At 31.0% G+C, this 61,342-nt stretch overlaps 2 protein-coding genes across 4 annotated transcripts; one reads left to right on the top strand and one right to left on the bottom strand.

Moving 5' to 3' along the window:
- Positions 1–9,654: 9,654 nt before the first annotated feature.
- LOC141535623 (uncharacterized) lies at positions 9,655–51,466 on the bottom strand. 3 transcript variants are annotated; one of them, XM_074255623.1, is made up of 3 exons: positions 48,454–51,466; positions 48,333–48,415; positions 9,655–14,154 (listed from the first exon to the last, which is right to left on the bottom strand). In XM_074255623.1, exon 3 carries the CDS (start codon positions 11,600–11,602, stop codon positions 10,208–10,210), a length of 1,395 nt encoding a protein of 464 aa, XP_074111724.1. In that variant the 5' UTR covers positions 11,603–14,154; positions 48,333–48,415; positions 48,454–51,466; the 3' UTR covers positions 9,655–10,207. The 3 variants fall into 3 exon arrangements, with proteins under 3 accessions (XP_074111724.1, XP_074111723.1, XP_074111725.1); XM_074255622.1 differs by having other exon boundaries at positions 48,333–51,466; XM_074255624.1 differs by lacking the exons at positions 48,333–48,415; positions 48,454–51,466 and adding an exon at positions 14,155–14,177 and having other exon boundaries at positions 9,655–14,112.
- LOC141536002 (uncharacterized) lies at positions 44,606–47,180 on the top strand. The gene is made up of 3 exons (XM_074256198.1): positions 44,606–44,739; positions 45,244–46,669; positions 47,130–47,180. The coding sequence occupies exons 1-3, from the start codon at positions 44,606–44,608 to the stop codon at positions 47,178–47,180; spliced, it is 1,611 nt and encodes a 536-aa protein (XP_074112299.1).
- Positions 51,467–61,342: the final 9,876 nt, after the last annotated feature.

Genomic DNA, 61,342 nt, shown 5'->3' with positions numbered 1-61,342 from the left:
TTTCTTATAAGTTGAGAAATATTTTAATTGTATCAATTTATTGGTTTGAGTGGTATAAACTAAGTGACAGATATAAGTAAATATTGTGATCTTTGTAACAATGAAAGTTACCGTATGTAATAGACTTTTTTTTTTATTTTTTAACTAAAAATGTTATACAACGTTGTCAAATCTTTGTGTTGTAATTTAATGCTTCTTACAGTTAAAAAATTTTATGTTTTTCGATTAAAAATTTCTAAAAATATACATTACTACTTAACGACCTGCCAGTAATGTATCTTAATTCAGCATACCTAAAAAATCCACTATATTGTATTGATAAACCATATTTAATTTTTTATTAATTGACTATGATCGTTCTAATCCTTCAGTAAGGTAAATAGCTAAATTATCTTATCAATTTTTTATTAAATTAAATACAAACTAAAAGTGTTTTATTTTTTGAAGATCATCATTTTTTTAAGAATGAAATGTTAGACAAATGTGCACCCAAAACATTATAAACAAACGAAGAAGCCAATTAGTCTCGTTCTAGACTTAAAATATTTGTTGAAATATTCATCAGATCAGTAGAGGATTGATGTTTAATTAGATCACTCAGGAGGATTAATTTTTCAATCTATTGATGACTACTACTCTTTTTATTATCATTAATCGAACTATATAATTATCAATTAATAAAAAATTATCGCAAGTTATCTGTGTCTCTCTTTCTCTAATATGACGTTTCATAGGCAAATCTATTAAATAAATTAAACGAGCCTTTGTATTTGATATTTGACACTTGTAGTATGGAGAATACTTCGTTAAGGTATGTATAATGTATGTATGTATAATACTTGGTTAATAATATACAAATATACCAAAATATCGTTTGATATGTAGTAGTTACACCTATGGAACATCGCATTAAAAGAAACAAGACAAAGTATATTTTATCTAGCTATTCACTACTCGATACTGTTTGTTTATACTTGACAAATCTGACATCATACACTTGAGAGTATTACTAATCTTAAAAACGCTCAACATTTATCACCTTCGTCGTTACACTATCAATAAATTTTTGCCGAATGATTCATATGAATAAATAACGTAATTGTAATAACGTAAGTACAGAAGTCGACTATTACTCACGAAAACTCGATTGATACTGACTGGATGATGATTACTGTCTACATGAAAGGCACAAAGTATACCTGGTTATAATACAAACAGCCCTTTCTAGTTATTCTTGTGTGCATGAACTTGTATGGGTATCATTGCTATTTCGAACACTATTACCTATTCTAACGACCAGTTTTTCAACCCGAGATATGGTTTTATCTAACGATGAAAATATTTGTTCATCTTGTATATGAAAAAACCTGATTATAACTAGAATGATGAATGTTAAAATCACTTTTTAAGACGAATAAATTTTATCGTTGAGATGTTACAGATTAAAAGATGGATTAAACAAATAAGAAATTTTATTTAAAATGAAAATTATCCTTCATGTCTGTCTATATATGGATTGATATTGTCATTTATTGTTGCGTACGAAGAAATAATATGTGAAGTTATAAGTATACGTATCCTTGACAATAGCTAGCGCAAAGTTTTCCCAAGTATTTAAAAATTATTATGACTCTTCATTTCAATACTCTAACAATTATCTTAAAAATTCTAGTAAATGTTTAATTTTTTTGATCCTTCGCAAGGACACTTTATTTACAACTTAGTTTTTTTCCATTTGAAATTTCTACTAAATTATAATCCCTTTATTTATGATACCTGCATCTGTACGAAAAATCTCTTGTTTACAATAATATAATCAGAATATTATCAAACATACGTATATCTAACGTAAACTAATTACTAAGCATATAGAATTAATTCATTACTTATTAACCAATATTATATTTATTAAATTTTAAATTCAGTATTCATTATTGGTGTAATTAACAGTGAGTTATAAATAAAACAAAGTAAAATTTAACCTCATATTATACATACAACAATCACCTGCCCTTAGTAATAATCAAGGTTAAGATCACTACTAGTTTCCAAAAAAATTGATTCATAGAGTGAACATTTATGGTTTTATCTAGATTTATTTTTTCTAGAATGTGTTTGTCAATTAATGTGTCGTATTAGACAAGAATTAGATCGATAGTTGGTTATAATAAAAGCCAGTTTCATATAAGCTTCTATGAAGAAGCAAATAAGTACTCTCTATTTTAAAATTTATAACACCAAACTTTACTCTTATGTAAGGAGACGATTTAGCGATCATGCGCCCTCTATTCGAGATTTTTAATGCTACCTTTGATAAAAAAATAAGTGAGGAGCTGATTTTCAAAAGGGTATCTTTTTATTTTTGATTAATCGAGACAAAAAACTGGTTATCTTCAATTCTAAATATTTTTATCGAACTTTTTTAATTTTGCTATAAAGTGTTATCGGTTATGAAGCTACAATTCGATTTTCATTTAGGAATCTTTATAATTCTCGAAGGAATTAATATTTAAAAGTTTAAAAAACTGCTTTTTTAAAAAATGAGAAGATATCCTTTTGAAAATCAGCTCCTCAAGTATGAAATCAGGTTTGATGAAGGCACACTAAGTCATATCAAGATATATTTAGCCATTTCAAGTCAGACAAGTCCTGATGAGTGGGGCCAGGAAGTTCGCGTTTTTTCTTTGCTCAAATTTGACGTTAAAAATCGACATACCAAAATTTATGCATGGATCTATATATAAAATTATCTGATCAAATCTTATGAGAAAGTTTTTTTTACGAGGAAGGGTATTAAGTAAAATAGTCGGGCTAAAAGTTCACTTTTCCAGTGTTAAAAAACATATACATTGATAGTAATGAACTTTTTATTTTTAAATGTGTACAAATGAACGATTCAAAACTTTACTCTAACAAATTGTCTTTTTTATTTTCTTTCTCTGTTCTAACCGGGGCGGGTATGATTGTTCGGACAACAACTCACTCACTGCACTGTTTGTCGTATAACTTTTGAAAGCTCTTCTGTTGCAGAGCAGTGTGACTTTCTCACACACAGTCTGAATGGTCGCCGCCAAATAGATGATATAGTACAGATTTAAAGTCTTGTCTGTGACATGTTGAAATACTGAAATAGAAGTACCAGTAAGCTTTAAGCTGCTGAACTGTATATAACCTGTTCATCAAGTTTCGAAGCCACGTATCAAACGATTTCATTTGATTTTGTCTCAAACTCAACGTGTCTGTTTAAGTGTAAATAAATAAAAATCCAACAAATAAATTTTTTTAAATATGGGTTTTTTTCCTCATATAAATTATATTTAATATTTTAGTAATTTCTTAATTTATTTCAGTAAATTACTTAAGTAGATGTAATCATGATTGTTGGGATTACTGGTTCCGATAACAGATCGCAACTGTAATACTTAATGAAACAATGATATCATTTAGTAATTTCTATTTTTGAATACCACCGGTATATTTATTTGAATTGTTTTCATAACACTATCATTTAATAATTTCTCCAACTGAAATCGAATTATCAACGAAACACTTGAGATAAATATCTTAATTTCAATTGTTGACTCTACGAGGGATTCCCGGTTAATAATGAGATTAAACTCATTTATGAACTAAGAAGATTGGTAGGTTACAAAGTACTTAATTGAAATAAATATAATCAACTCACGAACATTTAGTATACTTTTTTCTCTTTTTATTGTTTCATAATCGCTTCGACAAACACAGTTGCATCAATAATAAGTTGAGAATTGCGCCTTGTATCGCATAGAAGTTGCAAACTACTTTCCAATGATGAATCTTCACGCTTATTATCAATTACCACTGAATGCAAAAGTCATGTTATAAGCTGCAGAGTCTTTCAAGCTGTGGGAATTTAACACAGAATGAGGATTTATTTGAATTAGTTTTATAAGCGGCTTTAGTCAGAAATTTACAGAAAAAATCTCGCAAAGTACATTATTCTTAGTGCGTTCTATAAACTGTCTTGCAGCGATTACTGTGCCGTAAATTTTGAATGAGTCAAGATGACAATACTTTCGGTTTTTAAGTTATAAAAGTTATGATCATAAGCGAATTATATTACTGTTGGATTAATTGATTTATCCCATAGATTTGTATTTTTTATTTTACATTTCTGCAACTCATCTAGCAAATCTTCTTATATAATATAGATATAGTTTAATCGACTTCTTAATTAATTTTGTTAAATTTAATGTGACATGTAATTGACGAACACATTTATAGAAGAAATAAAAAATTACAATAAATAAGTTTTTTACGCTCAAACATAGCCTGATATGAGAGTATACACAGAAAAAAATAGGCTTGAATTAAGAGAAAAATTCTTGAATTAAGTAAAATTTCCTCAAATCAAGAAAAATTTTCTGAAATCAAGAATTTTTCTACTCAAATCAATAATATTGAGCTCTTCAAAAATATATACTTGATTCAAGAACATTTTTTTTCTGTGTAATACACTGAAAAAAAAAAAATTCTTGACTGAAGTGTAAATTTTCTTGGCTCAAGAAAATATCAAGGAAGATTGAAAATTTCTTGAATGAAGTCAAAGTCTCTTGAGATAAGATAAATTTCTTGAGCCAAGAAAATGTCTTCTTGCTCCAAAATAACTTTTGATTTCCTTAAAATTTTCTTGGCGCAAGAAATTTGTTTTTTGTGTGTAGATTCATGGATCTGCATAATTTTTCTATTTTTAATGTTTAATCAAAAATGTAATGCAAAAATATTGAAAAATTATCTCACCCCTAACTTTTTAAACTATATCATGCAATTTTTGATTTTCATTTGTTGAGTTTTTCACGCTTTTTTTGAGTAAAAGCAGTAAATAATGTATAAAAAAAGGTAGCGAGTGAGAGAGAAAGCAATAACGTAAACTATATCATGCACTAAACTATCTTAAATTAAATTGCCGTATCAAAAAGCTGCAGTATTGACAGTTTTAAGTCGATTATCATTAATAGAAAGCGTGGAAATGTAGCCACTATGTCGATTTTAGTTAGTTTACTTTTGAATGCAAAATGCGACACAACAAAAATGAGGATTTGTTTGTCTGTATCGTATCATATTTATTTTATTTGTTGTTTTTCTGTTTGTGTTATACCGACGAGATTTATCATTGAGAGAGTGGAAATTAGGATTCGTGAGATACCCGCACCATCGCTCGTTAGCCATTGAGTTAACGGCGTGGATATACAGTTTGAAAAGTTTATTCTCCTCCTTATTCAACATCGTATTGCTTTGGAGTTTTGTGTACCAAATATATATACACGCCTCTGGACGTTGATCTCACTGTTTGCCACCAGCCAATTACTCGCTTTATGTTGCACTATATCTCTTATCACACAGATACACACTTGCACTTGATGAAACCGCTGAAAATTCAATTTGTCTTTTAGAGCTATCTGCAGAATGCGCACATAGAGAAAGATTTAAAGAGTGGAAAAACTTTAAACAAGATAGTTAATAAGTGTAGATCATAAGCCATCCTCAATGCTTTAGTTAATAAACGTTTTCGAACTCTCACGAATTTATTTTAATCGATCAGAAATTTTTTCGAAGACATCAATGCAGAGGCTTAAAAATTAAATATCTTCAGTCAAAGTTTGTGTTTTAGAATTGGAATTATAGTTATGATTATTGAAAATGATATCAACGTTAATTGAGATTCTATACCTCGCTACCAAACAATGTATGTTATTGGTTTCACCAAATAAAAACTTTTGATAGAAAAGTAAGTATCAAGATAAAATATAGAGTTTGAAGGCCTGAAAATTAAGAATTAATAATTTCACGCTATTTCGGCGAAAAGCTTTCTTTACAGAACTTTGAATTTAATGTAAAGTTATATAATACACCAAGGAAAAAAAAAAAAGAACAATATTGTGGTGAGAAATTGGTGTGTTGAAAATTTTGACCAATTTTATTTTTTAACTGAAGAAATCAAAATTTTTCTCACAGTCACTTCCGAGTTGAAAAATATCATCCATCATTGTTTAAATCAGGCCTAAAAGGAATTAATTAAATATTAAATCAGGTTGATGAGACCACAAACGCAATTTTGACGATTATTTCACACTTAATTGCAATAATTGTCAACATTGCGTTTGTGGTCTGATAAACTTGATTTTTTATTTAATTAATAGTCGAAAAACAGTTTTCTTAATCTGGATAATAACAATTTTGAATACAATTTGGACCGAAAAAAAAAAAATCGAAAAAAATGTTTTTTTAACTTCCCGCCAAGAAAATCGAAGATTTTCAAAAATCGGGAAGTTATTGTTTCACCCCGTTTTGCCAAAATCGAGTTTCTATCAGATCTCGACGTTTTAAGGTCTCAGTAAGCTTCCCTGACTGCTCCCGCGATGCTGTCTGTATGTCTGTATGTATATGTGTGGGTGTGAATTTTTAATACAAATTCAATTATTCGGCTTCATTCAATTCGCGTTCTCGTTTTCACATGTTGCATGCAATTACCAATAGGCGCGGTTCCCTCCTTCCGAGACATATAATCTTCAGTGATTAATTTCGAATTTAACGGGCTGTTCAATTTATTGTTATTGTTGCCCGGACGTAAGGAATCATGTTCTCATTATGTTGATGATAAAATAATGCACACGTTTTATTTTGTTGACTGTGAAGATTAGACAGTAAAAAATTTTTTGTCATTTCGTAAAATGTTAAAGATTTTCTGTTAAATTTTAACATTTTAGTGTGTTAATTGATGTTAATCGTTTGTATTTTTCAATCAATCCGTTTATAAATACACAAAAATGTTAATCTTAATATACTTTTAACATCTATTTGTTATTTCGCTAATATACATGGATTAAGTTGAAATAACACTAAATTTGTGTAAACTTGACGAAAAATTTTCTACTTTGTATTGCGATTATTTTAAGAACGGAAAAATGTAAGTTAAACAAGTTAAGCACTCAAAGTGATAGCAATTTAAAAGATATTCATTATCACAACGTATTAGATTAGATTAGATTTATTCATTCATTTATACCAAGGCCTAATTGGCCGAATGGCAAATTTATACAAATGTATGTTAACAATATAAAAAAAATACATAAAAGTACAATATTAGCTGTAAAAATAATGAAAAAAAATAATGCACAGATCAAGTAAAAGATCAAGCAGATATATAAATAAGTAATTATTAGGATTATAATTATAATACACGATTTAACTTATTCATCAAGTAATATAATACATGATTTAACCAATTTAATAAATAAAAGTTTACATGAGAGATTTGTAAAGAACTATTAAATATCTAGTTTAAATAAATAGTCATAGACTTTATTTTTGAAAATATCTAAGCTTGAGGAATCAATAATATCAGATGGTAACTCCTCCCATAATCGTATAACAGTAATTACAAAAGAGTTTTCATATTGTGTTGTTGTATAATTAGGCAATTTAAAATTAAAATTATTTTTCTTAGCCGCCAATCTTTCTGAGCGTCTAACATCATCATTATCAATGAACAGATCTCGTAAATAATTTGGTTTACCAATCACTAAAAGCTTATAAAAATAACATGCTGCAAAGTAAATGCGACGATTTTTAATAGAAAGCCAACCAAGTTCACGTCTATACGGGGTAATGTGTTCAGCACGTTTTAAGCCATAAATAAAGCGTATAGCTGAATTTAAAGCACGCTGGAGCTTGCAATCATTATCATAAGTTGAATTCATCAGAACTATAGAACAGTAATCGATTAAAGGTAGAATAGTTGCAGAGACTAATAGTTTTTTAATATCAACAGTATAAATATTTTTACGTAATTTTAAACTATATAGAGTTGAGTTTATTTTGCTGACAGTTTTTGAGATATGACAGTTCCAGGACAAGTTACACGATAAGTGGAGGCCCAGACATTTTGTAGACTCTGTATAGGGTAAAGCCACGTCATCAATAATGATAGGTGGTAAGCCTTCACGCTGGAGCGCTTTTACTCTATTATTCGATCCTAATAGCATAGCCATTGTTTTTAAGAGATTAACTTCAAGACCATTTTCTCTAGCCCATTCTACAACCGCAAGGGCATCAATATTCATCAGTCTCACTGCATCTTGTAATTGGTAAGGATAATAAAAGTGGATATAAATGTACGTGTCATCGGCATATAAACCATATCGGCTGTACATAATCCGCTTAGTAACTGAGTTCATGACTAGAAGGAATAAAATCGGACCAAGGACCGATCCTTGAGGGACGCCGGACAAAGTTTCCAAAAAACCAACTGGTATCTCTTGTTCATTCACCACTGACTGACTTCTGTTCGTGAGATATGAAAAGAACCAATTTATTGTATCACAGGAAAAGCCTAGTTCGATCAAGGTCTTCAAAATAACCTTTGGATTCACGTAATCAAACGCCTTAGTTAAATCGAAAAGAACCAAAAGCGTCAATTTATTATCATCTATTGCTTTACTAACATCATCCACTAGTTTTAAAAGGGCTGATTGTGTTCCATGATGTTTTCTGAAACCAGACTGAAACTTGTCGAGTAGTTCATTAGTCTCAAGATAATTCATCATTTGATTGGCTATTAATCGTTCAAATACTTTGCTTAAACAAGATGTATTTGCTATTGGACGAGTATCGGAGAGTGTACGTGGGGGTGATATTTTATTCAAGGGGATAATAAAATCGTTTTCTAATTTTGCGGGAATATACCTGTTTCAAGCGACCTGTTAAAGAGAGCTGTAAGAAATATAGAAATTTGAGGAATATGGTTTTTAAGCCAGCGGAGATCTAACCCATCAGGACTCTTTCCCTTAGATTTACTAAGCGTTAAATGCAACGCTTTGATAACCTCTACTATATCAATTTTAGACCACGTGAAGGAGCATGTAACTTGACTACTACATAACAATTGCAGCGAGTTAATATAATCAAGATCACAAGGAGGATGCTTCCTTACTATATTAGCAAAGTAATTATTTAGATCAGAGGCATTAAAATATTTCAGAGGAGAGGAATCGGATCTTTTGAGTAGTCCTAAATGTTTTAATTTGCCCCAAATATTAATTCCTTGAGGAAGATTGGTTAGTACATTCTGCAAATAATTTTCTCTCGCACTGTTAATTTCCATCTTTAACTGTTTTCTAATTGACCTGTACACTCGAAGTAGTTTAATATCGTTGTTTCTTTTTGCACGTTTATATATAAAATCACGATTTTTACATTTTTCTTTAAGCTCATTTGACATCCACGGATTTGGGGCCTTCACTACTTTACGTGATTGAAGGGAAGCAAATTCATCAAGTGAAGCAATAATATTCGAATGGAAGAAATGTAATAAATCATTGGGATCGGATTTTTTTAATATTTCCTTGTCTATATTTAGTGATTGCATGATAGAATTACACAGGGCATTATAGTTGGAGTCAGAGAAACGCCTAAAAGTAACAATCTTATTAAATTTTTTGGTGATTTCAAAAACATATTCACAAATTAAATAACCATGCCCACTTATAAACGGTTGTTGAGACTTATGATAATTACCCAGTTTACATCTATTATCTAATAAAACAACATCAAGCCACAAATCATTATTATTTGAGTGATGAGTAGCTTCATAAGGAACACAATACAGAGACAATTCTGAAATAAATGTTTTTAAATGATTAGAAACATACGAAGACTCTAATAGGTCACAATTTAGATCACCTGTAATAATAAGATTTTTATAATTAGGCATTAACTTTGAAATAACCTCAAAAAATTCATTTAAAAGATTGCCTTGAGGCCTTCGATAGATCACTGCCAATAGAAGATGACAATTCGAGACTGAAACAACATCTATAATTAAATATTCTGGTTGATTAATATGATCCGTAACAGAGACATGAAGTATCTTAGATTTTAATGATTTGTGAACCAAACAAGCAACACCTCCACCCATAAACACTCGTCCTGTTTTTGAATTAATTAGATTGCGATCTCTCCTAAATATCATATAATCATCTAAGCAAAACACTGAATAGTCATGCACCGGCTTCAACCAAGTTTCAGTCAGTGCAATAACATGTGGCTTAGTCTCTGCAACTAAATCTAAGAATTGAGCAATATGACCATTTAAACTATTTATATTAAAACTTAAAAGCCTAAGTGACGTAAGTTTATTATCATTGATATTGGTTAAATCAACATGGCGTTATTCAAGGTTATCTAAATCTAGATCAGAGCAAATTTTAATTTTTAAGGAATTTTTATCCTTTTTGACATATATAGACCCATTTTGCACCCAGACATACTTAAAGTGTAGATTCTTGGCCTTATGTTTAGTATTTAATAACAATTTGTGAGTATCTACATTTAAAAATTCATTAATATAAATATTTCCCTGATACGAATCACCAGTAATCTGAGGAAAAACATTTTTAATGAATAAATTTCTTAATTTCTTTCTAGAGTCAATAATATGATCCCGAACTTGCTGAGACTTCATCTGAAGTATAAACGAGTGCAACTTGGGTCTACCTTTTACATTTTCTATATTACTATTGTTATCAATACTATTAGTTTTTTGTTTTTTATCTATTTTTCGAATAGTTAAAATGTCAGTTATTAAATTAGAAATATTTAGCACTTCAAAGACTCCTGATGCAATCTCTAATGATGACAAACTTTCAGTAACACAATCCGGGATTCCAGTGATAATTAATTCAGACGAAACTCGTGTATTTGTTGAAGAAGTTGATACATCCTGATTTACTGAACAACTTGATTTGAGTGAGGCCATTTGATCAGCCAATGTCTTAGCTTTTCTTGTATTCAAATTCGTATCTTCTCTAAGTTCTTCTAAAGCAGTAACCATTTTTGAGATTTTATCAGTATTTGCTAGTACATTTGTGTTTATACTCGCTAACTTTACTTTTGTCGCAGATTGTTCTTCTTGAATACTGTTCAAGCGCTTGTTAAAGTCATCAATCTTCGATGACAACAACTTGAATTCCGTAGTGAGAGACGGAATTTGCGCGACCGATTTCATGACTAAGGTCAATTTGTCATCAGCTGACAATGATGACCAATTCGACGGAAGAGCATTTACAATAGCTGTACTTGTGGAGGCACTGACCATAGTTGCATTAACTTCAACAGAATTTGAGTGCATAGTCGCCATTGACAATTTTCCAGAATCTGGTAAAAACACTGAGTCGCTGACAGAAGATTCTGAGCACTGAGGAGAGACTGGCGAAATGACACCAGATTTCTGTTTTGATCTACTATTTTGAGATGGCCTATCCGTTGACTGTGCAGATTTAAAACTCGAATTTGATGAGTTGTTAGAGGTTACTGATCTTAAGGAATTAAGACGAATTTTAATGGTTTTAGACTTGGTATTATCTTTATTTACTAAGTTTATTTTATTTACTAAGATCGAACTTAATAGATAATCAAATTTTTGTCTACAGCAGTCATCCTTAGTTCTTGACTTTATATAATTACATGCACAACTTCGATGAAAAGATTTATTACAAGTATCACATGTGTACGGTGTTTTGAGAGAGGATTTGCATCTAAAACAAGTATCAAATAGAAATGACATAACTGATCAATTAACACAAATAATAAATAAAGTTGTCAACAATTTATTGCATTAATTTGGAGACATGAGTTTTATTTCAGACATATCATGAAAACAAACATGAAACCAAGTAGGAAACATATACAATATGCCTGTCACTCACACTACTACAGCAGTAGAAAATGTAAACAGACCTCTCCACATTGATACTTGTTAGTGTAATACACACTTAAAATGTCTTGCTGACAATTGCTGACAATTAACACACTAAAGAATAACACTGTGGATGATGCGTCAAATAATTGCGCAGAGAAATACCAAAACTTAACCATAAAATTTTCTTGAAAATTTATAATTTTTTAATCACTGAAAAATCCATTCAATAAAAGCTAGCTTGTGCAACTTTATATACCAGTTTGATGCACGAAATTTTGTGTTTTAGAAAACATCAAAATCAAAATTAACACTTAATACTAGCCTACACTTAACTAAAATTTCAGTAAGAATAAAATAGAGAGATGCTTACAACTCAAGTTAACTCTATACTATTATATTATGCATGTTAAAAAGCATAATTGATGGCTTTGATGTATTTATTATCTTATTTTAGATCATCCGTATCAATATACGAAAAAAGAACTATCGATTGCATGAAGAACAAAATTTATTTATACTTTTGAAAAAAAAAAGGATGAAAAACAATGAAGAATAGGCTTGATAATATATATGAAAATTGATTAAAACAGCATAAAAGACATTACAAGAATAGCCCATGGGAAATTTATCTGTCCGGTGGAGTGAAACATGTATCCTAGAATTTATCTTTTTGATGAACAATTGGAGATGAAGCAATCGCAGAAAACTCATAGGTTTTCATTTTAACTAGTCACGCTCGCGGGCAGAAGTCGAGATAATTGGCAAGGATGCATTTACGTGCTTCCATGTATACTCATATAATCTGGAGCGTATAAGTATATATATACCTATTATATGGATACGTATATTGTATATAACATACGATATAGGTAACATATAATGTGAGCAGCTAACGATTGCATTAGCTTTTGGCTATTGTTTGTGAGACAGCTCGTAAAATAAAAGGATCCCTCTGTACTCTATACGCCATATTGTATCATTGTATATAATCTACGTAATTTCAGTTTCAGTATTATTAAAGTCTCTGTTGCCATAAAGTTAAACATTGTTTCTTGCATTTGTTATTGTTATTATTATTAACAACGTTATAGTCATTATCATTATTACCTTGGTATATATTCCATTGAATCAAATATAAATATAATTTTAAAATTCTTCCCCTCGACAGCTCGTTACTTCAGTAAACAAAAATTAAATTATTCTTTATTCTGTGATGAGTGTTGATTTTGAGTATGCCGACAGTCTATCAATTTATAGAAATTTAGTGTCCAGACAGACAGACAAACTTCCTGGAAATAAGGGACAGAAGGGTATGAATGTACATGAGATCTATTCTACCATCAAACGTTAATGATACAAAGTTAATTTTGTTTCACTATACAGAGCCCAGAGCCGTGTTCTATATAAATGTATGTATACATTTTCCTTTGGATCTTCGGCATGCTCATTTGCAACATACTCAACCACAAGCATCATTCAAGCTGATGTACGTGAATAAACGTAGAATTGGTTGGTGTAGAGTTGAAACGAAACGTAACTACAGCAAGAGTTGTTTACTCGATCACTTGCTCTACAATTACTTTTACACTTACTCTACGAGAGTATACGAGGTTTAACATGTTCTTATACCTACCTACCTCCGACAGCTGTCGTTTTGCATAAAGCTATTTCGGTGAAAAGTTTTCTCTGAAATTTATAATTTAATTTATAATTTTTTTTTAAGTTGAAAAATTTTCATAACTCATGCCTAATTGAAAATTGAAAAATAATGTATTCAAAATAGAATGCATTAGATATTTTTTTTATCTGGTGCATCTCTTATGAATTTCATGATTTCTTCCCATTTTAACACTAAAGATTTATTCTACCTGTGACTTTGAGAATTAATTTTGACAAGACTTTGTAAGTTTTGGAATTTACTAATGTCAATGTTCTTGCTTGTATTCAAAGTTTTTTTAACCATTGACAATGTGTTTCATTGTAACCGGGGGGTTTAGCCCAGGTCTAGTTAGCTACCCCTTTCCTCTTTAGAAAGGGCGCCACTGGGATTTTAGACACGGTGTCTCAGAAACCGGGGAAGCATGAGAGGAAAAAGACAGGGTCATGAGAAGTCCGAGAAAGGCTGTAAATAAAACTGAGAAAAAATTATTTATAACAATTAAAGTGATTTATTCAATCAATCTACAAACTTAACAATTTCCTTATAACTAACTTAATTGTGAGAACCTCTCACCTACGTTAGCCCTTGCTAATTATTCTTACAACTTAAACTAACTTAATCGTGAGAACTTCTCACTTACGTTGGCCCTTGCTAATTTATTCAAACCTCGTCACTCCGACGGAATACCTTAAAATCTAAATTTTCCCTCGTCAACCTGACGGAATACCATAAAATACCAATTAATTACCTCGTCAACCTGACGGAATACCGATTAAAACCTATTCCCAACTGCGCCCCCGATTCGGGCGTCTACGCAGCGGTTTCCTAACTTAATCCGTTGTACCCCCGACTCGGGCGTCTATACAACGTTTCTAAATACTCACTAAATTCCATACAAGAATCGTCCACCGGACGCTAACTCAATACACACTTTCTCTAATTACTCAAATTTCTCCGAGTTACTAATTATCTAAATTCTTTGAATTTTACGCTTAACATTTCTTTAATACCAATTACCAAATTCACTAATTTAATTCATTACAAAATTTATCAATCAAAATTATTCAATTAAATTTATTAACTATTTTCAATAAACTAATTTACTAGATTTACTAAATTAATTAAATTCAGCCTAACGGCCTAGAATTAATTTTATAACATTTCAAATTTCAAATTCTACAAATTTAACAAGCCTCATTAAATATTCAACTTACATATATTCCAAAGTGACCTTGACTATCTAAATTACACAAATGCTTCTACTATTTCAACTTAATCAAATAATTTTAACTAAATAATTTCCCATAACTAAAAGGCTTGTAACAAACTAATTAATTGACGTTTATGAATAATTTACTTATAAAAGAATCTACTAAATTAAAAGTGACATCTGAGACAATAGCGATCATTAATTGACAAAATTTTATTACAGTTAATTCGGCCTCTCAATTTTCAAATTCAAGCTTGGCCTGAAATAATTGTAATAATACCTGACTTAACTTTTACAACTCTCCAAACATTGAGTGATGTCCTGGTGGAAACTGGCGAAATCAGCGGCTGGTTGGTCTCTCTCTCGTCTTCAATGAACTATCTGACTCCAAGTAAAGGGTTCCCAATTCCGGATCGTACATTGACTTCCTTCTTGAGGGTCCTAAATCTTGATGACAGAATTTACTACACAGCACTACACTGACTCACTGTTTTGCCAAAAGCCTCACTGTCTCAAAGCGTCACTGGCTTAAAGCCTGGCTCAAAAGCGTTACTTGTTCCAGGGCTTGGCTCAAAAAGCGTTACTTGTTCCAGGGCCTGGTTCAAAAAGCCTCGATGTTTCTTTTGTCGGCTCTTTTATAACCCTTGACTCCGAGTTCTCGAACTTTCCTATTGTCAACCCCGCTTTGTTTTTGGGGACAGCAGTGGGGACTTTCGATTTGCACACCCGGTGACAAGTCTGAACTACTTGTCAAAAATCGTACGGTAAGGGAAAACCCTCATTTATCGTGGCGTCAATAAAGTGGTCGATAACGACCATGGGAAGTTCAGTTTTCCCTGTCACACCATATAATTGATGGGCTTAATCTTTTGGTTAATTTAAGAAAAAATAGAAAACAGCTTTGATTCATTTTTATGTGTTTACTTTCTGAAACTACAACAAAAAATAAAAAATAAAAAACGGAAGAAGGTTGACCGAAGTTTTGAGCTTTTCAAGCTCATAAACACAACTTTTGGACTTTTTCGAGCTCTTCGACTCAAACATAGAAAATCGAATAGCAACGAAACTCTTTCAAACACCGCAAACCCAACTCTAGTAGAAATAGTTAAATAGCTCATTAGGACCTTAAAACGTGGAGGTCTGGTGAGAATTCAATTTTCGAAAACCGGGGTGAAACCAATAAAATCATTGATTTCCATGGCGAGAAGTTAAAAGTGGACCAGTCATAGTCCGTGATGTAATTTAAAGTATGAGGTGGAAACAGTTTTTTTTCTAAGACTGTTCATTAATCATTTTATCTCTAGCTTTGAAGCCAACCCTAGAACTTCCGGCTAAATTTGAATTTGAAGCACCTTAAAATGAATTTTTTTTGATTAATATTTGAGCTTTTCAAGCTCAAAGCACCGTTTTGCACATTTTGAGCTCTTCGAACTCAAAATGTATTTATTAAACAGCAGTCACTTTTGAATGCGTCGTTCGATTTTCTTTTGTAAAAAAAGCATTCGACGCATTTTTAAAAGCACAAAAAAACGTACAGGTTTGTATTGATTGGTTGAGAATTCTCGAAGATATCTTGAAAAAAAAAACCGAAAAACACAATTTTGTGAATTTTTAAATAACCATAATTTTTGAATGCGTCGTTCGATTTTCGTTTTCAAAAATTCATTCGACGCAGTTTTTTAAGCACAAGAAACGTATATATAGTTTTATTATGATTTTTCCGCACGATTTATAACCAAGTTTCGATAAATCCTTTCGAATGACGTAATGTAGAATTCAATAGGTTGATTCGTTTTCGACAAACCGTACGACAAAAATTTATGTACACACACATATACACAGCCGGACACCTCGGCGGGAATAGTAAGAATGGTTTCCTGAGACCTCAAAACGTAGAGATTCGATGAAAACGACTTTCAAAAATCGTACTGAAATCAATAACTTCCCGTCAGTTGAAAATTTTCAATTTTCTTAGCGGCAAGTTGAAAAAAACCTTTTTTTGCGATGGATCCAAATGGTAGTGAGAGTTTTTTTGAAACATTAATTTTTTTGGTGAAGTGAAAAAAAATCTGATAATTTACTGAATAAGGTTTTAATGGAGTAGAAGAAAATTTTTTTTGTTTATGTACAAAAGTTATGTACAAAAGTGGTCGATTTGACACGGAATGATCCTGAGTTAGTATCTAGAAATCTGACGATCTGGCAAGTCAAATTTGCACATCAAAAGTACACACACAAGCGGGGAAAAGCTGCAATCTTACGAGACAGCGTTAACTTAAATTAATTAACAAAGTCGTTAGGCAAAATGAATTAAAAAACGGCCTGAAAACATTTTTAAACTATAAATAAACAACTTCTGCCTTTCTGGAAAAGTATTAATAATACTTCTAATAGTTATTGCAATATTTTAAACAAAAGTCAAAATGTAAAAGTTTTCTTAATGTTCGACAAAAAAAAAAATAGTTGAACTTCAAAGTAGGAAAAATAAGCAGTTATCAATTCAAAGTCGATATAATAATGCATTTGACGTAATTTGTTCTGCAATTCAATTTGCATTCAAGTTGTTAGAGTGAAGTACAGTAATATCCGAACAAAAACAGTTTCACTGTAAAAAATTGCGCCAAGTCCACGTTCATAAAACTCATCTCAATAACATCTGCACTTTGCAAAAAAAATAAGACTCGTTACAATAATTTTCATTCTATACAAAAAAAAGTTAAATACAAAAAAATACCAAGAAACCGTCATAATGTTGAAAAAATTGAAAAAAATTTGTTGAAAATTTAAAAATTAAGAAAAAATTTTTTTATCGTACTTGGCGCGCGTCATTGAGTACCCCAAATTTTTTCAGGATACATGAACATCCTTTTAATGTTTCAACATTTATAAGTAAGTCAACCTATAAAATGCATAAATGTAATTAATGAAATATTATTTTATGATACGTTTAACAAAAGTTAGGGAAAATCAACATGGCATACGTATTTTATTAGAAATTTTTAAATTCTCCGCCCATCGTTTATGATTTCAATAAAACGCCCTCTCCTGTTCGGTTATGCAATTTGCTTACAAGTGAATACGCCTGCATACATTGACTCTGTCGTGGAATCACTGCGAAAATTGAGTTGATTAAAAAATAAAACGTATGGCCGACTAAATTGAGAAAATGCGGTGTGATTGCCAATCAAAATGTGTTAATTACAATTAAACGAAGCATGATCAAGTTTCTTCATGAAAGCTTAATGACGGAACTGAAAAAAATTGAATTAAAAAATTTTGTGTTATTTCAGATATCTTCACCAGACTACCATATTGACAGATATTTTCACGAAAAATCTGAAAAAATTTTCGAAACGGATTTTTTCACTGAAACTGATATTAATCCAGTAAGCAGTGTTTTTAATTCGTTGAGTATACTTCACTGATGTGAATCTATAAACATAACAATGTATGAAATCATATATTATATAATTAGAGCTGATAAGATATAATATATATATATATATATATATATATATATATATATATATATATATATATATATATATATATATATTATATAATTATACATATTTACATTACATAAATTCAAGCGAAATCGTTTTTCTCGGGTTAAAATTCGTTCGAAAAAATTTGGGGTACTCAATGACGCGCGCCAAGTACGATAAAAAAATTTTTCTTAATTTTTAAATTTTCAACAAATTTTTTCAATTTTTTCAACATTATGACGGTTTCTTGGTATTTTTTGTATTTAACTTTTTTTGTATAGAATGAAAATTATTGTAACGAGTCTTATTTTTTTTGCAAAGTGCAGATGTTATTGAGATGAGTTTTATGAACGTGGACTTGGCGCAATTTTTTACAGTGAAACTGTTTTTGTTCGGATTTCATATCTTTTTGTTAAGTGTAATTTTTTGCTCGCCTCTTAATTTTAAAATTGAACTTTTCCCGCGCAAAATTAGAAATATGTAAATAAATTAATTAATGCAGGTAAAGCTATTATCATATAAAAGGTTATTTGTTCGTTAATTTTGAAAATCAAATCCTAACAAAAAAATTAAAATTCTGTTTCTCTCATAGTAGCTAGTAGCATTAAAAAACTTAACGTGACTGACCCGTGTAAACTCTTCGGTTTCAATCAATTAACTAGCTTATCAATGGGGATTTTAAATTTTTTTATGTATATATAGTTAAAGTTTAACATTTTTTGAATTAAAAAGTTGTTAATCTAGATTTAATGCTCTACTACACATTAATTTAACAATAACAATAATTATTTTGGTAATGATAAACAATGATAATGATACTTTTAACATCAATTTATCATTACCGATATAATAAATTTCATTTTTATAATGATTATTATTGTTATTGTTACAATGACATTATTGTTAATAAAGGGGACAATGCATCATACGCATAATTGTAATACCTATGGCCTAAAAATTACAATTATTTGAAATCCGCTCGATTGAATAACAATGCCACCTACAGGCAACGACTACAAAGTCGTAGAATGTGTACACTATCCAATGAGAATTGCCTAAATCTTGAACTGCTGGCCTGAAGGAAGAAAGTAAAACTCAAACAATCTTTAGCCTGTTGTGTATTTAGTCTAGTTAATAAATGAAATTCAATAGAAAGAATAGGTTTGAAAACCATCCACATATGAAGTTGTTTGATAGTTTGTTCTAGAAATTTTGTATTTATCAAGTATTTTAACATTCTTAATTTCAAAATTAAATTTTTCCCGCGCAAAATTGAAAATTCATAAATGAATAAATTAATGCAGGCAAAGCTATTCTAATATGATAGGTTGTTTATTCATTAATTTTGATAATCAAATCCTAATAAAAAAATTGAAATTCTGTTTCTCTCATAGTAGCTAGTAGCATTAAAAAACTTAACGTGACTGATCCGCGTAAACTCCGCGGTTAAAAGCGATTAACTATCTTATTAATAGGGATTTTACATTTTTATTTATATACACTAAAAATTTTAACATTTTTTGAATTAAAAAAGTTGTTGATTTGGATTTAATACTCTAATACACATTAATTTAATAATAACAATAATTCATTCAGTAATAATAATGATAATGATATTTTTAACCTCAATTTGGTATTACCGATATAATTAATTTCAGTCTCATAATTTTTATTATTAGTGTTATTGTTATTATGACATTGTTGTAAGTAAATGACACAATACACCATGCGCATAATTGTAAGACTTTTCACCTAAAGATTACAATTATTTGAAATCCACTTGATTGGATAACAATGCAACCTATCGGCAACGACCACAAAATCATAGAATGGTACACTATCCAATGGGAATAACCTCTGATTATGATTGTTCATGTACAAAAAACCTTTGTTCCAACTTCAAATTGTTTATTTCTTGTTTAATTAACATTATTAATAAGCTGAATATTTGTATTCTAAATATTTGCACTGCGCATGCCTCAACTTTACGTTTAGACTTTCAGCGCGGACTTTTGAAAATTATATTGACCAACACAGTGATTAGAGTAAGTGTATTTTTCTTGTAATTTCAATTATAGAGGTCACAGGACAAAAGGGCAACGTGTAGTTTTTAATAATTTCATAATAAGTTGTATTTTAATAAAGTATTGAAATTTTTTGTTAATTATGGATTTCTTCTTTTTTTTTTTTTTTTTTTTTTTTTTTTTTTTTTTTTTTTTTTTTTTTTTTTAGTATTCATGAAAATAGAATTGATGAAAATAAAAAAAAAAATGTACATGCATTGATTAACAATTCTCTCGATATTTTTAAAAATTTAGAGAATGAAATGAATATTTATTAGTTATTTATTTATTTACTTAATGACATTGATATTGGCTGACGTTTAACAATTTTTTTAATTATTTGAATTAATTAAATAGTAATTCCTAAAAAATTACACTCGTAAATTTTTTAATTTTTTACACATGAGATGTGCTTTTTACTATAATTTTCAAAAGACCGCGCTAAAAGTCTATATACCTAAAGTTGACGCATGCGCAGTATAAATATTTAGAATGCATACATACAGCTAATTAAAAATGTTAATTAAACAACAAATAAAAAATGTGAAGTAGGAACAAATGTTAAATATACATGAACAATAAAAAATAGAGGCTTGATGACCCAAATTGCTACCAAAATATTAAAAAATGCGACAGGGGGGCTAACTTAAAGGTACATTATTAATAAATTCTTTTTAAAATAAATAAATGGAGAACGATCAAATGTTGAGAGTGAATAATAACGAACAAACGAAAAGCTGAAAACGTGATAGAAAAAAAAATCAAAAATTAAAAGAAAAAAATTTGGGGTTCTAACTTCAATGAGCTATCCCGTTGAATCTACAGTTTATGTAGAAATAATTCCAGTGCACTCTGGTGGTTGTAGATGCAAGCTGTGAATTAACTTTTTTCAGTGTAGTTGCGTATCTATAGTAAGATTACTACACATTTTTATTTTATCTAGTCTGTGGCGGTGACTTTTCTCCATGAAAAAAAAGTCACGATCGAAATTTCTGGGCTTACTATAGTTTGTGCTGATAAAATTTAATAATTTTAAGTGAATTAAATGTTATAATTGATTATAATTAATTAATATCAGTAAAATAGAGTATGACTTACTTTTATGATATATCATTTTGGAAAAAGGAGTACCATATAATTAAATAAAATTTTGCAACCTCGAAATACCATTCTGCTTACAGTAAACACAGTCGGTAGTCTGGCGCTCCGTTTACAACGGAATTTTTGAACGGAACTTGGCGCCAGATTCTACCGAATCTGTGGATTAAAAGTGTAAGTGGTGCCATCTCTTGAAGAGGCCAACAACTTTTTGAAAATTTCATTTATCAACATTCTGCAATCTTTAACAAACTGATATTGAAGTAAAGTTACCCTGATAGCCAGCGCTTTCTCAGTAAGTGTTGACTTCCAGCAGTTACGGTTAATTTATACATCAAGTTGGCGGTAATTCTTCTCTCAACAACAGTTGTAAGCAAATTGACGGAAATCTACGGCCGCAACTTGAATACAAGTTAATAATCAAATTTGTAGTTAAATTTCCTTTCAACTTTACTACAATTTGAAGGAAATACTTGTAGAGCAAGTTTTGACGTCTATTTGCAGAGTAAGTTATAGGTAACTAATAGGTAATCGCTCGCTTTGCCAACTCTTTCCGTCAAGTTTGCTTCAAATTGCGGACGTAGATTGACAGTAAGTTATAGGTAAGGTGGCTATCAGGGTAAATACAATTTTTTTGTCATAACTAAAAACCAAAGAGTCTTTTCATAATTTATCACAGTGGATACTATAGATATCATTAAATTATTATATTATTTTGCGATTTGCTTGTATTGGCATTATTGATTGATCGAAATTGTAATTCCTACTAACTAATTACAATTTTTTTGTGATAAGAAACTGACTTGAAATTGTTTTTTAATTGTCTATGATAGACGATATTGAAATTCTTGAGAAAGTTTGTTGAGGGATTATCGAGCTAATTATTATTCTTGCGAAAGGGGCATTAAGATAATTTGTATCTATTACATTGAAATAGTCAATTTGTGGAATAACCTTTAAAAATAGATCTATTTAACTTTCAAATTAACGGATCAGTTTTCAGAAAAACGCTGAGTGAGATGAAAATTAAAACTGAAGATAAAGATAGTTTTCTTCGCTCTACAAGCGACAGGAAATTAATCAAAGTGTCTCGATTGGAAGGCAAGAACTAATTAAATGACAGAATACCGTGACGCTCGTTAGTGTAGTAATTACTTCAATCTCACCAAGCGCAAACGCTCGTGTCCGAGATCGTAAAGGAATCAAATATATGTGTGAGGAGATACTGTTGCTATTGCTCAAACATTTCAGAGGTTATGAGAGAGTTGCTCGCTCCGAGAAATTATTCAGTCAACTACCTTCGTCTCTCTATTTCAATAATTTGATGTAAATTGTTGGAGTGTAACTCACAGTCATTAGTAGTTCATGTAATTAGAGAAACATTCGAAGAGCTTATAGCTTAATCAACGCGGTTTAAGCCTATTCACAAAACGCGTTGCATTCGAAAACACAAATTCTGTCTATTATTAAAAATAAAAACCCTCCATTACCTGCTAGGTAAAAATCGACGAATTTGTCTTCTAATAGTTATCAAACATTTTTTATAACCCTCTATATGCATTTATTAGCTGTTACCCACCTGTTTTGATGGGCATTTTATATAATTATATTTTTAGATCTAAACTTGAAATTTAATTAGAGTATTGTTTTGACTTTCACAAATTCCAAATTTCATCGAATAAGCATATACCTTTTATCCATGTAATTATTTCAGCTAATATTCATTGTAACATTCAATGTGCAATCATTATAATGTTTGCATGGCTTTTTTTCAAAAATTAATGATAATTGACACGAAGAAAAAAATTTGAAATGAGAATTTGGAGTCTATAGGAGCTATAGCTTGGAAATTAAAAATTTTTAATGTTAACCCTCACCTTCGCAAGCCCCTGTGAGATGAGCTATCATAAAATTTGCCCATAGACTTTTTCTACATCTCTTACAGAAGATTCCTACCAAATTTGGAGTCGATAGGAGCTATAGTTTAAAAACGGGAATTTTTCATTATTAACGTCCCCGCAATCCTCTATGGGGTAGAATATCGTAAAATTCGTTCATAAATTATTTTTCCATCACTAACAGAAAATTCCTACAAAATTTGGAGTCTGTAGGAGTTATAGCTTGAAAATTAAAAATTTTGATTGTTAATACCCACCCCCGCAATCCACTGTAAGGTGAGATATCGTAAAATTCGTTTATAGATTATTGCTACATTTCTTACACAAGATTCTTACCAAATTTGGAGTCGATAAGAGCTATAGTTTAAAAACGGGAATTTTTCATTGATAACGCCCTCGCAACCCCACTTATGGGTGGAATTTTGTAAAATCTGTTCTTAGCTGACCTCTACTCTGCGAAAGGAATATTCCTGCCAAATTTCAAATCTCTAGGTCTTATAGTTCCAGAGATATCGCGATGAGTGACTATATCTATATAAAGTCTCCTATGTATATATAGATAGATAAGAAAATATTTTCAAGTTTAGAATAGTTAAACAAAAAAAGACCATTTTTATCGATTTTTGTTAATGCATCGAAGATATAAAACTGTAAAGTCTAAAAAAAAGTGCCACGTAAAACTTTTCTAATTTTAAGATTTTATATCATTAAAATTAGCTTTCCACACAATTACAGCGTTGCTTGACGAAATATTGAAAGTAAAAATACGTCAAATAAACAACAGAATAACAATTGAATGATTGAATTATAAGTGGTAAGTATTTTAAATGAAATAATATTTTCCGGAAATAAATCTTGTTATAAACACAAAAGTGACCTGTACTATAGAATACATATGAATTTATTTGTATATCTATATATCTATAGAAAGACAACAGAGAAAAGAGAAGAGAAGAAGAGGGAGAATCCTTATTCCTAGCTATTCGTTTGCATTCATAGAAAAGTTTCCCTTGCCGCAGGCTGCGGTGCTAACCCACTTATTCAGCGTCACCCTCTTAAACTCTCCCTCTAGAGGTCGGAAGAGCGAAGCAACCATATAACAAGTATTTGCTTTTTTATTTTTCATTTTCACAATATAAAACGAGAGATATGAGCGAGCAGGTATATTTTTAGCCTCGAGGTGTTGCATGCACCCTGCTTCGAATTGACAGGGGACATTTGTGTGGAAAATTTTTTGACATCTATACAAATATACTTTCTTACACGGCTTCTATTTACTTCCATAAATATTTTATTTCAATATAATTTATACTTTTTATCAAAGTTTCATAATTTAAGTTGGACTTTATTGCATTAGCATATATTTAATAAAAACAAAATGAAAAATAACTGATGTGAAAGCTCCGTGACGATGATTAATACTTAGTTCTCTATTTAATAACAACTTCCTGGTAAATTTTCAGGAAAGCTGATGCACCATCGAGTCGATAAATTATTTTAGCAATGCAGTAAGTAATACAATCGTAGAAATCAATATATCTGCAGAAATATGGCTTCATTTCAGAAAATTTATTAACTTAAATATATATGACTGTATACTGGCATATTGATAACGCAAGTTATTGTAAACGAAAGGAACACTTTAGCAAGAGTGTAATTTGTCTCTTTGGTACACACTGCAAAAACCGTTAGCTTGAACGGAGGGCTCTTTCCTTCGAGGAACAATTTCTCTCCGGCTCGTTAGAACAAGCTGACTCAACGCGACGACGAGTCCTCGAGTCTAGCGAGAAAGATCGACTACTTGGCAATCTGGTGGTTTCCTGGTGCACCATCATGAGAGTTTACATTTAACATTATTCTGAGATAATTCAAAAGAAATTTAAAATAAATTCAAGCTTTATTTAACACGTTCTTGTATAAAGACAATTTTCTCACAAAATGAACTTTTACTTAAACGGAAAATTGTGTGGGATAACAAAAAAGATGATTAGTGATCGTCACATAATCCGAATATACAGACCAATCGCTGCATAAACATGTGTTAATCAAGACTACTCATTGCTTAACACTCAATCTACTACATGGTATGATTCTATGAGAAAAACCGTGGTATTTTCAACCACTTGTTTCTTCTATTTTTGAAAGTATACTACACTAGAGGGTCATTGTCTGACATAACAACTGTTCGTGACACTCACTTACTGAACCCTCGATCGAACGCTAAAGGTGATGTGTGAATCGTGCTGACGGTAGTTACAATTACAAAGTGTAAGGTCGTCATTTATGGCTCTTTATGATACTCTCTTGGTATTAAGATATGATTTCAAGGATTTTATAATGCCGTAAATTTAACAGATAAATAAAAAAATGACTATAATCAAATAGTTTTGAAATTTCTGAAGATTGAGAATTTAAAAATCAGTACTTAGTAATTATTGATTAGTGATAGGTAATGGTTAAATATTCTAAAAATTGGCGATTTATTGTAATTGCACTTTGTAATTTTTGTAAACTCTAGTCATTAGTTGTAGTACAATTTTGATTTGTTAAACAATTGATAATTTGTAATTTATGTAATATGGAATATGTAATTTGTTAATTATGAATATTCAACTAGTTGGAAAATTATTAATTATTTAGGATTAATGTTTAATTTCTAGGGAAGTTAGAATATTCATAAATAAATCTAAAAATTATATTGCAATCTAGTATTCAATTACTAACTAACTAATTAGTAACGTACTTAATATTTAATTCAAATTTTTCATCAATTGATATTTTAGCGAAACAAATTACCAATTTTTACGGAAATTAGTTATTGATGGTAAAATTGTTGACAAAAGTACTATTTTGGCTGACTACTATTCTCAACTCATGTTAAGACGACAAAACATTTTTTCAGTATACTTAGATGCACTGAAAAAAAGAAAAGGTTTTTTTCCACCCAGGAAATTTTACCGCCAGTAAAGAAGCTGGTATCGCTATTGTGAGATACCAAAGTTTTTTTCCCACACTAAGTTTACTTTTTTAAAAAAAAAAAACTCGGTTTCTTCCTCAGCAAAATGTAAAAAAAAAAAAATTTGGAAATCGGTTGACCACGCAGGCTATGCGATTGGTATGCCAAAAGAATTCCACATTCGAATGTAATCTCGTAATACTCTGGTACTGCCTAAGTTCGAAATGCCATGGATTGTCTAATTAGTACGAAATAACGGTAACCAAAGGTTTACCGAAGCTTGGTATACAAGCTTGGGCTCATTTAGGCAAACCTGTAGTAATGCCTAAGTTCGGTATGCCATGGGTTGCCAAACTGGTATGAAATGACGATAACCAAAGGTTTGTCAAAGTTTGGTACGCTAAGGAACGGCTCGTTTGAGCAAAATTTTAAAACGAGTTACCCAGCCTTGGCCTAAGTTTGGGTTTTTCATTGAATGGTCAAGGCTAGGTTACTTGAGGACAAATAAGGAGTTGAGTTTCAAAGGGGTATCTTTTCATTTTTGATTAATCGAGACAAAAAACTGATTATCTTCAATTACAAATATTTTTATTGAACTTTTTTAATTTAGCTACAAAGTGCTATCGGTTATAAAGCTACAAATCTTTATAATTCTCGAAGTACTTAATTTTTAAAAGATTAAAAAACTGTTCCTTTAACTGTCCTTTTAAAATATGAAAAGGTACCCTTTTGAAAATCAGCTCCTTAAATGCAATAATTAAATTTCTATAAAATCTACTCTAAATAACAATAGATGTTTTAATTTGACTTTAGATTTCGACTACTGAACTACGTGCAAAGTATTTTCAATAATTCAAACTACTAATTAAGACTTTAATTTAACATTTGACTCTGTCGCATTATCAACAATACTATCTGAAAGACGTTTTAAAATGATGATAGTTTAAATCTATTAGCTAATTATGAAGTATATTATAATCGGATTAAAAGTTCTTCAACGTGATGCAAACATAAGCACTAAATTCATGTTGGAGTCTAAGTTGTAATCTATCAGCTAAAGTAGATTTCATAATTTCTGTATAATTGAGAGTAGGAAAGATTAGTATTACTACCAGTTTAGTGAACTGATAAAAAAGTATAACTACTTTGCGTATACTCTATTTTAAGCGCTGGTTTCTCTACAATAAGAATAAATATTTGCATGGTAAAAACATGAGTATCTGAATCATCACAATACTCAGTATCGATGTAGGTCTTATATTTTCTGTACTATACTATAAAAACTCTGTACTGTACTATACCAATCCAACAATTTGTATAAGTTTAAAGCTTATACAAGTATCACTTTACTGCTGGAAAAATATTGAAGTGGAACTAAAACGTTATGTTAATGCATATCTTATACAAATATCACTGTAAAACTAAAATGTATTGACCTAAAACTTATACGTTTTTTTGGTGCGTACTTTACCATTGTACACTTCATTATGAATGTTAACTTTTTTCGGCTGAAAAATATATAGTCTGTAAAAAGAAACCTGTGAAAATTCAGGTGGTGTAAAGGTTAAAACTTTTAGCATTAAATTAGCACTGTCACTGGGTTGAATTTATTTTCAGTGTTAAAATATTTTTTCATATTTTAAATAGATGTTTTCATACTTATACCGACTAAATTAACACAAAATTTATCAACAATTTACTATAAAAACTTGTAGATGACTGAAAATGATATATTTTGGATAAATTATAGAATATAGTCGAATTTCATTTAATCATGGTTAGAATATATTGCAATATTAAAAATAAAACGTGTTTTCATTTTTCATCATTTGCTTAAGATTGAAGTTATTTGTAGTTATTAGAATCCTAATGATACTGACATACAATCACGTCAGAGTTGGATTTTAACATCATCTACATAAATATCTCGCCATAGAAAAGATATCTGGATCAGAAAAAAAAGATTCCTGAGACTGCATAACCCTATCCCATTGACGAAAAAATATATGTAAGATCGTAAAAGCTCATTTCTTGCAATGATTTTCAAATTTTATTATTGAAAAAATGTCTAAAACTTCTTGAAAAAATAAGAAATCTTTTATAAATACGAAAAATATTAGTAAATTTTGTTTTACGTTTCCATTGAAAACTTGTCAGTTAATACAACTAATCATTAAAATAAAAATCAATTAATCATTATTATTCTTGAATGGCTTTAGCAAATTAAAATAAAGATTTATTTAAATAAACATCAAATCACTTTTTTTTTATTTTACTTTATTTTTTTCGTGCATTTTCTCAAGATGAAAATCCTTCACGACTGAGTGTTTTAAAACTCTATTTACATTCACCCGCTTTTACAGTCTAGAGTACACGGCTTGAGAAACAAGAGGATTGTCATTAATTCGCCATTGAAAGTGCAAATGAGAATCGCGAAATTTTCTTTTCGCCCGAGGACGTAATCCGTATGCGGGCTTTTCCCAAATTAAACTTGTCTTCATCCGAAATCTCGAATTCAATTTTTCTCGATAATTATTTTCCGGCTACTGCCTTTTTTATTCTTACATTCATTAGACACTTTAGTTTTTTATTTTTCTTTCTTCTTTTACCACATAACTATCCAAGCAAAACCAGAGATTTATCTGTACGATAATTATATTTCTGAAAGAAAAAAGAAACATACGATAAGAAAGCGACCAACAGCTTTCTCCTTTCGTCACTGCTATTGCAACTATCAGAGTTCCTTTTCAATTCTCTTTTTAACAAGTTTTTTTTTTTTTTTATTTATTTATTTTTTTTCTATCCGACTTTTCACAACCCCAGGCGGATCCATTTCAAGGAAAATCCTCATGGCAGAAAAGCAATGCAAAAGTTTCTACAATGATCCTCAGTAAACTCTTATCGTATAACGCCTTCAACGATGAGCAAAAAAAAAAATAAAAATAGTGGTGAAAAAAATCGATATAGGCCGCAACTATTTCTCAGTGGATCTGTCTCTGTATAAACGTGATACGAGTGTCGATTTACTCGAATTTAATTCCAGTAAAGGGGAATTAATCTCCTATTTCAAGTAAACAAAATAAAAAACTTTATGGTTTCACTAATATAAATACGCAAGCGGAAAAAAGGTAAAAAAAAGGAAACTCTATTGTTTTAATTTTTTATCCCGGGCAACCAATCTTCTTCTTTAATTCAACTAATTATTTTTCCAGCAGATGTATGAATCGGTAAATCCAGATCGGTATTTTAGTTTTATCGTAAAAAGTAATCGAAAAAATAAATAGCCGATCGTATTTTTTTCCAGGACTCACTAAAAATCCGGCTCACCATAGCCATTTCCATGAACATAGAACAGTTTTCCCTTTAGCCGAGGTGCTTTTTCCTATCATCATTTCTCTCCCCATTCCGCTTTGTCTTTACCTAGCGATTATCGTAACTCTCTTTATCTATGGCGGCCGCTGTTAAACCCACACTCGAGTAAATCTTTCTACAAGTTTCGCGTCCTTCTCGTTTGGTTCTCGTAAAGGGACATCCCAAAACTCATTTTACTCTTACGGGAATTACGTTCACACCCGTTTCAACGACAACTGATGCCTTTTAAAAGAAGCTAACTAATGTTATTGTACTTACTACAGTGTCATTATTGTTATGCTTACCATGATATTTCTCACACTGTAATGCCACTATGAATAAATATTTATTCGCTGAGGCAGTGGGATTGGATGAAAAACGTGAATAACGTAATACATGAATGAAATAAATAAAAATATTAAAAATAAATAAATAAATAAATTGTATCCACAAAATAAAAAAAAAAATTAAAAAAAAATCTTGATGTATATAGATGTGTTTTATGGGAGGAATTTTCCAAGTGATCCAACGGGCAAAAGGCATAAGCTCATTCGATTCTGAAATGGTGCCCTCATCACCGTTGAATGGACGAGCGATAACGGGCACGACGTAGAAGAGAGTACGTGCAGCCTGGCATCATAGAATAAGCTTTGAATTATGCATGGCTTTCTGTGATCGACTGAGCGATACCAGTTCACGTCAAGACCTCTGATGTTGGAGTAACAAAGACCAAAACCCAGGAAATTCAGTTCACGGATATCTACGCGTCGTTACCGGAGATCCGGCGTTCTGAACTTCCGGAAGCAATGTACCAGAAAAGCGCGCCATTCCTTCAAGACAATTCACTAAAAAGACAGAGAAGGAGCCAACTTCGCTTAGCCTTTTGTGAACTACTTTCACATACATTTATCCATATATGAATACATATATGTAATCTCTACTAAAGATGTATATATGTAACTATATAATACTTTAGTACGACTTTGACTCTTAGGTATGTATATACTTACTTCAAGCAATTTCTGTTTCTAAAAGGCCATCTAAGAAAACTCCGAATTTCGTTTCAAAGTAATCTCGAAGTCAATTGATTCAAATAGAGATTTCATATAAAAACTTACTTTTTCTTCTACTTTACTTTTGTCATATTTTTTATTTATTGTAACATCAAAAAAGTTGACAAACAGCCAAGCTTCAATAAATCCTAATCGTAAAAATTTTTATGAAATTCAATTAGTAGTTTTACTAAGTAGCGACTTTAAAATTTTTTAAAAGTAATAATTAATTTATATATCGTTAATATGTTTTGAACGAACGATGTACTTAGCAATAACCGCTCTACTGTGACAGAATTGCGTATAATAACATTGATTTTGCCCATATCGAATAGATTAGCAGAGTTGTCAATATCTTGTTAGCATTACGCTGTACTTGAGATGTAATAACGAAAATCTTTGAAAATTTAGGACGTAAAAACTTTTGGTTCTGAAAATTTTTTATTGATCGCAAAAGATATAACTGTAACAATTACAATATACATAAATATATTAAACAATTAGTTTTTGTTGTGGTAAACTTCATCATGTATGACTTTAAAATAGATAACAATAAAATTCGACTACACTAAAAAAAATTAACTTTATCCTTGAACCAAGAAAACTATTTTGACGAGTTTCATCATTTTAACTCAAAAAAGAAATTTTTGGATCAATCAAAATTTACTTAGATAAATAAAAATTCCTATGTTCAAAATCTTTACTACTGGAATCAAGACGAAGAAGCTCTTCAAAATCATTTTCTTCAGAAGAGGGAGTGCTGCGAATATTAAATTCTTATACCTGAGACATTCATTTTTCGCTGAACGAATTGAAACCTTGTACTTTACAGATCAATACTTTTTTTTCATTAATAACATATTTGTAGTCTTTGTAAAATGACGATTTTTGACTCATGAAAACATTTAAGAAGCCAAAAATTCTCGCTGCTAAAGTTAATTCTTGTTGAGTAAAGAAAATTATCTTGTCTCACGAGAATTTTTTCTTCCTCCAAAACAACTTTATTATATTTCTTAGAAAAGTGTCTTGTTTCGAGTTAACCTTCTTTTCTGTTTGGTTAGACCTGTAACATTTTCGATACATCTGACTGCATCTGGGAAACAAGAATCTATTTTTGTTTAGTGAATATGGTTTTCTTGGACGAATTGAACTAAAATAAGATTTTCTTCAAGTAATATTGAACTCTGTAGTAACAAATAGTAGTTTCTTGAACTAATTATTTACTTTGCAGTTGCCGTTAGTTATTTTCTTGCTACCAATAGCCTAACAAGTAACATACTTTGGATTTGATTAAGGTACCGCTATAACCAAAGTTAAGGAGCAAAAGTTGCTATCTTAAGATTAGTGTCAATTAGAAGTCAAATTTACTACAAATCCAGACTTTTCAAATATTCCCGTTAGATTGACGTCAATCCGTTAATGCAGTTTGGTGTAAGGATGAGGCGCAAATTGGTTGTGAACTGAATGTAAAAGTTGAAAAGCCACAACCTGCTGTTAGTCTGCATACAAATAGCCATCAGTGCTTGCCATTCTGGCTTAGATTAACTTACCCATGTTTCATTGATGAAACAGGAAATAGTTTCAGTAAATCTATTTGCAATTTATAAGCAAATAAAGCGTAAACAACAGTTTGATCGATATTAAACATCCGACCGTGGGCAATAAGTAGGGTAGGGGTTGCAAGAGGAGTTCGATGATCAGTTATCATCGATCCAAGTTATACTGACACTGATGTGTCTTACCACAATAACCACTTGGTAGTAAATTGACATCTATCTGTTGACGTAGTTTAGTTGACGAGCTTTCCCGGCTCTAATAATCTATATATATATATATATATATATATATATATATATATATATATATATATATATATATAAATTAAATAAATTTATAAATTAATCCCAGTGGAGTCGGAAGTGGTAATTCGTAGTCAATTTGTCACTCGCTTGTTGTGATTTGCTACTTGCTTATTGTGATTTGCTACTAGGTTGTTGCTACGTGCTTGTTGCAATTTGCTACCTGCTGGTCGCGTTTTCCTACTTGCTTGTTGCGATTTGCTACTTGCTTGTTGTAATTTCTTGTAATTTATCACAAGTTTGAGATCAAATACATTAGAAATATACTTTATAGCCATATATAATAGCTAAATTTGTCATTAAAGACAAATTTTTTGGGAACTGGGGGAAATAAAGGATAAAGAGGGAAGGGGAGGACCTTTACTCAGTAGGAATTTTCGGTAACTGAAAAAGTAATTCGGACAGCCCAGACCGGGAATCGAACCCGGATCGTTTGGTTACGCGCCAAAGGCTCTACCAGTTAAGCTATCCGAGACACTGTCCGTAATTACTATTCAGTCACCTAATAAGGCCTATCGAGTAATAAACACCACCGTCTATCTTACGGTAAAGAGCCATATATATATATATATATATATATATATATATATATATATATATATATATATATATATATATATATATATATATATATGAAAATCAATTGCTGCTCGTTTGTTTCATTAAAACTCGAGAATGGCTGGACAGATACGGCTAATTTTTAAATATTTGAGGAAGTTCAGGAAAGGCTTAAACGGTGAAAACTATAAATAATAAGGAACAGAAAATACTAAAAAAGACAATTTAGTTTTTCAATACAAAATAATAATAATAATATTTATTTAGCCCTTGGCTATCTTACAACATTTACAATATTTACATTCAATTCTGTTTACAATTCTTAGTTATAATTTTATAAGTCAATTTCATCCTTTACATATTCTTTTAATGCTATTCTAAAATATTTTATCCTATTTTCGTTTCTTATAAAATCTGGCAAGTTATTGTACCAGTTATAACCAATATAAGTAATGCATTTCTCAGCAGTGTAAATCTTGGTTTTTTTATATTTATTTTTGAGCTAGATCTAGTGTAGTAATTGTGAGTATTTTTCATTCTTGTAATTTTTTCGGCTATTATTTTCGGTTTCTCATTAAAAACCAATTTATGTATAAAAATACAGGTATTAAATAGTAACCTTTGCCTTATACTCATCCAACCTAATGTTTCTAACATGTCGCTTATTCTAGTGTATTTACTAACTCCTAAAACTAGTCTCATAGCTCTATTTTGAGTTTTTTGGAGTTTGTCCAGATCTCCCGCCGAGTAATTTATAATAACAGTACTATAATAATCAACATAAGGAGCAATTAATGTTTTATATATTAAATTTTTCGAATAACTACTAACAGAATTACCAAGACGATACATAATATTTATTTTTTTTGCCATTTTATTTATCACTTCTGTTGCATTATCCTTAAAGGTTAAATTGTCATCAATAATAATACCTAAGTACTTCGTTTTTTTAACTTCCGTGATTATATGATCTTTTAATTTAATATCTACAGATTCGGTAGAATCTGGCGCCAAGGTCCGTTCAAAAATCCCGTTGTAAACGGAGCGCCAGACTACCGACTGTATTTATACTGTAAGCAGAACGGTTTTTTGAGGTTACGAAATTTTATTTAATTCTACGGTACTTTTTTTCCACTAATTTTTTATTATAACAGTTGTTCATTATTTATTTTACCGTATTAATTTATTTATTTCACTTATCACAATTTATTTACTTGAAATTATTAAATTTTATCAGCATATACTATAGCGCGCTCACGAATTTCGATCCTGACTTTTTTTTTATGTAAAAAGTGACATGCCACAGACTACATAAAATAAAAATGTGTAGTAATCCTCCTATAGATACGAAACTACAGTTAAAAAAGGTAATTCACAGCTTACATCTACAGCCACCAGAGTGCACAGAAATTATTTCAACATAAACTGTAGATTCAAAACGGGATAGCTTACTAAAGTTAGCACCCCAGAGATTTTTTTTTTTTAATTTTTGTTTTTTTCTTCTATGACGTCTGCAGCTCTTTGTTTGTCTTTTACTGTTCACTATTAAAATTTGTTCGTTATCCATTTATTTATTTTGAAAAGAATTTATTAATAATGTACCTTTAAGTTAGCCCCCCTATCGCATGTTTTTAATATTTTGGTTGCAATTTAGGTTATTAAACCTCTGTTTTTGATTGTTCATGTATATTTAACATTTGTTCCTATTTCAAATTGTTTAGTTGTTGTTTTATTAACATTTTTAATTAGCTGAATGTATGTATTCTAAATATTCGCACCGCGCATGCGTCAACTTTACGTATATAGACTTTTTGCGTGGTCTTTTGAAAATTATAGTGACAAGCACATTTCATGTGTAAAAAATTAAAAAATCTACAAGTATAATTTTTTAAGAATCACCTTTTAATTAATTTAAATAATTAGAAAAAAAATTGTTGGACGTCAGCCAATGTCAATGTCATTAAGTAAATAAATAAATAACTAATAAATATTAATTTCATTTTAAATTTCTTAAAAAATTTCGAAACAATGGTTAATTAATGCATGTATATTTTTATTAACTAACTAACGATATAATGAAAAAAAAAATTTTGAAATTAAAAAAAAAACTCTGGGGTGCTAACTTTAGTGAGCTGGAGTATATAATTTCTAGAGAACTGCCATCTTAAATTAATGCAGCTTCAAAACTTAACATCGTTTAGCTCATAAGAATTAGCGTCAGCATGAAATCGCACTTCAAAAGTAAAGTAACATATTGAACTTTCAGCGAGAAAGTATAAAATTCAAATTATCAATTCCTTCAATCTCAAAAAATGTAGAAATTTTGTTATGTTTTTATACAAATTTAATTTTTGTAGTTGATTATTAGATTTTCAATACAAACTAAGAAGTACACGCGACTCAGTCATTAAGTTTTTCATTGCCAATTGATACTATGAGAAAAAAAAAACTTTCATTTTCTTATTAGGATTTGAGCTCTAAAATTAAAAAACAAACGACCTTCCATACGATTATAGCTCTGTCCGGGATATTTGATTTATTTGTGACTTTTTAATTTTGCGCGGGAACATCACAAATTTTAAATAAAAAATGTTAAAATTACTTCACGAATACAAAATTATCAAAACAAATTATGAAACAACTTTATATATGTATGTTTGTAAACATAAAACATATTTTTCTTATTAAATTTCATTTAGTAACTAGACTAAATAGACGACGAAGTAACATTGTTTGAATTTTACTTTCATCCGATAAGCCAGCTGTTCTTCAGGATGTAGGCAATTTTCATTGGACGCTGTACACATTCTATGATTTCTTAGTCGTTGCCTGTAGTGGCATTGTTACTCAATTGAGCGGGTTTCAAACGATTTTTCCTACGATTTTATAAAATATAAATATTATGATTGATAATTCAAGTCTATCAATCTCATCCAAAAGATATACGCGACTAATTTTCATGAAATTTTATCGATGCTACTAGTTTCTTTACGGAAAATAAAAGTTTAATTTATTTTTATAATAATTTTATGAACATTTCATATCCGTGGGAAAAGTACAAACTTTAAATTAAGAATGTAAAAAAATTTCTTATGAATACAAAAAAATTTACAGAGTAAACTACTAACTAAACTATCCAACAACCTTCTATGCGTATGTTGTTAAACATATTGTTCTAATTTAATTTAATTTATTAACCAGACCAAATAGATAATACGCTAAACATTGTTTGAGTTTTACTTTCTTCAGATATACCAGCTGTTCAGGGTCTCGAGAATTCTCATTAATCAGTGTGTACATTCTATGATCTTTTGGTCATTTCCTGTAGGTGGCATTGTTATTCGATTCAGCGGGTTTCAAATAATCATAATTTTTAGATAATTCGTATTGTAATTATGCGTTTGATGCATTGTTTTATTTACTAGCAACAATATCATAATAATAATAAATGATAATTTAGGAGCTGATTTTTAAAATGGTATCTTTTCATTTTTGATTAATCGAAACACAGAACTGATTATCTCCAATTCTAAATATTTTTATTGAACTTTTTTAATTTTGCTATAAAGTGCTATCGGTTATGAAGCTACAATTTGATTTTGATTTAGGAATCTTCATAATTCTTGAAGTAATAAATATTTAAGAATTCAAAAAACTGCTTTTTTTAAAATATGAAAAGATTCCCTTTTGAAAATCAGCTCCTCAATTGAAATTCGTCCGAAAAAATTTGGGGTACTCAATGACGCGCGCCAAGTACGATAAAAAATTTTTTTTTTATTTTTTAATTTTCAACAAATTTTTTTTCAATTTTTTCAACATTATGACGGTTTCTTGGTACAACATTATGACGGTTTCTTGGTATTTTTTTGTATTTCATATCTTTTTGTAGAGAATGAAAATTATTAAAATGAGTCTAATTTTTTTTGTAAAGTGCAAATGTTATTGAGATGAGTTTCATGAACGTGGCCTTGGCGCAATTTTTTACAGTGAAACTGTTTTTGTTCGGATTACAGCTACCTCTAACATAGTTTTTCTTATTATCATGTATTAACATATATACAGTTTTTTTAACATTAATTTTCATTTTGTTTTTTAATAACCAATCATATAATACAGATAAACTTAAATTTAGTTTGGTTTCAATTTCTTCCAAATTTTTACTTGCAAAATAAATTTTCGTATCGTCTGCAAAAAGGCGACATGTGACACTTAAATTTCTAATTAAAGGAATCATGTCATTTACATATATCAGAAAGAGAATGGGGCCGAGTTTAGAACCCTGTGGCACACCATTTTCATTTCTGATTTCGTCAGAAAATATATTATCTAATTTAACTCTTTGTCTCCTATGACTTAGGTAAGATTCAAACCATTTCAATACTATTTCGCTAATTCCAATTTTCTTTAATTTTTCAATCAATGTTTTTCTACTAATAGTTTCGAACGCTCTCGCGAAATCAATAAATAATGCCCCAACAATCTTACCTTTATCAAGACAATTTCGTCAATCAATAAGAGAGCTCTGAATAGCTGCTTCACAAGAGTAATATTTTCTAAAACCATATTGTTCATTATCTATCAAATCATTAGATTCTAGATACCTTTCAAGCCTAGACTTGACTACTTCTTCCAGTAACTGTTCCATAATTGGTAATGTATTGATCGGCCTAAAATCTTCGATATTTTTACTATTTTTGATTTTTTGTAAAGGTGTAATTGTTGATAGTTTCCAGATATCCGGTGTAATGCCCAGTCTTAAAGATTGATTCAATATGTCTAGAATAATATTAGGATCAGATTCCCATATTAATTTAACAATTTTAGCATTGATATCTAATTTGTTGCCTTTATTATTATTTAGATTTCTAATTATTAATTTCATTTCTGCATAGGAGACAGTGTCAAATTCACTAAATTTTGAATTTAAATTCTCGTCATTTCTATTATCACAATTAAAATCAGATCGACTTTCTGTACTACTAACTGAGTTATCAATAGTTTCGCTAATTTCCTTTACAATATTATTTACACTATTTACAAAATAGTTATTAAATTCATTTACAATATCAGTCTTACTATCCAATAACTTATCATTAATTTTAATACAATTGGGCATAATCGAGTTAGCTTTTTTATCACCCATTAATTTTTTAATTTCAGACCACATTAAATGTGATTTATGTTTATTTTTATCAATTTTATTTTCATAGAATTTTTTTTTATTTATTCTAATGCTGTTAACTATTTCATTTCTTAGTTTTCTGTAATTTTCTAAGTCATCTATACACTTAGAATTTTTAGCTCTATAATAAGCTTGATCTCGATTTTTTATTTTTTTAATTATATCATTACTTATCCATGGTCTACTATTCCAATTAGGCTTTATTGTTTTCTCAATTTTAGGTGCAGTTATTTCTATTGAGTCGTAAATAGCTAAGTTTATATTTCTAACATAAGTATCAAAATTATAATCCTCAGTTTTACTCTCATTATTCATTAAAAATTTAATTTTATCTATTAAAACATTTTGAAAAATATAACTATCAAAGTTTTCGAAATCTCTACTTATAATTTTTTGAGGTTTCAATTGATTATTATTCTTTGATTTCATGTGTATAATAATGTTATTATGATCTGAAATTTTTGGCGTATTTAAAACTTCAGATTCACATTTGAAATTACAGAAAACTAAGTCTATTATTGTATCTGAGTTCAATGTTGATCTAGTTGGTAATTTAATTTTTTGCTTAAGACCTAACGATGCAAGATTGTTCAACAATTTTATGCCATAATAATTTAATTTAGAAATATCAATATTAAAGTCTCCGACAATCATTAACTTATTTTTATTTTTATCTAATATGTTATTCACAAAACTTACAATATTTACACAAAATTCACTAACTCTACTGTTTGGAGAACGATATATATTACAAATTGTAATTTTCTCCTTTATTTTTATTTGAAAAACATGTAACCAAGTATCTTCACTAATCAGTTCATTATTCACTATAACATCGAATTGCATAGATTTTTTAATATAACTTATAACACCTCCGGTTCGATTATTGCATGTATTAGTTCTAATTATATTATAATTTTCAATTGAAATTTCATGGTCTTGTATATCGTCCTTAACATGAGTTTCATTTAAACAAATAATATCTGGTTTTATATTTTCAATCCATTTAATTAAAATATCCTTCTTATTTATTAGTCCATTTATATTGAGCGAAACTATTTTTAATTGTTAATTTTCACAATTTATTATTCTTTTTGATTCATTATTTAACACTTTCAAATAAAACTTACAGTTTAGATCCGTGGCTTCATGACTTATATCACAATCTGTTGCGTTAAATTTATTTGACGAATTTACACAGTATGCACATTTTCTTTCATTATTTTTACAATCTACCTCTTTATGTTGTCCTGCACATTTACGGCAAACCACAGGCCTCTTACATCTATTTGCCTTATAATTATAGCCCCAACAATTAAAGCAACGATTGATATCGATAAAATTGTAAATCTTATAGCTCATCCAACCTATTTTTATTCTACCATTCTTTAGTAACAATTTATGAATATCAGGATGCAACTCCAATATCATCGTACCAGAATCTTGGTTTTTCAAATATTTTTTAATAATTTTAATTTCATTTCCACCTTGTAGATTAATCAATTTATTTTGCTTAACAATATTATCAGTAAGGACTTTATCATTCGTTTCAATTATATCCTTATTTATAGCAATTACTTTCAATTTTGGTAATTTTTTAGTAATTGTAGTTACCTTTACCGAATTTCCCATCTTCTCAGTTATTTCATTAGCCAAGACTGACTTGTCGATTTCTTTATCCAACTCAACAATTACTTTTCCATTCGATCCATTTCTAATTTTATTTATTCCAATACCAAGATTCCCAACATTGATATTTCTTTTAATACTTTTGACTGTTCCTAGTTGTGAAATGAGGTTCGATCTCTTTGGTCTGTTCCTAGCTGTAAAATGAGGTCCGATCTCTTTGGTCTATTCTGTTTCAGAAATAAAAAAAAAAAATATGAGTTAGTTGTCAAAAAAAGAAAATAAATGAATTTCAAGACGAATAATAAAATCTATCAACCGGTGAGGTTAGCCGAGTGATATAAGGCGCATGGCCTATAGAGCTATCGGACTGGCTCATCGACTAGGCGTAAGTTCGAATCCCAAGCTGGTCTTAGAAACCAATTTCGTTAATATTCGACCCTTGTCGCGTAGATTAAGATTTTCACGACCCAAAAAGGCCCCAACGTACTATTCCCAACGATTAATATCGGTGATATGACCACAGCAGTTAAAACCGACTCTGAATAATAATTAATTAAAAAATAGAATAAAATAAAATCTATCATCAGTTTATCAGTTTATCAGTGCGCCAGAACTTTTTTATTGTTATTGCTTATATAAATTGCTTTAAATAAACTTATTTAAATAACTAGACTTAACACGCTCGCTTCGCTCGCCTTCATTCTTTTAAAAATCCCGCCACTATCTCAGTCGACAAATCAACAACCGAATAAAATAGTCACAGAAGTGACGTAAAACGATACGACATCCGGCCATCAACTTTTTAGAAGAGGATTATCTCTAAAATATTATTCAAAATTTTCTGAAGCAAATAAAGAAACTCATAATTTTGTTATAAAACTTTCTTTATTAAATTAAGAAAATGGAAAATTATGACACATATGAATACATAATAAGTTTTATCCTAAAATGACATTTGTAATTCTTAGAATATTTGTCACATAGCTTTGATCTGTTGACTTATAGTCCTACTTTCTTCAATCAATCAGTCCAGACATTGTTTTCATCAAAATTGTTTCTTATCAGCCTATACATATAATTGTAAATCATGATATGAAAGCCCAAAACTGTCTCTTGGTGCCATTCTATTGAGATTTTCACCGACCAGCACAAAAAGCATGTTTGATTTCTCTGAACTACTAGCACCCCACCGGTCTTTGAACCATTGATACATGCGATATGCATGCTGAAATGCACACTTAGCGTTTCTGACAGCGTTTCTGCGTGGTATGCGTCGTAAGTACATTTTAAGAAAATCTGGTTGTTCCTGCGATAGCCAATCCGTTTGACTTCAATAACTGGAATAGTTGTGCCAATTTTCTTTTCAAGCCATTGTTTTTTCTTCTTGTTGGCTACGAAAATGTAGTAAGGTTTTTTATCAAAAATTAACTTCTTTAGCACTTGATTTAATTTATCATAAGGAGCGCTTCCAGCTTCCCATGGAATTCCAGAAGAGTTTCTCGTGTTCCATTGATTGCAACTTTTAATTTTGGCAGGTAAACGATCCCAATGAGATGGGGGCAAGAACATCGCACATTTAACTGAGGGGGTGTCATTATCATAATAGCTATGGATACTGCATAATTCTTTGACAACTAATTCACCACTTTCGTCCTTGAGAAATTCGAAGTCTATGAACAAATCCATTTTTCTGTGATCAAATTCAATTATTAATAAAGTTGAACGAATTTTAATGATGATTACGAATCTCGGAGCTATTATCTTTGTTACTCACTTGAGTTTTTTCTTTACTTAATTTGAGGTATTCGTATTTTTTCCGGTAAAATTGAGGTTGAAGTTGTACTTATAGTCTAATACGATGTGCTAAGAATACTGGCTTGAGAAATACTATTGAGGTTTACAAAAATGAGCTGGTTATATACGATTATAAGCTTATCCCCACCACTAAATCATCGTCACAGATTGGCTGTCGAAGTAATAATCCCCACCAAGATCTTTGGATGATGTCATTCAAACGAGTTTATTTGAGGTTAGGTTCGTTTAGCAGTCTGGAAAGATGTGTTAAGATCAGTCACTAGTACAATACTGTAAAGAATTGAAGAAAATGAGCTAATTATATAGATTTTCTCCCACTACCACAGATTATCATTGAATCAGTGATGAAAGTTGCCCCCACCAAGATTGTCTAAGTTTTGATTGGATAGAATAGGTTGGATGATGCAACAAAGTTAAGATATGGAAGGGATTGACCTTGAAATTCAAAAGCGATATCATCAAAACCGGTTTTAGTTGTGTCGTCATTAATTTTCTACAACATGTGGCAATCAAACAAGTTTGAACTTGTCAGATTATATTATATGCCTTGAGCGCGACTGCATGGAAGCTATGCTCTACTAGCGCCCAAAAAACTAAATTTTCGATTTTGTTATGTTAAGCTGTGTATGTCTTCAAAAGTTAATAGAAATTTTTCGTTAACTAAATGTATTTTTAATTTTTTAAATTGGTACACAGATGCAAATTGTAGAGCTTGAGGGATTGACAACAGTGAGTTGATCGAGCAATTATTAACCCTTTCATTGATTAATTTTTTTTTGCAATCTCATCTTTTCTTATTTGTGGATAACTTTTGTAAATTACGTCTTAATACCGATTCATTTGATTATAATTAATTAATTTTAAAATATCAGCTCAATACATTTACTAGTAGTAAGGGGCACGGAGAGCGAGACACAACAAACCCCCACTCCTCGGCCACTGGCGCCAGACCTTTTCCGCTCCCCGCCGTGAGGGGTTTCTCCCTGTGAAGGAATTCCCTTGGTAAATTTTGGACCTGAAGTTTTTCCTGTAAGTTGTATGTGGATAGGGGTTTTACCATATGGGGTAATAAAGACGTATGTCATAAATTAGTCATGGCATGGGGTTAATGGGAAAAAGATGTAGGATTATATGATTTTCTATTTATTTTTGAAGATCTGATGATGAGATTTTTTTTAAAATTGGTCGCAGCAGGGGGTGTGAGGAGGGGGCCTTGGAGAAGTGTGATCTTATATAAACCTCGGGGACGAGGATCTGCAGAAGTCATACTAGAAAATTGTATCCATAGTATTATATTACGTGGCTATATTAAGAATCTTATTGTTTACTGTGTTCGATTTAATATGTGGATTAATAAATTTTTTTATGTATAGGTATAAATGGAATACGATGATTACATATTTATATAATAAAATTGTATTTTCTACACACCCATGTCGAGCATATGTTTATCACTCTCAATGTAAAAATTTTTGCCATAAAAAATATCAATACTGTGAAGCGCATTATAGTGAAATGAAAAATATTGTAAGAACTTATCATTTCTATAATATGCGAAAGAAATATGGAGATTGTAATTTATGGTATTTAATTGAGTGTGAGATTCAATCACGAAGAATGTACACTGAAAAATTTAATATTGTTAGCGATGATAACCATGCTCGTTGGATTAACTATTTGTTGCAAGAGCAGCAAAATTATAATTTAGATAGTTATTATTATAATTTAGGTTTTAATGATTTTATAGATTTAGGTTTAAACGATAAAATTATATCTGATATAAAATATATAATTAAATAATAAACAACAAGTATATAATATTTTCTTTTATTTACCAATTTTCTTCACACTCACATTCATACTTATAAAAACAGGTTTTTTCATCTATAATTAGTAATAATCGTAATGCTGATGATAATAATATCACTCAAAACAATAATGATAATAGTAATAATAATAGTAATGATAATGATAATATTAGAGATAAAAATATTGGGTCCATATTAATCAGTGATGTCTTGTCCTTCGTCGGCGTTATAATACATGCTGTAGCGTTGAGACAGCTGGTTTTCAACTTTGTGTACTATTTTTTGAACAAGTTCTTCATGGTGGTGTAGCAGGTCCCAGAAAAATAAAAACCCAAGATCTCCAAGATTACTGTGAATTGAAGGAGTCCTCTCGTTATATTTGAATAAATCCAGAAAATGTTTTTCAAAATATTTTAATATTATATTTGTGTTTGGTGTTTCTCTGGTCTTGGGTACAAGAGATTTTTCAGAATATATCTTGATATATTTTCTTCTATGGTGTTTATGTAGTCCCTAATAGAAAGTTGCTCAAGATGGTCGAGCCAATGGTTGATACTTTGATTGATGCACTTTAATGTGTTTTGTAATGTGATTTGCCTTTAATGACAAATTTGGGAATTAGGGAAATAAAGGATAAAGGGGGAAGGAGAGGACTTTTACTCAGTAGGAATTTTCGGTAACTGAAAAGTAATTCGGACAGCCCAGACCGAGACTCGAACCCGGATCGTTTGGTTACGCGCCAAAGGCTCTACCAGTTAAGCTATCCGAGACACTGTCCGTAATTACCATTTATAATAGTATATTATTTATAATTAATTTATAAATTCAAACTAAAAGTTTGACCCCCGAATATTGTTGTATATGTTTTGGATTGAATGTTCTCTTGTTTTAGTTTATATTGCTTACATTGTTTATATTGTTTATTGATTTTGAATCGCGTTTTTGATTCTGAACCGCGAGTATTGTTATATATGTGTGAAAAGAGTGTTCTAATGTATTATTTATATTATTTATGTTGTGTTGCGTTCGGGCGACGATAATACAATTAATTTGAACAGTTTCTTAAATTTGAGACTAATCACCGAAGATTATATGTCTCGAGAGGCAGGAACCGCGCCAATAGGTAACTGCACGCGGGGTTTGACGTGACACAAGTAATCATGGGACTATTGTTCTATTTTGGGGAATTTCGACTCAATTGTCATATTTTCCTTGGGTAGGTCAGGGTATAAGCGAATGAAATGATAAACGAGTTCGAATTAAAATCAACGCAGAAAGAGGAACACTTATACCTGCTTGAAGGTCGAACCTGTGTTGTCGTTGAGTCCTCGTCCAGGAACCTGGTCACGAATATTCTGAGACCACTGGTCGAAAGGTAATTACTGGCGAGTAATTAGAGTGAACAATCGTAATAGGTAATCAGGATTTCGTTACAAGTAAATGACTTCACAATTTTTATGGAATAGCGATTTTATTGAAATAAAGAATTCAAATTTAGTAACCATCACTAACTGGTTGACTGGTTCGTAAATTAAAAGTTTGACTATTCGTTAACTTGGGAGTAAAGGAACCGAGAGCACACGCGGTTACAAGATGTACTGATGATTCCCGGGGATCGTGGAAGGTTTTTTATATAATCGCAAGTCCTTCCTCTTTCTGATTTAAAATTCTAATAACCTTTAGCATAAATTATTTTGATAGGACTTAGATAACAGTTGACGATACTCGGCGCTTTAGAAGTTACTTAATGTCAAATCAGGTGAAAAGACCCAGATAATATATTTTAAATCATTTATTCATATATACGACGTTTCGTCGGTTTTATTCCGGCATCATCAGGTATCTGACAACAAACCAACAAATTAGTCAATAAAAAAAGGCACGTGGAGGATGAAGTTATTGACGACTGGATGGGGAAGAGCTTAAAGACCGTGAATGGGTTACCACCAAGATTATATGGTCTTCGTAAAGTACATAAGGCAGGCTGTAAAATGCGTCCAGTTGTCAGCTGCATCAAATCACCATGTTATAAGGTAGCTAAATTTTTACATACAATGTTGACTCCAGTGATTGATACATTTGATATTAACGTAAAAAACTCGGTTGAATTAGTTGAGTTGTGTAGTACTGTTAGGTTACCGGAGGGTTATGTCTTGGTCTCGTTGGATGTCGTGTCCTTATTCACCAATATTCCTAAGGAGCTAGTGTTATCAACGATTGAGGAGAACTGGGATGATTTTAAACGGGTTACTAAGCTATGGAAAAAAGATCTTATTGATTTGGTTACAATATGCTTTGATACTAGCTATTTTACTTTCAATAATGAGTTTTATATTCAGTTAGATGGATCAGCGATGGGTAATCCTGCGAGTCCTACGTTAGCAAACCTAGTTATGTATCACGTTTTGAACAAAGTTATAAGAGTAATACCGTTTAGAATAGCATTTCTCAAGCTGTATGTGGATGACACTCTACTGGCGGTATCTGAAGATCGTGTTGAGGGTCTGCTGACTTGGTTTAATGGCGTTCATCCGAAGATTCAGTTCACAATGGAGAAGGAAGTTGATAACAAGCTACCGTTCTTGGATACGGTGGTGTTTAGGTTGGATAGTGGTGAATTACGGACGAATTGGTATCAGAAACCTTCCTGTTCGGGCAGATTACTCAATTTTAACTCACATCACCCGATTGCACATAAAATCAGTGTGGTCCTTGGATTAATGTTCAGAGCGTTCAGATTGAGTCATGCAGACTTTTATGAAGAAAACTTATTACAAGTCCGGGACATTTTACATAGGAATAACTACCCAAGGTCGTTCATAGATGTCTGTTTGAGGAGATTTGAAAATTTGCATAAGAACAGGGATAGTGTTAACATAAAAACTCAAGAAAATAGGTTCAGGTTCCCGTTCATTCGAGGTCTTAGCAGGTATATTTCATTGAGTTTTCGATCTACGGATTGGAGACCAGCTTTCTATAATATTCGTACTGTCAGCGAAGTATACTCAAAGCTAAAAGCTAAAACTGTCTGGAACCAGAAATCGGAGTTAGTTTATAGTATTCCTTGTTCTTGTGGAAAAGCATATGTGGGCCAGACTAAACAGTACTTATCAAGAAGGATTTATCAACACAAATATAGCTGTCAGGATAAGTTCAGAGATAAAGAAGATCTTACTGCGCTAGCTCTCCATCATTTCCAAACAGGTCAAGTGTTTAATTTTGATTCTGTGAGAATTGTGGATAGAGAAAGTAATTTTTATAAGCGTAATATTAGTGAAATGGTCCAGATTTTCTTGAGAGACACGGTTAATTTAAGAACAGACACTGAAAATTTAAATAGTGTGTATTTGGGTTTGATTAAAAAATTTAAATTCAATAAGCATTTGAATTGAGTGAGTAATGACTAGTTCAGGATAACGCCGCTAGAGTTGCTAGTTGCTAATATTATCAGCTGTTTTAGTCGAGAGCAATTTGCTGAGTAGCGTGTTCTTATATTCAGTTTATTAATAATTTGTTATTTATTAATACTATGAAAATTATTTATTAAATTTATTTGTTAAATGGTTGATATATTATTATTATTTTATAATTTGGAATTGACTAATGTAAAGCTGTCATGTAATGAATATCTGGTTGACAACATTTTAACAAATTATTCAAGGTATTGATATTATTTAATTTATTGTAGTTTTTACTGACTAACTTGTTGTTAATTTTTTATTGACTAAAAATTTTTTATTGACTAATTTGTTGGTTTGTTGTCAGATACCTGATGATGCCGAAATAAAACCGACGAAACGTCGTATATATGAATAAATGATTTAAAATATATTCTCTGGGTCTTTTCACCTGATTTGACATTAAATATATTTATTTAAGACCTGATTATTTTCCATTTAGAAGTTACTGTACAATAGTAACATGAATGCATTAAAACTTTTTCCTATTTTCTGAATGTCGAACGCGACCGGGTTAAATTCGGTTGTCTATAATTTTTATATTATTCTGGACTTCGTACCCGTGGCCCGGCGTATTGTCTGTTCAGGTTAAGGTTCTCGCGAGTTATACTGATATGTTTTGGCGTAACTTATTTTCCTCTTATCTCTATGAGTAAATTCTTACCGTGAGATCTTTCTATCTCAATAATGAGATTTCCCGTTTCCGAATAAAACTTTCGTGGTTTCAATAGTAACACACACTGTGCCGAGTACTTTTTAGTCTTGTGCTCTTTTGTTCTTATTCCCGGTTTAGTGAATATTTACTTAGGCTACGCGAGATACCGCGACTTACGTTCACGTTAGTAATTTTTGGTTTCGAAATCTTTACACTGATAATTATTTTTTTGGGTGATAGTCGAACCATAATGATTTTTGGATTTCAACTAACTGATAACCGCACGCAGCTGCTCTGGGGTATCTACTCGAGAATTAAAATATCTTTTGTTGTAATTTATTTTCTCGATTCGGAGAATTGTTTGAATAACTATTTTTAAACGTGAATTGACTATTTAAGCCGATAACTTGTCAATCAATATAATTTAGAACGTAAGAATAATTACACGTTTCTGTCTTAATACAATTAAATTAATTAATTACTTTCTAATTATTAATATTTATTTATTAACGCCAATGGCTTATTTATTGAATTTGGGCACTCGGTAAAATTTAATTAAATTGTAACCGGGGGTGTTTAGCCCAGGTCCAGTTAGCTACCCCTTTCCTCTTTAGAAAGGGCGCCACTGGGATTTTAGACACGGTGTCCCAGAAACCGGGGAAGCATGAGAGGGAAAAGACAGGGTCGTGAGAAGTCCGAGAAAGGCTGTAAATAAAACTGAGAAAAAAATTATTTATACCAATTAAAGTGATTTATTCAATCAATTTACAAACTTAACAATTTTCTTATAACTAACTTAATTGTGAGAACCTCTCACCTACGTTGGCCCTTGCCAATTTATTCAAACCTCGTCACTCCGACGGAATACCTTAAAACCTAAATTTTCCCTCGTCAACCTGACGGAATACCATAAAATACCAATTAATTACCTCGTCAACCTGACGGAATACCAATTAACATAATTTACCTCGTCAACCTGACGGAATACCAGTTAAAACCTATTCCCGACTGCGCCCCCGACTCGGACGTCTACGCAGCGGTTTCCTAACTTAATCCGTTGTACTCCCGACTCAGGTGTCTATACAACGTTTCTAAATACTCACTAAATTCCATACAGAAATCGTCCACCGGACTCTAACTTAATACCCACTTTATCCGAATTACTAATTATCTAAATTCCTGAAATTTTACGCTTAACATTTCTTTAATACAAAATACCAAATTCACTAATTTAATTCATTACCAAATTTTATCAATCAAAATTATTCAATTAAATTCATAAACTATTTTCTCAATAACTAATTTACTAGATTTACTAAATTAATTAAATTTAGCCCAACGGCCTAGAATTAATTTTACAAAATTTCAAATTTCAAATTCTACAAATTTAACAAGCCTCATTTAATATTCAAACTACATATATTCCAAAATGACCTTGACTATCTAAATTACACAAATGCTTCTACTATTTCAATTTTTACCAAGATAATTCTACTTAAATAATTTCCCATAACTAAAGGACTTGTAATAACTAATAAATGACGTTGATGAATAATTTACTTATAAAAGAATCTACTAAATTAAAAGTGACATCTGAGACAATAGCGATCATTAATTGACAAAATTTTATTACAGTTAATTCGGCCTCTCAATTTTCAAATTCAAGCTTGGCCTGAAATAATTGTAATAATAATACCTGACTTAACTTTTACAACTCTCCAAACGTTGAGTGATGTCCTGGTGGAAACTGGCGAAATCAGCGGCTGGTTGGTCTCTCTCTCGTCTTCAATGAACTATCTGACTCCAAGTAAAGGGTTCCCAATTCCGGATCGTACATTGACTTCCTTCTTGAGGGTCCTAAATCTTGATGACAGAATTTACTACACAGCACTACACTGACTCACTGTTTTGCCAAAAGCCTCACTGTCTCAAAGCGTCACTGGCTTAAAGCCTGGCTCAAAAGCGTTACTTGTTCCAGGGCTTGGCTCAAAAAGCGTTACTTGTTCCAGGGCCTGGTTCAAAAAGCCTCGATGTTTCTTTTGTCGGCTCTTTTATAACCCTTGACTCCGAGTTCTCGAACTTTCCTATTGTCAACCCCGCTTCGTTTTTGGGGACAGCAGTGGGGACTTTCGATTTGCACACCCGGTGACAAGTCTGAACTACTTGTCAAAAATCGTACGGTAAGGGAAAACCCTCATTTATCGTGGCGTCAATAAAGTGGTCGATAACGACCATGGGAAGTTCAGTTTTCCCTGTCACAAAATATATATTCAATGTAAAAAAAATATCACGGACCGTAACATGGGTTACCGGCTTTTCGATGAGTGCCATCTTTGCTTCCGCGGCTGGAACTTTTATATCCGCAGGTCCGCCATGTTATAGTGACTAGTCATGTAGCTAAACAAAAATGCTTCCTTATAAGGTAATGTGCGATTAATATGTCCATATAAGGCATTATTCGAGGAGCTCGGCCGATGGTAATTATAAATTAGTTTTTCCATAAAATTTCTATTTATGTTTGTTGTCATAGAGTATATACACAGAAAGAAAAAACAATTTGAGTCAAGCGTTAATTTTCTTAAATCAAGAAAATTTTAAGGAAGACTAAAAATTTTTTGAATGAAGTTAAAATTTTTTGAACGAAGTTAAATTTTTTTAAGCCAAGATAATTTCTTCTTGCTCCAAAATTACTTCATTCTTCCTTGTAATTTTCTTGGTTCAAGAAATTTTTTTTTCTGTGTAGAAAAAACATGCATTGGGGGGACTGAAAAGATTATTTATTGATAACGTAGTATTCATCGGGAGTCCTGTTGGGAACGGCGGGGGGCAATAGATTCTCTTCACTTTGCGTGTGTTAGGGACCTACAAGAGGGGATTAGACTGCGGCTCGTCCGGATTGGTGCAGGGCGTCACGCGAGAGAGTCTAGGCCCTCCCACAATAGTTATGGCGTCGCTAGATATCTGTTTGACATAATAGTTACTACATGTAGTTAACCTTCCTACTCTTCGGCTACTCCGAAGAAGATGAGAGGGCAGGGGGTAGTGTTACGTACGGATGACGATAACATAATTAATTGATCAGTTCCTTAAATTCGAGACTAATCACTGAAGATTATATGTTTCGGGAGGCGGGAACCGCGCCTTTTGGGTAACTACACGCGGAGTTGACACGACGCAAAAAGGGGTACCGTGAAGTTATTTTAAAATTTGGGGATTCCGACTTGGAATTTCCCGTAGGGTCGGTCAGGGCACAAGCGAAAGAAATAAGCGAGGGTTTTAAATGAATAAAACGAAGAAAGAAAATGACATATACCGGGTTCGGGATTGTGCCTTGTTATTGTTGGGCCCTCGTCCAAGTACCTGGCGTCGAAAGGTCTGAGATCAAAGACCAACGTGATCCGTAATGAATGTGTTTATTATTAATAGTCGATGTAGGAACAGGTAGTGAAGGGTTTTTAACGAACTCGCGATTATTACTTGTGAGTAAATTAGTTATTTAGGCAAAATTTTAAATTCAATAACACTTATTAATCAGTTGGCTGGATGACAACCTAACACTGGATCTCGAGTGTTATGAAGAACTACCGATCGTATTCGCGGTATGGGGAGGAATGCTAGCGACAGAGGTCGTGGTTTAGTTTTATAGGTCCGCGAGTTCTTTCTTCGATCCGAATTTTGATAATCTTGGTATTAGTAATAATGTGAGATGCCCGTATAAGAGCGAGGGAGATAGCGGCAGCGGTACCGTTAATGCGCTTTTAGATTTTCTTTTCTTTACCTAGTTGTACTGTGGGACCGTTTTGAATCCGTTCACCGATAATTATTATTTTACTTTTGACTCAGCGCGTTGTTTACTCGGCTGAGGTTTCTTACATGTTATAATAAAGTTAGGCACTGCGATTTATTTTCTCGTAGCATCAGTAACAATATTCAACTATTCTTATCTTTTGAACGCCGCATGAGTTTCGATGGTCGTTCGTTTATCTCAATAGCCGGTTTTTATTATTCGTATATGTGCTCGTCGTTATATATGCTCGTCGATTTTTTTGTAGTCGTACACGCGGTTCTGAATATTGTTACTTGTGGGCTAGGAGTTTTTGTTTTTCTCTCACCAATTGATGGGTTGTTTGTCTACACAAGATAACACGTCAGTAGTTAGGGGCACGGAGAGCGAGACACAACAAACCCCCACTCCTCGGGTCAAAAGAGGTTACTCAAAAAAGCATCAACAGGTCCACTGTATGACTATTATAAAATTATAAGGGATGGTAGAGGTGAAGAACAAAAAAATCGCGCAAAAGAATTATCAAATTTTGCTGGTGTAGCGGTTCCTAATGAAGGATGTGGGCTCGAGGAAATAAAATTTTTCCAAAATTATTTAAAATACCAAGGAACGGCTATCATAGTATACAGTGCTGAAAAAGATAATAGTGCAAAACTATACCCAATACTTTTTAATGGAACTGCTTGTCCGGCATTACACCTATGTAATCTTGATTGGCTCTGCTGTTGAAAAAATAAGGAAAATAACCTTTCCGCATTTTATTTTCGAAGCCAAATGATTTGGGTAGAGCTGACAATGGTGCCGAAATGAAATTCAGATTATCAATAAATTTAATTTTTTTACTGTTGAGTTTAATTAAGGTGACACTAGTACCGGTCATGATCGTATCAATATCACTTAACTGTCTATTAAACAACTCCGTGAGGATAAACTATGCATCAAAACCTTTAGCGTTGTGTGCTATACATACCACTTTTTTACAAGTCTTAGGTTTACTTATTTCTAAGATATAGTCCACAAATTTTTCTGCACAGTCTTCACCATGAAAAATTGTTTTACAAACCCCACAATTATTACACCAAGGTCTGGTGGTACCCAACTCGAGGTCATCAATACCACAACACACATTACACACTTGTTCAGCGACACATAAATTTGGTACATGAATGTTCATCTTTTCACTGCCATGAAATTTATCATCTTGGCGAGTCTCAAGATCATAATACACAAATTTTACGCACTGTTTAGTTGGTGGAGATAACTTCACAAGTGTCATGAAACAAAAATGTCCTTCTTCGCAAAGTTCTTTACACGTAGAGCACAAAAATTTCCCACAACTGTGTAAAGCCTTTCTCGGGAATATAATTTTATGGCAGGTTAAACAAAATTGTTCGTTATCACACACAGTTTGCTCTTTTCCTCCGTATGAGCCTTTGACTAAATGATTATTGTAATACTGTTGTCCATAGAAAAACCGATTACATTTAAAACATGTTATTTTACGCTGAGTTGTATCGCAAGTACCTTTTGCATAGCATTTAGTACAAGAGTATGGACAGTTTTGCACTGCCAAAAGAGGGTCGTTATTTAAAACGGGCAAATTTTCTGGAAGTTCATTTGATTCTAACCATTGTGTAACAACCTGATCATCATCATTGTTTTCTATTTGTCTACCATCATACGATACTGGATTTTCAATTAAAAGATGCCCTTTTTTAAAAATGACATTAAATTAAAAATAAATAAAAAATTTAGCGAGCCTAATTATTTTAAAAAGCCTAGTAATTATTCATATATTAACTTACCGTTAATATCCGCCAAATAATTATTTAAATCAGGCAAAATTTCAGGTAAAACATTTTCACCAAACCATTCGTTCTCAAAGGAGTCACTAAAACCGTTGGGATCCATCGTAATTAGAAGTTAAAAACGGAATGTACTCTCTCGAAATAAGACCACAAATAAAAGTTAAATTTTTTCTCGTTTCGAGAAACATCACACTTCTCCAAGGCCCCCTCCTCACACCCCCTGCTGCGACCAATTTTAAAAAAAATCTCATCATCAGATCTTCAAAAATAAATAGAAAATCATACAATCCTACATCTTTTTCCCATTAACCCCATGCCATGACTAATTTATGACATACGTCTTTATTTCCCCATATGGTAAACCCCTATCCACATACAACTTACAGGAAAAACTTCAGGTCCAAAATTTACCAAGGGAATTCCTTCACACGGAGAAACCCCTCACGGCGGGGAGCGAAAAAGGTCTGGCGCCAGTGGCCGAGGAGTGGGGGTTTGTTGTGTCTCGCTCTCCGTGCCCCTAACTACTCACGTCTTAACCGAGTATTTTTATGTTTTTGAGTATTTACTTCGATAGATGGTCTTTCGGCTCGATGGTTGAGATGTAATGAGTTATATTCTTTTCAAATTTTTCTCTGCTGATAACCGGAGCAGCTGCTCTAAGTTTTATTTCTACCTGCATTGTTAAATGCTTTTCGCTTCTAAATGCTTCGGTTTAAAAAATTTATTTATATAAATGTTAGCCGGATTTGATCTTATGCAAAGAAAAACAACTAACTTATCAGTCGTATACCGTGGGAAGAGAAAAATAGTTATAGTATTTTTTCTTCTAGAAATAATTATTTAAAATAAATTTATTTTTTTCTTTAATTATTTATTTACTAAAGCCAATGGCTTATTTATTGAATTTAGGCACTCGATTAAATTCAATTAAACAAATATACAAAATTTTAATGATCACGAACCGTACCACGGGTTGCAAAAATTCGCGATGAGTTCTGGTCTAGCTTCCACGGCTAGAGTTTTTATACTCGTGGATCCGCCATTATACGGCGATATTCGGCCACGTAGCTAGACAAAACGCTTCCTTATAAAGTAATGTTCGGCGAATATATCCATATAAAGCAATTTCTCGAGAACAGCCAATGGTCGTAAATTATTTTTTTTTGTAAAAGTCAGTAAAGTGAACATTAGAGGTTCGAGCTCTTAGTAAAATTGTAAACCCCAACCCCCCCGGTTACGAATAGTCTTATCTATACGTTTTCTATCGTAGAGTACACAAAAGAGCATGCATTGGGAGGTAATTTTAATAGTCATCGGCTGCCATGTTCAAACCGCGCGAATACCGAGCCCTCCTTACCCGAGCAATACACGTGTGTGGGGGCCTTACGGGCAGGAAAGATTTAGGCAGCCGATCTTCGGGATTGGCTAATAACTAACGCACGTTTCTAGGCCCTCCTTAATATCTATTGTATTTATAACGGAAAATACACCTTCTTTACGGGCCTCGCGGAGAGAGAGGGTGGAGCGGGAAGCCTCTTTTGAGACACTGTACATCGAAATTGTACACGCGACCGTACACGGAAAAAAAATTTTGCTACTAGAGCCATTTACTAGAGAGTTACTAGTAGAGCGCTACGACAACAAAACGTTTTCCTACAGTAACTGTTACGTCCTAATGTTGGTCAGTAACAATTATATCAGTTCCTTAAATTTAAGACTAACCACTTAAGGTTATATGTCTGAGGAGGCGGGAACCGCGCCTATGGGTAACCATATGTCAGTGTTACACGAAGCTACACACTGTATACGTGATTAAAAACTGGGTCATGGATTGGGTTAGGTCAGGCACAGCAGATGTGTTAAGAATACGTAGAGAGAAAATAGAAATAACCAAAATAAATAAATATATATATATATATATATATATATATATATATATATATATATATATATATATATATATATATATATATATATATATAAATAATGAGAAATGTACCTGTCATTGTAGTGAAGCGGCGACTACTCGTCGATGTGAACTTAATAATTATGTTTATTTTAATTGAAAGGATGAATGAGGAATTATTTTATAATAATTACACTAATTATTCTATTTCAAGATTTATTTAGATTTGAATATACACTGCATTTAATTGACTGGTTGATGATTTAAATTCGACTGTACTCTATACGTAATCAACTGTTTAAGGATTTGACCGATTAATTAATTGTAGGAATGGTTAATGGGAGAAGGTTATGGTGGCAGTGAATAATCTTCGCGAATTCGATATATTTTATAGACTTAGTACTTCCTTTCCCCCCTTTGAGAGTTTTGACTCAGCTCTTCGAAACCCTTCTCGTGGTGTGAACGTTCCCGAAATTTGTTTTTCGAAGTGACAGCAATGTGGTCAGAAAATATTCTTTATAATTTATGGTCGCGAATGACATATAAAGTTTCAGTAGTTGACAACTGGAGCGGTACCCGATTTGCTATTCCCATAAAACGTTAAGTTGTTTACACGAGTTCCCTCGTCCTATAGTCTAGTCGAGAAGTGAGTTTTCTGCGAAAAATCTTAATACCAATCTTAAAAATATGGCGATTGGTACATTGGATTCAGAATTTAATTCTGAGAAATGGGTATTTTTTAATTTATCTGCTATTAAAAATTTCATTTGTTATAAACAAAAAACGAAATGGAAAAAGGGTAGCCTCCATTTTGTTGCTATAACTTCAAAAATATAAAAGATATTTGAAATATAAAAAAAGATTCTAAAAGAGGAGAAAATTTTAGTAAAATAAGTCTTGACTCCCGGAGTTGTAGCTCCATTATTTATAATTTTAATTTAACGTTAAAAGTTGGGCTCCGCGCGGCCGTTTCGGAGCCTAGGCGTCCCCGTCAAGCAAGGTATGCAACACAAAATAATTTTTTTAGATCATTCAATATTAATTTAAAAATCTGAATAAATTATAATCTCATCTAGACACTTGAAGGAATATAGTCCCGCAGAAAAAAATTTTTTAGCTAAATTTTTGTTTACGTTATTCAATTGTTAATTAACAAATTTTTCGGAGACGAGTTTTAATAAAATCTTGTATAAAAGTTTACAAATTGTGTCTATAAATTTTTTTTCTTTTAGGAGCTCTTGTTATATAAATAATGAACAAGATTGCGTTGTAAAAGTTTATAAAAGTTTTTGCATTTGTTTACAATGATTTTTCAAAGTTATCAAAAATAGAAATATCAGGCTAATGTTATTAAAAAAATTTTTTTTCCCAAATCTTTAATTTTAGTTGTTTTTGTATTCATATATTGCGTTTGGCAGCTTGGCTAAAAATTTTTTAACATTAATTGTTTAAAAATTTTTTATAAACAAATCGACAAATTGAATATTTTTGAAAAAATTTTTTTTGTCATTTTAGTCTTAGTAAAATAATGATTTTTTAAAAAACAATTTTTTTCTTAAAAAAATTTTTTAATTGTTTATAATCGTTTTTTTCATTTATCCACCATTTAAATTATTTATTAAGAAATCATTTTTTTTTTAATCATCATTTACAATTCTCAATTTAATTATGAAAATAAATTTTTTTTTAATTTAAAAATAAAAACATGGTTCCATATTATTTATCACTAATAAATATAAATGAAAATTAATTTACTAGATATTTAATAATTTTTAGAATTTTTTTAACAAATAAATTATGGTAAAAAACAGAAAATGAAAAAAAAATTGACCTGCAGAAATTTAAAAAAATCATAAATTTTTTGAAAATTAATTTTTCAGAAAAAATTTATTTGTTAAATAAAATTAAAAAATTATCAAGTGACTGTTAACTTTAATGTCATTAAATATAATTATAACCAGAAGTTTGACAATTTTAAAAAAGTTATAAATTATATACAAAAATAACAATTAAAAAAAAAAACGTCAGTATAATTTTTGTAAATTTTTTCATTTAAACTAAGTTTAAATTTGTTTAAAAATAAAAAAATAAAAAAAAGCTATCTACTAATTTATTGGTTATCCATAACTATAAAATTAATTTATTACTCCATATAATAAATAAATTTTCATCAATCAATGAATAATATTTTATTTGGTAGTCATCAGTGAAAACAAATATTTTTGAGGTTATGAAATATGTCAACACACAAGATTGCGAGGCGTTTACTGTTCACAGCAATACCATTTCGCTCTCCCAGCGATACGGTTTAGCTATTTCAGCTAACTAAAGTATTCCTGTCAGAGCGATCTACTAGATGGCTCTAGTAAGAATCAAACAGTTAGTTAAGTGGGGATAGCTACAGTAGCATTACAGTATGGCTCCGAGAGCGATATTTTTTTTTCCATGTAACTGTTGCTCATATTGTTTATTAACATGATCATGCCAATAAAGAGGTTTTCTTTTCTTTGATTGTATAATTAAAATGAAGTGTTTTGTTTATGATTTCTTATTTTTGACGCAATCCCCGTTTAAAACCCTGGACTTCGGCGAACAAATTTCGAGCCGGAGATTAATTGGATATTTATTAGAACACGTGGACGTAACAATTATTATTTTTTTTTTATCGATGAGGAAGTCATCTGAATCATAATCTGAATTTGAATGAAAAATGAAAAATGAAAAAAAAAATCGGCAATACGACATCGAAAATTTTCATTTCTCTCTAAATTATTATGATTCATTTAATCAAGGCACTAAACTACTGGCACCAATAGCTTGGTATTCAAATTTTCTTCTTGTAGTCTCAATTTACAAATTGTTTTCTTCAACTCATTTTTGCATGAATCAAGGAGTTTTCTTTTAGATTCGCCAAACATTTTCAATATTATAAAAATTTTTTATATTTTAGTGATAAATAGAAGCAACTTAAATAAAATGCCTCACTGGTAACGATATATTTTTTTTATTAAATAGACATGAATTTATTCCCATTTTAACTATATCTTGTCTAGTTGTCACTGAATTTTACTGCAGAAAAATTGTAGCAGATGTTCGTAGCAATTTTCGTAGCGTGAGAAAAACGTTAAAACGAATGAACTCACCGTGAAATTGAAAGGTTACTGGTAACCTTTCCGCGGTAAGATACACTGACAATCGAGTTGAGGAAAGGAAGGAGGTAATCGCAGTAAAACAAATTGATCTAACCGACAATGTTTGATTTATCTCTATTACGTATTACGTGGAATTAAATATATTATTGTATTTAAGAAATTTATAAGACTAATTTTTTAATACATGTTTTCTTATTTGCTATCTATTGTCCATCAATAAGTAGACTATAAGATCAAAAATATTTTAGTTTCGTTATCACTAAAAATTAAATCCAAATAATTAATGCGATGTTACTTCCTACGTTACTACTTAATATTAAATAGGTTAATTGAGCACAGACAAATTACAATTAAATTTTTTAATACGTACGCATAATGGGAGCCTTAACAAAGCTTTAAATCTCAGTTAGGCTAGAATGTAAATAATAGTAAATCTCATATAACCTAGGGTTACCTCTTGGAGTGAAATTATTATAAACCAAACGGCCATCCTTAAGCAATCACTAGCATTTTCTTCATTCCTTATTTAACCCATCCGCACTCAAGTAGGCTAACGTTCGGTTTCATTTTCTATGAAAAGCAATGGAAAATTTGATGGATTTTATTAAGGAAAAAAAAAGATTATTTAGGAATTAGATTTTTAATTGAGTCAGGTCAGGCACGAATGAATAACAGCAAACAGAGATAGATGATAATGAAAGATAAGAAAAAAAATATATTAATGTACCTGTCAATAGTAGGCTTTCAATTTCGATAAGCAGCTGCTTTAACTCGACTACCTGAATGGATTCCCCACGATATTTCTGACTGTGATTATAAATCCTATTTATCGCATAGTAGACGATGAATTAATTTCTAGAACGAATTATGTTTAAAAAAAAAAGAATCTTACTAACAGTAGAGTTCGATTAATTCAGTATTTATCGAATAATAATATTACTACACTTGATTTGACCATTGGTTAATTCATTGGAAAATGTTTTAACTATTTAGAGTATGGGTTAAAAAAAACAAAAAAGGAAGGATTCTTTGTTACATGTAACTCATTAAATTCCCTTACTGAATGTAATGGAAAGATAGTCAACAAAACGGAACAATTGAATGTACTAGTAAAGAAATCAAAGAACGGGTCAGTAGATGTAATAGTCAAATTTTAAGAGGTAAAGTGACTGATTACGCTAACGTTGGTGAATTGAACTGAAAAACTGATTATCTATTAGGTTGTAGTGGGGTTGAAATTTGGTATAAATTATAATTTGCCTCTCCGTAAATAAATTCTTTTGTTCTTAGAAACAAAAACGGTCCTTATCATTATTACGTGGTGTGATAATATTTTCAACGATAAAGAGAACTTTTATTGCGTTCGTATTGTTTTTTTATTGTTTATCCGTATCTACATAAATAAGTACAAGCAACTAAATTTAAATTACGGTTTGATATCAGTTGCCTAACACGGGATTATTATGTATCGTAGATTAGTATTGCTTGTTCTGATATTCGAGTCTTCATAAAAAACTTCAGGTCTTGAGATATAATATGTAATAAGAGTCAGGTGAAAAGACCATCAATAAATTTTATGATAATTATTCGTTATACGACATTTCGTCAGTTTTATTCCAACATCCTCAGGTATCTTGAATATTCTGTCAAAACACAGTCATACCAGTAATCATTACAAAAAAATTCTGAAGTACAACAATACGTGTATACAAAATTCTCAACGCCAATCAGTTCATAAACAAATAATAGTAGATAATACAGCTCTAACCGTTTACAATTTATAATACTATAAACAATTTAAAGGTTATTAACATAAATAAATAATTAAAACAATTTGCAGTCACGAGTAATTCGAGTCTTATGGTATCTATAGTGATATTTACCTAGATTAGTTCGTCCGGTCTTATTACTTTTATATTTTTCTATCTTTTATTTTTCCAGAGCAAATAACCCAACAAAATAATTTGACGGAAATCGACCGAGTAGATAATTAACCGTGCAGCAATCGATGCGACAAACAAGTTATGAAAGATAAAAAAATATATGACGTACTTGTTTTGATCTTGTAGGTAAAGGGATTGCCCCGAATAAAATGTTAATACGTACGTCATTAAATAGAGATTTAAATTTCGTAATGTAAAATTTTATTTCGCGAATATCTAATACATCTTCTGAAGTTATAAGGTCTTATATGCAAATAGTCAACTGAATTTTCGAATCAATAATTTTTACTGTTGTTCGAGCAAAGAAAATTTTACTGAACTTCATGTCTGAACGGCCTCTCTCAGTTTAATAAACTACAAAACCTCTGACCAAGCAAAACCGAATTATTAAATTTTACTGCACCCATGTCCGACTTGTTGTTAAGCGGTTACTGCTGCGTGACTGTCGGACAGTTGCTGAGCACTCTGATTGGCTAGTTCGACATTAATCTAACTTAGCTTTTTTGTATGTGCGAATAATACTGATGGCACTGTATGGGTATTACATGACTCCGACTTGGTTACTCGTCTAATAGTAAAGTGAGGAGATAATGGCGGCCCGTGTTGCATCTTCACAAATACTAGTATTGTAGGTGTCCATAATCACTAATACCTGTACTATGTGTGTGTCGCGTATCCACCACCGTACGTCTAAGTATTTGGTTTTATATTATTATCAGTTTATAAGAAAATTCTGTTAAGATAATTTCTCGCTTTCCAGAAAAATAAATAATAAAAATTTTAGATAGAAAAAAAACTAGGCACGAGTTACACGAGACCGTAACAAAGCTTATTACTAAAAATCTACGTTTCGGGTGGCGAGAACCGCGTCAATTGGTATTCTTAATTGAGCATACGGTAACTATTGTAAAAGAACGTCAAAATATATTTTGGCTAAAATATAAGGCCTATAGGTCTTATTGTCATGACTCATTCAAAGCCATAAAATTATACCTGAGTGATCGGCCTCTGGGATACAATGTTGAGCCGTTGATTGGTGGCACGTGTCGGGGACCCGTTACGGGAGTAGTAGGTGTACAGATCTTACCCCTTGTTTGGGCCTTGCGTGAAGGTGGGGGACGAATACTTTTGAATTTGAATATTTGCATGGCTTACGATTTGGAGGGGATATTTTTTAAATTTATAAGTTATTTTATCAGTTTGTTAATAATTATTATTATTATCTAGTAACTATTGTTATCTAATATTAGTCGTTGGGTGTATAAACTTTCT

The sequence above is a fragment of the Cotesia typhae genome, unplaced genomic scaffold (genome assembly GCF_013202065.1).
Source record: "Cotesia typhae breed Kobodo isofemale line unplaced genomic scaffold, CoteBio_Ctyphae scaffold_152, whole genome shotgun sequence".
In the NCBI taxonomy this organism is placed as follows: domain Eukaryota; kingdom Metazoa; phylum Arthropoda; class Insecta; order Hymenoptera; family Braconidae; genus Cotesia; species Cotesia typhae.
Note: the sequence above shows the minus strand (reverse complement) of the source record. Positions and strands in the feature narration are given on the sequence as shown.

Bases quoted from the DNA above. Each gene is read 5' to 3' on its own strand.
- LOC141535623 (XM_074255622.1), bottom strand. From the start codon at position 11,602: ATGTCATTTCTATTTGATACTTGTTTTAGATGCAAATCCTCTCTCAAA.
- LOC141536002 (XM_074256198.1), top strand. From the start codon at position 44,606: ATGATAAACGAGTTCGAATTAAAATCAACGCAGAAAGAGGAACACTTA. The intron at 44,740-45,243 runs GTAATTACTGGC...CAATAAAAAAAG, and splicing joins CTGAGACCACTGGTCGAAAG to GCACGTGGAGGATGAAGTTA. The intron at 46,670-47,129 runs GTTAATTTAAGA...GTTTGTTGTCAG, and splicing joins AGATTTTCTTGAGAGACACG to ATACCTGATGATGCCGAAAT.